Source organism: Pecten maximus, chromosome 1, assembly GCF_902652985.1.
Source record: "Pecten maximus chromosome 1, xPecMax1.1, whole genome shotgun sequence".
NCBI classification, from domain to species: domain Eukaryota; kingdom Metazoa; phylum Mollusca; class Bivalvia; order Pectinida; family Pectinidae; genus Pecten; species Pecten maximus.
In genome coordinates, this window is record NC_047015.1 from 1,489,048 (window position 1) to 1,560,589 (window position 71,542).

The 71,542-nt window shown below is 38.0% G+C and overlaps 3 protein-coding genes and 1 long non-coding RNA gene across 4 annotated transcripts; all 4 read left to right on the forward strand.

Annotated features, from left to right (window-relative positions):
• Positions 1-4,807: 4,807 nt before the first annotated feature.
• LOC117321893 lies at positions 4,808-5,231 on the forward strand. The gene is made up of 3 exons (XR_004531430.1): positions 4,808-4,863; positions 4,946-5,042; positions 5,181-5,231. It is a non-coding gene; the product is annotated as an uncharacterized LOC117321893 (long non-coding RNA).
• Positions 5,232-24,066: 18,835 nt separating this feature from the next.
• Positions 24,067-27,676, forward strand: LOC117321899 (zinc finger protein Noc-like). The gene is made up of 2 exons (XM_033876528.1): positions 24,067-24,464; positions 25,760-27,676. Exons 1-2 carry the CDS (start codon positions 24,399-24,401, stop codon positions 27,239-27,241), a joined length of 1,548 nt encoding a protein of 515 aa, XP_033732419.1. The 5' UTR covers positions 24,067-24,398; the 3' UTR covers positions 27,242-27,676.
• Positions 27,677-43,897: 16,221 nt separating this feature from the next.
• On the forward strand, positions 43,898-44,989 carry LOC117339927 (proline-rich 33 kDa extensin-related protein-like). The gene has a single exon (XM_033901644.1). It carries the CDS (start codon positions 43,898-43,900, stop codon positions 44,987-44,989), a length of 1,092 nt encoding a protein of 363 aa, XP_033757535.1.
• A 3,674-nt stretch (positions 44,990-48,663) lies between these two features.
• On the forward strand, positions 48,664-49,157 carry LOC117339936 (uncharacterized histidine-rich protein DDB_G0274557-like; the record flags this gene model as incomplete). The annotated part of the gene is made up of 2 exons (XM_033901655.1): positions 48,664-48,750; positions 49,104-49,157. Coding segments are annotated over 2 exons (141 nt in total), but the record flags the coding sequence as incomplete, so codon positions are not given.
• Positions 49,158-71,542: the final 22,385 nt, after the last annotated feature.

Genomic DNA, 71,542 nt, shown 5'->3' on the forward strand with positions numbered 1-71,542 from the left:
TGGACTGTGGTAGTCAACTATACCGGTACATTACTGGACTGTGGTAGCCAACTATACCGGTACATTACTGGACTGTTAGTCAACCGGTACATTACTGGACTGTGGTAGTCAACTATACCGGTACATTACTGGACTGTGGTAGTCAACTATACCGGTACATTACTGGACTGTGGTAGTCAGCTATACCGGTACATTACTGGACTGTGGTAGTCAACTATACCGGTACATTACTGGACTGTGGTAGTCAACTATACCAGTACATTACTGGACTGTGGTAGTCAACTATACCGGTACATTACTGGACTGTGGTAGTCAACTATACCGGTACATTACTGGACTGTGGTGGTCAACTATACCGGTACATTACTGGACTGTGGTAGTCAACTATACCGGTACATTACTGGACTGTGGTAGTCAACCGGTACATTACTGGACTGTGGTAGTCAACTATACCGGTACATTACTGGACTGTGGTAGTCAACTATACCGGTACATTACTGGACTGTGGTAGCCAACCGGTACATTACTGGACTGTGGTAGTCAACTATACCGGTACATTACTGGACTGTGGTAGCCAACTATACCGGTACATTACTGGACCGTGGTAGCCAACCCGATGTCGGGTACATGTGTAAGGCAAATTTTGTAGTTGAAACGATATAGAGAGATTTTCATTCGTCTTTAACATTGCTCCCATCGCTAATACCTTAGAACGTTTAGTTTAGAGTGTCGTGTGTCGTACCGTCTAGTTGAGTGACACGACCAATACTGATAGAAGTATCGAGAAAACTACATGGTATCACCTCATTCGTTTACAGATTGGAATCTTTCGCTCAAACCAACCAAAGGTGATCTGTACTTCGTTTGTGTATGCCTTCGTGCAGACAAATCGGTTCCAAAGTGACTTAAAACCATAAAACTGAAGTACAGAGGGATCGCGATGTCTCCTGTTTAAAAGTTTCAGCTGGTAAAAAATGCCATATATCCAGATAATCCTGGCATATCTGAAATTTATGTTGACATTTCCTGCTACTTTATCATTTCTCGCTGTCAATCTCGCACCGGTTTCTCACCACGACTTGTATATACGATTAAGCGAAAATCGATTAATAACACGTCCACCATCCCCAGCCCTGTAGTTAATACTGGTCCTCTCGTCGCCGTATCTCACGCGCCAGTGAAACCGATACACTGTCATATTCATTAAAATTGAATGATATTGATGGCAGCCCACTGGGTGAGAATGAAAGACAAACTTGATAGCTGTCAGCAAACCGTCGGAAACCATTGCCATCACCTGTCAGAGAGAGATTTGTCACCAGTACCTACCTCGAAGCGACAGATCATACTGGTGTTGACGGCTTCCAGCGCGCCTCCAATACACCAAGCGTCGCGCGCATGTCAGCGCCTTGTTAGTCTAACGTGCTAATGAGAAATCATTGACAGAAACACAACTAACCTAGTACGTGCATTCTGTGACACGAATAGGTCATTTACTTATTCCTCTTTGACATTATTCTATACCCCCCACGACGAAGTTAGAGGAGGTAAACTGGAATCAGTTCGTCCGTCTGTCTGTAGACAGTGGGTTATTTTTCGAAACAAATTTCCAACTTTGTAAAACCGTGTATGTTTGGGTTTTTTTAGTTGCCTGTTTGTTTTTTCTGGATTTGTTTTTTTTTTTCGAACATTTTATAAAAGTTATGTCCCTATATGGATTTGTCAAACGTAGTATATGTACGCCTCCTTTCCTTATTTGGGTTTGTCCGTCGGTTATTTTAGCGGTTGTGAGTCGTAATAAAATGCCTCTTTTCTTATTTCGATCCTTTTTGCAGTAGTCGCTATGATCCTGTTTCCTTTGGTAGATTATAACGAGTTTGGCTGTGTGTAACACCATAACCAGATATAATTGTGCTATTAGCTCCTTCTGTGGGTTTTTTTTTAATACATCTGCAAAAATAGGCCCTTTAAAAAGAATAGCAGGTTTGTTATTATTTAGTTAAGAGGTTTATGATAGAGATGGGTGTCGAAGGATTATTTTTTAAAATCCTAATGTCAGATTAAAACCTATTTGCTTTCTGTTTCAACACGTTTAGGGAATTTGAGGGGAGGAAGCGAGGGTCGATGTGCAGCTTGAGGTATTAGTCTTGATTGTGCAGATATTTAGTTCTTGTTTCAGCCTTGCATTTCAATTCCATCGGTACCTGACAGAAAACAAATTAGTAAACATTAATTTTGAACAGAAGCGCCGACCCCTTTTGTTTACTTCATTTTTTCTTTTCTTTTTATCGGAGACTCTTTAGGAGAATTTATCAGGGCAGATATGAGAAACTTTACATAGTTCCTCTATTTCGAAATATTGAAATCGTCGTTCGTATTTATTCTCAAGATCCTAAGTACAAATGTATAAATATCTTGACAGAATCCTCTACTTTAGTTGTTTATCCAAATATGAAGATCGACGTTATCAACACTCATTGGAGTGCCAACTGCTTTCAGTATCACCCATGATGATTAGATGTCTTAAAAGTATGATATAGGAGCATTTTTATTGATTGATATCCCTCCCTATATGCCATGTTACTGTACTATTATTATTAGTCGCCATTTGCATTTCAAGGTCAAAACAAAATAGGCGCTTATACGTACATAAAGTAAAATTCAGTCAAACAAATGCTCCTTCCCTGTGCTATAGACACTTGTGAGCATAACAGCTGGACTATTTTTTAGGTTTGGACATTTACGCGACTTAGAATTATTCCATGCTACATCTTACCACAAAGAAACTGTATAGAAGAAACTGATAACATCTACATCACAGTAGAAACTATTGGTGGTTGTAAGAAACTACATGTCAAAACCCACATTTTGGTATCTTACATGACTATTTTTGTGCAAATATTTAGATATTTATTCGTGTTTGAAATGTAACGTTATTCTGCTATATAGATGACCCTTAATGACAGAATACTACAACACGTTAACAGAATATCAACGCGTAAAACGCCCTTTCTGAAAACTGAATTACACGAAGAGCTTTAGTGCAATGAACCACTAACGCCTGCTTGTGTTTCCGTGTGCCTCATTTGGTTATAAGTAATCATATACAATGTATCTATATGATATACATTGTTGTACAATGCAACAACGGGTACATTATGATGACGTCACATTGATTAAAGACCTGTTCCGAGATGTGTATGCACTCACTGACATGAAGACTTCATTTTGTTCATTGATTTGCTAGATTCGTAATCTTTAAAAATTGTTGACACAATACAAAATAACATCACACAATATACCAAGATATAAATACAGTTTACAGAAAACGACAAGTAGCGGCTGTATTTGTTACTCTAACTTCCAAGTCAGTGCTTCCTCAATCCTCAACATAATTGAATAAAGATATATCTTATTACCTAGATCAACATATAGAGATATCTCTTGTTACCTAGATCAACATATAGAGATATATCTTGTTACCTAGATCAACATTTAGAGATATATCTTGTTACCTAGATCAACATATAGATATATCTTATTATCTAGATCAACATATAGAGATATCTCTAGTTACCTAGATCAACATTTAGAGATATATCTTGTTACCTAGATCAACATACAGTGATATATCTTGCTACGTAGATCAACATATAGAGATGTTTCCTGTTACCTAGAATATGCTACCAAGTAGCCCCTTTATGTCCACATATTTTGTGATATTAATCATCATTGACACGGGATTAGGTGATGATACTTGATACTCTGTTTTACATTCATCATACCCCCTCCCCATGGAGACACACCTCCCCAGGAAACACCTGGTTTATTTCTCCTATAGTGCAATTCACACTTGTTGATGTATTAAACGATGGAAAGATAAGTAAAATTAAATTGCAGCAACAAGTTGACAATGTGAATATAAAAGATTTAACGAAATACATTACTGAATTAGCCGTAGGCACTAACGAGAATCTGCCGAGATAAACGACACAGTCACCAGGTATCGATTGTAACGACACATTCAACATACATTGTACGACCATTACTAAATTGGATGCAGATATTGTTCAATGGGTTTGTATGTCAGATGTTACCACACACCCTGGAATATGATGTGTTGACTGAACGGGTCATTTTGTAGTAGTGTGTCCCTATAACTGCTCTCAGGGCGACAGTGTTCTGGTACGGAATCAACATCAACAGTCAACCAAAAACGTCCAGTACACTACAGTGTTACACCGTTATTCTTAGCAGATAAGTTACGTCAGAAAATTGGTAAAATATGAAGTAAGATATGATAAAAAATACACAAGAAAACTCGACAAACAACAACTAAAATAACAATTCATTTTTTATACATTTCGATAAATGAAATGCCTCATTTTTAAGTACTATTGATAACACGGAAGGCATGTTTTGATAGGTATAAAACGTGTTTGAAAAGAGCATGGAGTAGAGTTCTCGCTCAGTCAATTCCAACACTCCCACACCTGGCCCGATCACATGGAGTAGAGTTCTCGCTCAGTCAATTCCTACACTCCCACACCTGGCCCGATCACATGGAGTAGAGTTCTCGCACAGTCAATTCCTACACTCCCACACCTGGCCCGATCACATGGAGTAGAGTTCTCGCACAGTCAATTCCAACACTCCCACACCTGGCCCGATCACATGGAGTAGAGTTCTCGCCCAGTCAATTCCAACACCCCCACACCTGGCCCGATCACATGGAGTAGAGTTCTCGCCCAGTCAATTCCAACACTCCCACACCTGGCCCGATCACATGGAGTAGAGTTCTCGCACAGTCAATTCCAACACTCCCACACCTGGCCCGATCACATGGAGTAGAGTTCTCGCACAGTCAATTCCAACACTCCCACACCTGGCCCGATCACACCAAGGTCAATTCCAACACTCCCACACCTGGCCCGATCACACCAAGGTCAATTCCAACACTCCCACACCTGGCCCGATCACATGGAGTAGAGTTCTCGCACAGTCAATTCCAACACTCCCACACCTGGCCCGATCACACCAAGGTCAATTCCAACACTCCCACACCTGGCCCGATCACACCAAGGTCAATTCCAACACTCCCACACCTGGCCCGATCACATGGAGTAGAGTTCTCGCTCAGTCAATTCCAACACTCCCACACCTGGCCCGATCACACCAAGGTTATTTAACTAACGTATTGGCTATTTTGACATGTCATATTTCATTTAACGCTCACTGATTTTCTATTTCTTATAAAATCAAAAGTTTATAAATCACGCCTTGGTCCTTGGTCCATTCTTTGCTGTAGGTCTGTTTCGCTCGAGCGTTTGTCAACAGCACAGAGCATGTAGAAAACCATTAGCTGATGTAAAGCGTCTAATACACATTACTCTCGTTTGACACCTATAACAAGGCACATTTCATTTGTGACATAATGTAGATCGATGCCTTCGCCTGACTTTGTGACACGCGTTTTAAAAACGATCCTTCCATTTTGTACACCTGGTAAAACTTATAGATTTCTACCTGTCGTAATTGTGCGCTGATTGTTACAAATAAAAGTGTCATTAGCGGTATAATACATCTCGACATGCTGGCTGGTCTATATCTACTTGGGTGGATTATCGCTACACCTACCTGCCGTATAATGGCCGAGTGATTTATGTAGCCGTCATGGAATTGAGTTTGAACAATGACGTGGTGCGAGGTACAATCGATTAGTGAGTTTGCCCTACACTGAAGCTGTAGGATGTACAGTACTCCTGATGTAAGCCTGCACCGTCACCCGTTGGTGGTACATACCAGCCCTAAAACAATGATCTAGGTTCCGTGATACATGGGTACCGCGATACTCGGACCTATGTCAGGCTCGATAGAACTGACTCCGTAGATTAATTGCGCAATAACATGCCATGCCAAACAGCATGGAATTCTTTTTAAAAGTTTACCATCCATTGCAAGGTTCCTCGGCCGAGACATTAAACACACATAGGGATTTTGTCAGATTTTCTTACCGATAACAAATGAACCGGATACTTTGGGTGGATGAAGTGCAAAGCTGACAGTGATTGGTTGGTTGTGGGCATACCGATAATAAGCGCGTGGCCTTCCAGTGGGTCTGCAGCCTTGGCTAATCTGTGTTGTATAATACCTATTTAACTTGCCATTTGAATAATGTATGTATGTATATATAACTAGAAAAGACAAAACAAAAGCAATAAACCCAATGACTTTCAACTCATTGTCATTGCTTGTGTGACTTTGAACTATCAATCCAGTCATCTTAATGTGTTTGCTGTTTACGCCAATAAATGGGTCTTGTAAGGTTAAATGTTAAAAACACACCAAGTCATGTCTGTAATTCAACATCATTATAAATATATGCCCAACGATCATTACCGTTGTTTTAAACACATCACTATCAACGTGCAAGATATATGGCTCTCCAAAATCTATTTAGGGAATTTTAACCGTCTTATATTCAATTTTATTGTATTTTTCATCCAAAAAGAACACATCATGAATCGAACTGCAAACAATTTAACCAAATAGAAATTAGACATCATTGAACATATACTTAACCACATTGTAAGCCTACTTTCCTCAGTTCAAAAGACTTTTTAATGAAGAGGCGCAAAAGCTTTGGTTCGTTAGAGGACAATAGGGACAATGTATATATATTTTGCTGATTGGGGAGACTTGCATTGATATTAAAAAAACTTATTTCTAGGGGAAGAGTTGTAAATTCAGTGGAAAATGAAATGAATCTCATCTTAAGGTGTGTTACAACGTTTACAGTACCGAAGTTGTCGAGGGATCTTTTTATATTAACCAGTCTTAATCTCTAAAATATGGTTACTTAATCTGATTTTTGTAAGGTGTCTGTGTTCAAAGTTAGAAATGATAAATAAAATTCTTCTTTATAAGTGTTTGTGTAAAAGCAAGTTTGCTATTTTTATCACTGCTATGCATTTTATTATAATTTTTTTTCTAATTTCTCATGAACAAAAAACAAAACAAAACCAGCAACTAGTCATAGAGAAATTAATCTTTAGTTCGGGAACTGAATAGTATATTATCTTAATCGGACAAGGTACGGAGACTTGGAAATGATGTCTTGATTTAATTTCAATTGACTTATTTCACCAGACTATGATCTCCACAAAATTCAAATTCAAATTTTCATTTTCACAAAAGAGAAAGTGAAATTGATATTGTACGACAACAAACATATAACGTCAACGTTACCTTTATATTTATTGTATATAGTATCTTACCGCAAAAACAACTTAACTCTTTTTAGAAAACTCCAATGTAGACCTGTGGTTTCCTGATTATCGCGTTAATGAATGTCATTATATTTGTTTTTTACTGTTTTCTAGTATGTGTATATAGTGTTATCGATTTTCAGATAGGTGTTTCTTCTTCCAAGTGTTTCGACTGTACCCTACTGTTAAATATGGACGTGTGTTAAAGTCATGACATCCATCACCATTTCCCAGTGAAGATATTGGTGATATTTTTACTCTTAGTGTGAGCTATGTATCACATGATCCTTCCAGAACTAGATAGCTATAAAAACCTTAGGTTGATACCAAAACTTTAACCATTTACAACCCTGTGAGAAATGGAAGTGATTAAAACAACCATTAGCCAGTGGTGTATATATGAAGATATATTGGCAGACTGATAGATGCAAGTGGATAGATCCATGTAGGTAGGTAAGTAAAAAGATAGGTAAATTGCTGGAGGAATGAATGGCTTCCTAGACTAGCTTCTCTATAATCACCAGTTGTGAGTTAATCTATCTAAAGTAAGTTATAGTACTTATGCAAATGATAGGCAGGATTTGAAAACGTCCATTTATTTCTGTCAACCAAATTATTTTTTCATGTCTTTCTTTCAAGAAAAGAATTTGTAAAAATGTAGAAAGTTATTACGAAAGTCCTTTACTCTGACTTGATAGCTAACAAGGGAACACGAAGACAAATTGGGCCACATATAACAAAAGCGACGAGGCATATAAACTCATACGTTACCTGTCATTATGTCATCAAAATAGATGGATTATGTCAGGGTCTCGTGACCTGCGTTTTTCTCAGCGTGATTAGTTGTGTTCTGAGAGGGCTAGAGACGCTGCAGACAAACACATCTCGGAAGTTGTCAGATCTGCTGAAGAAAAGAATTCCCTAGAATGCTATTAACATGTACATGGCCAGACATACTAATTCATAGTCTAGGAGGTTCTAGATCTTGTTTTTAACTATTCCTATTTCAATTTAACGTCAGGATTATATATAACCGTATAGGAACGTAAAACCATCAGCATTGTTTTACTATAGATAAAAGAGGGGGCGTGGCCTCACTTGATGTATCACATGAAAGGAGTTTTAAGATTTAACCACACGGCTGATAGGACGTAAGGCCGAAAGTAATACAACAATTGAATTGATACATATTTTATGACACTGTACTTGATTAACAGTTACAAACGATCAATCCACACATCACTTCCAATCAGTATAATTCTACCTATTTGGAAACAGTATATAAATATGAAATGTTGATTTCCGGTGAGATTGATAGCTTTGAGAGGTGATACATCAGAGGGCGTATAAATCACTTGTCAGAGCCATTATTACACTTCCAAACATACTTATCTTACTTACAACCTCTCCATCAAATCAAACATATTTTACTAGGATGTATTTATGGAGATGATTATAATGACATGTTTCTATAATTCTATTGTTTTATTGTTTCTATTCTCAATCGTTATCCATCATACGACGTGACTTTTGAATGATTGAATGGACTAGTAATGACATCTAATTACATACTGGGTACTTTGTAAAATGAATTCGGTCTCTTGGGTATATATATTCGGCTTCCAATTTCATTAATTAAATATAAATGAAATATAATCTTATAAAATTAAATTGTGAATATAACATTTACAGGTGGAATAGTAATGTATTTAACAAATCATCAAAGAGACGAGGGTCATCAGAATATGTATACACATTTTTTTTTATAAACACGATGTCATTTATTTTTCTGATGTTCCATTCACTAAATCCACCCATAGTCTTAAAATGATGTTAAATTGATAATGAAAATTCAGTATTATTTTTATCAATTATTTGTAACCTACATCGTGTTTAGTGCCAATTGCTGTTAATATAATAGTAACATTGTGGATATTTATAAAGTGCTGATTGTTATTTATGTATTAGTAAAACAGTGTAGTGCGGTGTTTATGTAATATCTACAAAATGTTTGCCTGTGCTTATGTATTATATATACAGTGTTGGGCGGTGTTTATGTAATATCTACAAAATGTTTGCCTGTGTTTATGTATTATTTACACAGTGTTGGGCGGTGTTTATGTATTATATACACAGTGTTGGGCGGTGTTAGTGTATTATATACCCAGTGTTGGGCTCTGTTCATGTATTATATACACAGTGTTGGGCGGGGTATATGTATATGTATTATATACACAGTGTTGGGCGGTGTATATGTATTATATACACAGTGTTGGGCGGTGTTTGTGTATTATATACACAGTGTTGGGCGGTGTTTATGTATTATATACACAGTGTTGGTCGGTGTATATGTATTATATACACAGTGTTGGGCGGTGTATATGTATTATATACACAGTGTTGGGCGGTGTATATGTATTATATACACAGTGTTGGGCGGTGTTTATGTATTATATACCCAGTGTTGGGCGGTGTTTATGTATTATATACACAATGTTGGCGGTTTTTATGTATTATATACACAGTGTTGGGCGGTGTATATGTATTATATACACAGTGTTGGGCGGTGTTTATGTATTATATACACAGTATTGGGCGGTGTATATGTATTATATACACAGTGTTGGGCGGTTTTTATGTATTATATACACAGTGTTGGGCGGTGTATATGTATTATATACACAGTGTTGGGCGGTGTTTATGTATTATATACACAGTGTTGGGCGGTGTTTATGTATTATATACACAGTGTTGGGCGGTGTATATGTATTATATATACAGTGTTGGGCGGTGTTTATGTAATATCTACAAAATGTTTGCCTGTGTTTATGTATTATTTACACAGTGTTGGGCGGTGTTTATGTATTATATACACAGTGTTGGGCGGTGTTAGTGTATTATATACACAGTGTTGGGCTCTGTTCATGTATTATATACACAGTGTTGGGCGGGGTATATGTATATGTATAATATACACAGTGTTGGGCGGTGTATATGTATTATATACACAGTGTTTGGCGGTGTTTGTGTATAATATACACAGTGTTGGGCAGTGTTTATGTATTATATACACAGTGTTGGGCGGTGTATATGTATTATATACACAGTGTTGGGCGGTGTTTGTGTATAATATACACAGTGTTGGGCGGTGTTTATGTATTATATACCCAGTGTTGGGCGGTGTTGATGTATTATATACACAGTGTTGGGCTGTGTTAGTGTATTATATACCCAGTGTTGGGCGGTGTTGATGTATTATATACACAGTGTTGGGCGGTGTTTATGTATTATATACACAGTGTTGGGCGGTGTTTATGTATTATATACACAGTGTAGGGCGGTGTTTATGTATTATATACACAGTGTTGGGCGGTGTTTATGTATTATATACACAGTGTTGGGCGGTGTTTGTGTATTATATACACAGTGTTGGGCTGTGTATATGTATTATATACACAGTGTTGGGCGGTGTTTGTGTATAATATACACAGTGTTGGGCGGTGTTTATGTATTATATACACAGTGTTGGGCGGTGTTGATGTATTATATACACAGTGTTGGGCGGTGTTTATGTATTATATACACAGTGTTTGGCGGTGTTTGTGTATAATATACACAGTGTTGGGCGGGGTATATGTATATGTATTATATACACAGTGTTGGGCGGTGTTTATGTATTATATACACAGTGTTGGGCGGTGTTTATGTATTATATACACAGTGTTGGGCGGTGTTGATGTATTATATACACAGTGTTGGGCGGTGTTTATGTATTATATACACAGTGTTTGGCGGTGTTTGTGTATAATATACACAGTGTTGGGCGGTGTTGATGTATTATATACACAGTGTTGGGCGGTGTTTATGTATTATATACACAGTGTTGGGCGGTGTATATGTATTATATACACAGTGTTGGGCTGTGTTTATGTATTATATACACAGTGTTGGGCGGTGTTTATGTATTATATACACAGTGTAGGGCGGTGTATATATATTATATACACAGTGTTGGGCGGTGTTTGTGTATTATAGACACAGTGTTGGGCGGTGTATATATATTATATACACAGTGTTGGGCGGTGTTGATGTATTATATACACAGTGTTGGGCGGTGTTTATGTATTATATACACAGTGTTTGGCGGTGTATATGTATGATATACACAGTGTTGGGCGGTGTTGATGTATTATATACACAGTGTAGGGCGGTGTATATATATTATATACACAGTGTTGGGCGGTGTTTGTGTATTATAGACACAGTGTTGGGCGGTGTATATATATTATATACACAGTGTTGGGCGGTGTTTATGTATTATATACACAGTGTTAAAATAGTGAAGTCCACGTCTTCCTTACTGTTCATGTATTTAGTATGAACATTATTTTGCTTCCTTTTTTTTTTTTTTTTTGCGCCTAACATTGTTAGTGACCTCATCGTTGCAATCAATAATCGGTAATAGTTATATATATCTATTTGAAGTACATGTAAGCATCAGATATAATCATTTATATATTGTGTCGCCATATGTGGTAATATGTTTGTTGTTTGATATGACTGACATATCAACATCAGAAATGCATATAAATCTTAATAAGATATTGTAAACTTCAGATATGTAAGTGTTAATGTCAAAAATAGATTTTAAACGCCACAACAAGGACCTGACTATCATGTTATGAGTTTAAAATTATTCATTCATTTACAATTCTTCTGCATCATGATTCAGTTAGATGTTATATTGTTTAATCTAATTACACAACCATACACCTAATCTGTCAGTGTCCTAAGATAGGTATAGTGATTACAAGGAACCTTTCCTAATGGGTCTGATGATCATAACGTGGTGAGACTTCAACCAGCTGCATTGTTAATGTATTATTCAATATTTCCCTATATGATTTGTAGCATTTAGTTTTAAAGTTTCAATAGAGGTTCTAAAATACGAAAAATACCTATATAAAGGCTAACAATGTCAACAGTTCCAATAAACTATGGACATCCGGGAAGTACCGTAAAATGTTCACTTAACGGGAAGTCTGGTTAGAGTAAAGTATGTTCTTATTTGTCGAATTTCTCTAAAACAAGTAACTGTTTAGGCATTGACTACAATAACAATTGAGATATAAATGTATAGCGATGAACATGTATATGTACACTCTGAATGTTATCACGTTTTAATGTTTCAGAAGGAATTTTTACTCTCTTGTGAAACAATCAATTCTAATCTTTACGTAAATTTAAGAGCATGCACGTGGAACCCTTGAAAAACCTTTATATTTACAGCCACGTGAATATACTTATTGCCAGTGGTGGTTGACGTGCACCTAGACGCACCAATACACACTCAGACAAGTGTTTACTGGGAGGTAGCCTGAAGGTTCGTGTGATATGTCACCTTAAACAGGAAGAGGTTTGTAAGGGATGACTTGTCTGATCTAGGTACCCTATAAGTCATGTGACCTGACTCGTTAGTGGATGATATCCGTCTGATCTAGGTACCCTATAAGTCATGTGACCTGACTCGTTAGTGGATGATGTCCCTCTGATATAGATACCCTATAAGTCATGTGACCTGACTCGTTAGTGGATGATGTCCGTCTGATATAGATACCCTATAAGTCATGTGACCTGACTCGTTAGTGGATGATGTCCGTCTGATATAGATACCCTATAAGTCATGTGACCTGACTCGTTAGTGGATGATGTCCGTCTGATATAGATACCCTATAAGTCATGTGACCTGACTCGTTAGTGGATGATGTCCGTCTGATATAGGTACCCTATAAGTCATGTGACCTGACTCGTTAGTGGATGGTGTCCGTCTGATATAGATACCCTATAAGTCATGTGACCTGACTCGTTAGTGGATGGTGTCCGTCTGATATAGATACCCTATAAGTCATGTGACCTGACTCGTTAGTGGATGGTGCCCGTTTGATTATCAATGACCACCCTATTTTGCTGTCCCAGTTCTTATTTTCTATCAACAATCCCCCACTTCAGACTTGATAAGGGACCAGTACGTTTACATGTTGTTATGTTAGTGATTATGAGTTGCCTTTGTTATCGGACGACAGGTGTATAATCCACAGCAGGGTAGCGAGCATTATCGACACCTCACATGATTTTAATCAGTATACACGGTAAAATAGTGTAAGCTAGCTTTTTTACTCACCTCACACACGTCACAACATCAATAGTGTAACCAAGCTTTTCAGCTCACCTCACACACGTCACAACATCAATAGTGTAACCAAGCTTTTTTACTCACCTCACACACGTCACAACATCAATAGTGTAACCAAGCTTTTCAGCTCACCTCACACACGTCACAACATCAATAGTGTAAGCTAGCTTTTTTACTCACCTCACACACGTCACAACATCAATAGTGTAACCAAGCTTTTCAGCTCACCTCACACGTCACAACATCAATAGTGTAACCAAGCTTTTCACCTCACATCACACGTCACAACATCAATAGTGTAACCAAGCTTTTCTACTCACATCACACGTCACAACATCAATAGTGTAACCAAGCTTTTCAACTCACCTCACACACGTCACAACATCAATAGTGTAACCAAGCTTTTCACCTCACATCACACGTCACAACATCAATAGTGTAACCAAGCTTTTCTACTCACATCACACGTCACAACATCAATAGTGTAACCAAGCTTTTCTGATCACGTCACACGTCACAACATCAATAGTGTAACCAAGCTTTTCAGCTCACCTCACACGTCACAACATCAATAGTGTAACCAAGCTTTTCAGCTCACCTCACACGTCACAACATCAATAGTGTAACCAAGCTTTTCAGCTCACCTCACACACGTCACAACATCAATAGTCTAACATAGCTTTTCAGCTCACCTCACACGTCACAACATCAATAGTATAACCAAGCTTTTCAGCTCACCTCGTACACGTCACAACATCAATAGTGTAACCAAGCTTTTCTACTCACCTCACACGTCACAACATCAATAGTGTAACCAAGCCTTTCTACTCACATCACACGTCACAGCATCAATAGTGTAACCAAGCTTTTAAGCTCACCTCACACACGTCACAACATCAATAGTGTAACATAGCTTTTCAGCTCACCTCACACGTCACAGCATCAATAGTGTAACCAAGCCTTTCTACTCACATCACACGTCACAGCATCAATAGTGTAACCAAGCTTTTAAGCTTACCTCACACACGTCACAACATCAATAGTGTAACATAGCTTTTCAGCTCACCTCACACGTCACAGCATTAATAGTGTAACCAAGCTTTTCAGCTCACCTCACACGTCACAACATCAATAGTGTAACATAGCTTTTCAGCTCACCTCACACGTCACAACATCAATAGTGTAACATAGCTTTTCAGCTCACCTCACACGTCACAGCATCAATAGTGTAACCAAGCTTTTCAGCTCACCTCACACACGTCACAACATCAATAGTGTAACCAAGCTTTTCAGCTCACCTCACACGTCACAACATCAATAGTGTAACCAAGCTTTTCAGCTCACCTCACACACGTCACAACATCAATAGTGTAACCAAGCCTTTCTACTCACATCACACACGTTACAACATCATTCATCTTATTATCATACCACTCAGGGTATGAAATTGAAATCCCATATTTCAATCAACGTCGATAAGATTGTCGTAAAATCATTTTTTGTGTTGAATGCTTTTAATACAGACTTGACAAGATGACATTTTAGAATACCTTGAATGTATAATATACCTCAGGATGGAGGTGTGATTCCCACCCTATATACTATATCGGGTATCACACCTCACGTGTATATCTCGTCAACCCTTAGTGATTCCCACCCTATATAATATATCGGGTATCACACCTCACGTGTATATCTCGTCAACCCTTAGTGATTCCCACCCTATATAATATATCGGGTATCACACCTCACGTGTATGTCTCGTCAACCGTTAGTGATTCCCACCCTATATAATATATCGGGTATCACACCTCAAGTGTATGTAGTATATCTCGTCAACCCTTAGTGATTCCCACCCTATATAATATATCGGGTATCACACCTCACGTGTATGTAGTATATCTCGTCAACCCTTAGTGATTCCCACCCTATATAATATATCGGGTATCACACCTCACGTGTATGTAGTATATCTCGTCAACCCTTAGTGATTCCCACCCTATATAATATATCGGGTATCACACCTCACGTGTATATCTCGTCAACCCTTAGTGATTCCCACCCTATATAATATATCGGGTATCACACCTCACGTGTATGTAGTATATCTCGTCAACCCTTAGTGATTCCCACCCTATATAATATATCGGGTATCACACCTCACGTGTATATCTCGTCAACCCTTAGTGATTCCCACCCTATATAATATATCGGGTATCACACCTCACGTGTATATATCGTCAACCCTTAGTGATTCCCACCCTATATAATATATCGGGTATCACACCTCACGTGTATATCTCGTCAACCGTTAGTGATTCCCACCCTATATAATATATCGGGTATCACACTTCACGTGTATGTAGTATATCTCGTCAACCCTTAGTGATTCCCACCCTATACAATATATCGGGTATCACACCTCACGTGTATGTAGTATATCTCGTCAACCCTTAGTGATTCCCACCCTATATAATATATCGGGTATCACACCTCAAGTGTATGTAGTATATCTCGTCAACCCTTAGTGATTCCCACCCTATATAATATGTCGGGTATCACACCTCACGTGTATGTAGTATATCTCGTCAACCCTTAGTGATTCCCACCCTATATAATATGTCGGGTATCACACCTCACGTGTATATCTCGTCAACCCTTAGTGATTCCCACCCTATATAATATATCGGGTATCACACCTCACGTGTATATCTCGTCAACCCTTAGTGATTCCCACCCTATATAATATATCGGGTATCACACCTCACGTGTATATCTCGTCAACCCTTAGTGATTCCCACCCTATATAATATGTCGAGTATCACACCTCACGTGTATATCTCGTCAACCCTTAGTTATTCCCACCCTATATAATATATCGGGTATCACACCTCACGTGTATTTAGTATATCTCGTCATCCCTTAGTGATTCCCACCCTATATAATATATCGGGTATCACACCTCACGTGTATATCTCGTCAACCCTTAGTGATTCCCACCCTATATAATATATCGGGTATCACACCTCAAGTGTATGTAGTATATCTCGTCAACCCTTAGTGATTCCCACCCTATATACTATATCGGGTATCACACCTCACGTGTATGTAGTATATCTCGTCAACCCTTAGTGATTCCCACCCTATATACTATATCGGGTATCACGTGATCAAGTATATCTCGTCAACCCTTAGTGATTCCCATCCTATATACTATATCGGGTATCACACCTCACGTGTATGTAGTATATCTCGTCAACCCTTAGTGATTCCCACCCTATATAATATATCGGGTATCAAACCTCACGTGTATTTAGTATATCTCGTCATCCCTTAGTGATTCCCACCCTATATAAGATATCGGGTATCACACCTCGCGTGTATTTTGTATATCTCGTCAACCCTTAGTGATTCCCACCCCATATAATATATCGGGTATCACACCTCAGGTGTATATCTCGTCAACCCTTAGTGATTCCCACCCTATATAATATATCGGGTATCACACCTCACGTGTATGTAGTATATCTCGTCAACCCTTAGTGATTCCCACCCTATATAATATATCGGGTATCACACCTCACGTGTATGTAGTATATCTCGTCAACCCTTAGTGATTCCCACCCTATATAATATATCGGGTATCACACCTCACGTGTATATCTCGTCAACCCTTAGTGATTCCCACCCTATATAATATATCGGGTATCACACCTCACGTGTATGTAGTATATCTCGTCAACCCTTAGTGATTCCCACCCTATATAATATATCGGGTATCACACCTCACGTGTATGTAGTATATCTCGTCATCCCTTAGTGATTCCCACCCTATATAATATATCGGGTATCACACCTCACGTGTATATCTCGTCAACCCTTAGTGATTCCCACCTTATATAATATATCGGGTATCACACCTCACGTGTATGTAGTATATCTCGTCAACCCTTAGTGATTCCCACCCTATATAATATATCGGGTATCACACCTCACGTGTATGTAGTATATCTCGGCAACCCTTAGTGATTCCCACCCTATATAATATATCGGGTATCACACCTCACGTGTATGTAGTATATCTCGTCAACCCTTAGTGATTTCCACCCTATATAATATATCGGGTATCACACCTCACGTGTATGTAGTATATCTCGTCAACCCTTAGTGATTCCCACCCTATATAATATGTCGGGTATCACACCTCACGTGTATGTAGTATATCTCGTCAACCCTTAGTGATTCCCACCCTATATAATATATCGGGTATCACACCTCACGTGTATGTAGTATATCTCGTCAACCCTTAGTGATTCCCACCCTATATAATATGTCGGGTATCACACCTCACGTGTATGTAGTATATCTCGTCAACCCTTAGTGATTCCCACCCTATATAATATATCGGGTATCACACCTCACGTGTATGTAGTATATCTCGTCAACCCTTAGTGATTCCCACCCTATATAATATGTCGGGTATCACACCTCACGTGTATGTAGTATATCTCGTCAACCCTTAGTGATTCCCACCCTATATAATATATCGGGTATCACACCTCACCTGTATGTAGTATATCTCGTCAACCCTTAGTGATTCCCACCCTATATAATATATCGGGTATCACACCTCACGTGTATGTAGTATATCTCGTCAACCCTTAGTGATTCCCACCCTATATAATATATCGGGTATCACACCTCACGTGTATGTAGTATATCTCGTCAACCCTTAGTGATTCCCACCCTATATAATGTATGCATTATTTATACACTACATGATGCTATTGTTGAAATAAAACATGTATTGATGCCAGTTAGCTGTATGCGTTCGTGTTCAAATAAGATATATTGTGCTTCGGTAAAAAAAAACAGCGACTTGTTAAAATTTAAACAACTTGTAAAAGTGCATGCTTTTAACATTTGAAGTGTTGTTTATCCCTTGACAATTCACCTCATTAATCTCTGCGAGTGTAATTGATTTCGGTTTAGAGAGGTAAACGTGTTAGTTGATTTCCGTGGAAGGCACTGTATTAACCTAATATCAGCTACATAACAATCAGACCATGTTTATCACCGTCATAAGGAATAACCTTCTCCTGCTAGCTTCGCCAAGTCAACAAAAGACGTCCATCATTCCACTCTACATGTTAAGTAAGGTAAAAAAAACAATTTACACTATAGACTGAAAATTGATTGTCGGTTCCTACGTCTCCGTTGGTTTTTATGACGTAATTTGGGTATAATCTATTGCATGTAGTCCTTGATCACTGATGAACAGCGGAAATAGTATGGACGTAATGTCAATTGGTGTTATTTCTAACTGGCTGTTGTTAATTACGCGTTACATACATACATGGCTATAGAAATGATAATAAGACTTAATTATAGTGACGTGTAATTTGTACACACCAGCTGGTCCAAGATCAACCATATCAAAGAACAATTTAAAGCACGTTTTAATGTCATGTTGTATTGTATTTTTATTGATAAAACATCAAAGGAATTTTGATTTGATAAAAATAACAATAATCATTAGCCACCAAAATCAAGTGTAGAAAAACGTTAATCAGCTAATATACTAAACGATATCTTAATGTAATAGCTGGTATATACGCAATATCTTATATATAATACCTGGTATATAAACAATATCTTATATATAATATTTTGTATATAAACAATATCTTATATATAATACCTGGTATATAAACAATATCTTATATATAATACCTGGTATATAAACAATATCTTGTATGTAATACCTGGTATATAAACAATATCGTATATATAATACCTGGTATATAAACAATATCGTATATATAATACCTGGTATATAAACAATATCTTGTATGTAATACCTGGTATATAAACAATATCGTATATATAATACCTGGTATATAAACAATATCTTATATATAATACCTGGTATATAAACAATATCGTATATATAATACCTGGTATATAAACCAGATCTTATATATAATACCTGGTATATAAACAATATATTTTATGTAATACCTGGTATATAAACAATATCTTGTATGTAATACCTGGTATATAAACAATACCTTATATATAATACATGGTATATAAACAATATCTTGTATGTAATACCTGGTATATAAACAATACCTTATATATAATACCTGGTATATAAATAATATCTTATAAATAATACCTGGTATATAAACAATACCTTATATATAAAACCTGGTATATAAACAATACCTTATATATAATACATGGTATATAAACAATATCTTATATATAATACCTGGTATATAAACAATACCTTATATATAATACCTGGTATATAAACAATACCTTATATATAATACCTAGTATATAAACAACATCTTATATATAATACCTGGTATGTAAACAATACCTTATATATAATACCTGGTATATAAACAAAAACTTATATGTGATACATGGTGTATAAACAATATCGTATATATAATACCTGGTATATAAACAATATCTTATATATAATACCTGGTATATAAACAATAACTTATATATAATACCTGGTATATAAACAATATCTGATATATAAACTTGGTATATAAACAATATCTTATATAATATACATGGTATATAAACAATACCTTATATATAATACCTGGTATATAAACAATATATTAATGTAATATATAGTATATAAACAATATCGTATATATAATACCTGGTATATAAACAATAACTTATATATAATACCTGGTATATAAACAATATCTTAATGTGATATCTGGTATATAAACAACACCTTATATATAATACCTGATATATAAACAATACCTTATATATAATATCTGGTATATAAACAAAAACTTATATATAAAACCTGGTATATAAACAATACCTTATATGTAATACCTGGTATATAAACAATACCTTATATATAATACCTGGTATATAAACACTACCTTATATATAATATCTGGTATATAAACAAAAACTTATATATAAAACCTGGTATATAAACAATACCTTATATGTAATACCTGGTATATAAACAATACCTTATATATAATATCTGGTATGTAAACAAAAACTTATATATAAAACCTGGTATATAAACAATACCTTATATGTAATACCTGGTATATAAACCAGATCTTATATGTAATACCTGGTATATAAACAATATCTTATATATAATACCTGGTATATAAACAATATCTTATATATAATACCTGGTATATAAACAATATCTTGTATGTAATACCTGGTATATAAACAATATCTTATATATAATACCTGGTATATAAACAATATCTTATATGTAATACCTGGTATATAAACAATATCTTATATATAATACCTGGTATATAAACAATATCTTATATATAATACCTGGTATATAAACAATATCTTATATATAATACCTGGTATATAAACAATATACATCATAGTCGGTCTTGATAAATTATCTTAATATCTATTGTATCTTCTATTAAAACAATAATTAAATATTGTATATCATAATTGCAAACAATCTTATAGGGAGATGGCTTTAAATAAGAGCATACTCTTGTTGCCAAATCCCTAACTTCCAATTATTGTATATATTGACCCATGTATTGTATATACCATTGATTATAAAAAATACTGTTTAAACCAAATATATTTTGATTTTTGTAGTTCCCTCCGCACTATTCCTCTCCCTCTATCACTCCCTTCCTTTCAGCACTCTTCCTCTTCCTTTAATCAAAGATGTTCCGTCAATAATATATATATGTATGTAGTTAAGGACAGCGTCTTTGATCTTTCCCGACTCATATGGCATTTGCGAAACAGATATATCAGAAGGAAAGGAAAGAGAACGGTGGAAGCAAAACATGGCAGCAGATATGATCATTGAACATCTAAAAGTAAAGTGTCAAATGTCAGATGAGTTGAGAAAGATCACTCACTCTGTGTAAAAAATTTAAAATTGTAAATTAAACTGTAAATGAAGGAGACTTCCACATTCTCTTTCTCCATTTAAACTAATATACATCCCATCTCTACTCTTCCTAAAAATCCATTTACAAAAAATGAAATAACTTACTTTTAGATTCTAATGTCATCTTGAGTAAATATTTGTGTGTTATATTCTGTTGTTAGAAAAAGAGCTTCATATAAGTTTGAAAACTTGTGCCCGATCCCAATTGTATATTTATGATACTATAAAAATATGTTTAGATGAAAAAAAACCGGTACATAAATAATAGCTTGTATGTCTTATATGTTATAACTGGTACATCTTACAATGGCATATAGGTAATACCTGGTATATCTAAAGAAAATTGTTTTAAAATCCTCATACATAAACAAGAGCTTATATGCTATACATGATAAATAAACAAAAGGTTATATGCTATACCTGATAAATAAACAAAAGCTTATATACAATAGCTGATGAATAAACAAAAAGGTTATATGCAATATCTGATAAATAAACAAAAGGTTATATGCTATACCTGATAAATAAACAAAAACTTATATACAATAGCTGATGAATAAACAAAAGTTTATATGCAATACCTGATAAATAAACTAAAGCTTGTATACAATACCTGATACATAAACAAAAGCTTATATGCAATATCTGATAAATAAACAAAAGGTTATATGCAATATCTGATAAATAAACAAAAGCTTATATGCAATACCTGAAAAAGTAAACAAAAGCTTGTATATAATACCTGATAAATAAACGAAAGCTTACATGCAATATCTGATAAATAAACAAAAGCTTATAAGCAATACCTGATAAATAAACGAAAGCTTACATGCAATATCTGTTAAATAAACAAAAGCTTATAAGCAATACCTGATAAATAAACAAAAGCTTGTTTATAATACCTGATGAATAAACAAAAGCTTATATGCAATACCTGAGAAATAAACAAAAGCTTATATGCAATACCTGATAAATAAACAAAAGCTTATATACAATAGCTGATGAATAAACAAAAAGGTTATATGCAATACCTGATAAATAAACAAAAGCTTATATGCAATACCTGTTTAATAAACCAGAGTTGTATGCAATACCTGATAAATGAACAAAAGTTTATATGCAATACCTGATAAATAAAAAAGCTTGTGTGTTATACATGAACTATTAAAAAAGCATACATGCAATACCTGATACATCTTACAATAGCTTATAACAATAAACTATAATGTATCAGTAATATTTATATAGTTCACCTGCTAGTTTATTAAAGTAATCCTGCCTTTTGATTCTGGCGATAACCATTTTATCACCCGAAACAATTGTTTATAAGTAACCACATCAGTTTGTTTATAGGAAATATGTATATGATTTATTAGAGTAAGCTACTCGTACTAAGTATAGAACTTGTTAGTATAATATACCTTTGTATTAACGACCATATGAAAGGAAGATGCTCCCCCCCCCCCCCCCCCCCCCCCCCCCCCCCCCCCCCCGATAAATTAGCCAGCAAGAGTGATTTCTCTAGGTGTAAATACAAACAGTAGAACACAATATTTTATATACATGACATGCACATTAGTATTACATATATATTATTTAGGTATAAATGTCTATAAATAAAAATTATATATATATATTACTTTGGTATACATGTATATAAATATTACATATATATTATTTAGGTATAAATGTCTATAAATAAAATATATACATACAATTTATATATTACTTTGGTATACATGTATATAAATATTACATGTATATTATTTAGGTATAAATGTCTAATATATTATTTAGGGAAAAAATGTATATATAAATAGATATTACCTATCTATTAAATGGGTATACATGAATGTAAATAAATATTGCATATATACCATTAGGTATAAATGTATATTAATATTACATATATATTATTTAGGTATAAATATATATATATAAATATTACATATATATCATTTAGGTATACATGTATATAAATATTACATATACATTATTTATGTTTGTGTTACAGTATGTTACATTATTATCTATGTACATACGTGTTACAATGTGTTACAATGTGTTACATTATTAGCTTGTGTACATGTAATACATGCCACTTATTATACAGCTGGGAGACAGATCGGTCAGACGGTGACTGGACACGTCCTCTGTGGATACGTATGCGGCTGATCATGCATCCAATAGTGTTCTGTACGACATGATTAGAATTGCAGATTTACACCAATTCATATGATATTGTTTTCCTATCCCCATTAGGTCATAATTGAAATTCATTCCTCACATTACAACTCGCGCTTTACCAGAGTAGTGACAGACGCTATAGACGGCGGTCATGTTAAATTGTCTCCCATTATCTCTTGCTTTAGACGTTTCTTTCATCTGCAATTTGCTTATTTAATTTGTACAAAGTACATGAGCCTAGAAATGGAAATTTGATTGACAATTTGACCATTAACATGATTGATTACAACCCATATTACCCATTTTGTATTCAACCGACAGCGTTATGTTATCTGGCCACTGATTGGTCCGATTGGAACATTTATCATACTTGATCTTGATGCAAACTGACAGTTTGGAAAGCCCACAAGCTATGAATACTTGAGTAGTTCCTGTGATATATTAAACTGCCTGAAGGCGGTGTAAACCTTTTATCTCATGAGTCAGCCGCAAGTGTTGAGACTATCACTTGAGATCGAGCTTGATGGGCGGTATGAGCTTGTATGTTTCAGTTTACTGACGGGGTGACGCTGGTTGTCGACTTTCAGTTGTTTGACTGACAGCCGCGCTGTAAACAAGGAGAGAGAACATACCATCGACTAGTCTGTATGCGGACTGTTTACCAGCGGACACTTTAACACACTCAGTGATGAGGATTTTGTGAAACCCGTGATATCTCACTTGGGATTTTAGATTTTCCAACGTTTTGGATTTTTACAACATATAACATATCTGTGTTTGATTAAACATCGACAAAATGTTAACGTCATCTTCTGCCTCGCAGTATATCAATCCGGATTACCTTCAGCCCCTCCCTACCACGGTAAGTTGTTATATCTCGTTCACACGTTACCAATGTCAATTTTCCGATCATTTTCCTGGTTATTTATCAGTTTTGTTTGTGGTTTAAGAACTCAAAAGATCACATCGATCATCACTGAATTGGATTTGTTTATTATTTGAATTATGGAAGTAAATGTTATCGGGAAGTTAATTTGTCCGTTCTCCGAAATCCTAACAATATATGAATTAAATAAAATCTGCGTTGATAAATGATTTCTATCTATCAGGCAGTGTGACTGTATGATATGGCGTTATATAAACTGACATAGACACGCCGCCCCTTTTAACAGTACTGTAACCCGCCATCACGTACCACCTAACTCATGTTCCCACGAAGGTTCAGGCCAACACACCCTGATATATGTTTTGACGTCTGATGGCTTCCAAACCGAACCCGTCATTTTAAGATGATTAAGCAAGTCTAATGTAAAAAGATAGGATGTTGTTTTATTGTTTAAAATTAGTCACGGGGTGTTGTTTTGTTTAAAACTAGTCATAGGTTGTATTTGTTCAAAACTAGTCACATGGTGTTGTTGATTTGCTGTTTAAAACGGATGGTTTACAACAAGTCACAGGTTTTTGTTATTGTTGTTTAAAACTAGTCTCAGTTTTTATTTTATTTTATTTATTTTATTTTATTTTATTTTATTTTTTATTTTTAGAACCAGTCATAGAGTGTTGTTTTGTTTAAAAATAGACACAAATTGTGTAGTTGATTTGTTCAAAACTTGTCACAGGTTGTAGTTGTTTTGTTGTTTAAAACTAGTCACAGGACATTGTTGTTTTGTTGTTTAAAACTAGTCACATATTTTTGTTATTGTTGTTTTGTTGTTTAAAACTAGTCACATGATAACAGGATACAAACCTAAACCATTTGTGTGTAATCTATATAGATATAACTAACTCTTGTTTTCAATGGTAGTACTCTCAATGGTAGTACTCTCAGTGGTAGTACTCTCAATGGTGGTACTCTCAATCTCAATGGTAGTACTCTCAATGGTGGTACTCTCAATGGTGGTACTCTCAATTAATATTTCATTCATTCCTGTTTTCAATCATAATATATTCTATATATATTGTATCACTGATCCTACCATGACAAGACATAAGCAATAACAAATCAAATTACTTTTTTCTTAATTTTATTTAATCAGTTATAATGTTTCCAACAAATTTACAAAGAAAAGCATCCAATCATGTTTAATAGGACGTACGATGTATTTATATTCTTTTCTAATGTTTCAATATAATTATGTTTATTGTTTTATTTCACAGCTCGATGCTAAGAAGAGTCCATTAGCCTTACTGGCGCAGACCTGTAGCAGCATTGGGAAAGACACTTCATCCAAGTCCCTGATACCGCCATTAGATAAAAAGGAAAGCGAGAAAAACACGGAGAAATCTAACAATGAAGGCAATAAACGTGAAACAAAAGACAAAGAATCAAGTTCCTCGAACAATAAACCTGGATTTAGGACCATTCAAAACAAGGATATACCTCCTCCTCTTGTACCAGTGTCGCGATCAAGTGAGGACCAGAAAACACCCTCCCCATCACCATCTAAATCTTCTCCTCGTCCCTCTAAGGAGAAAACATCTTCACCTCAGGCGGACTTGACCTCTGGACCGCCTCGATCGATCAGTTCACATAGTTCTGGGTCACATCGCAACATGGCTGACAAGGAAGATGACAGGAGCAAAAGACCGGGGTCATCCCCAAGGTCACCTCACAAGTTTACTCGTGACAATGGTTCAATTGGAGATATACCTAAAACAATCTGTTCTACGTCTCAACCGGCATACAGTACTTATTCATCAATTTCTAATTCCTTTCCCCATTACACCCATGCTGGCCACGGACTTGACGCAGCTGCCGCACACTTTGCCGGATTTCCTTTACCTTTACCAGCACATGGGGCTTTTGGTTCCTCTTCCGCGGCTGCAGCTGCACTTGCAGCACAATCATCTGCCCTGGCTGCTCAATCATCGGCTCTCAAAGCCGGTATGGGCTCGTCCTTCTCCCCTTACGTGACGTACGCCCGTGTGAGAACACCCTCTGGAGCCACAACCCTCGTTCCCGTTTGTCGCGATCCTTACTGTACCCATTGCCAATTGACTGAACAGAATGCACATTTATCATCCACATGTACGGCAGTTGGTTGTGCTCAGTGTGCGCATGAAAAATCTCTACAGAATTTGAGCTTGGGACTTAATGGTTCTTCATTCTCACATTTGCAATCGCTTTCCGCATCAGGGCTGTTAACATCTGTTCCATCTAGTTCATTACATTTATCTTCTCCATTATATCACCATAGTGCACTGAGCGGACATACCCAGTCGGCATTCCCCTTTGCTTGTAATTGGGTATCGCCCGGGAATGAACACTGTGGTAAACGCTTTTCTACATCTGAGGAACTATTACAACATCTTAGGACACATACGACAGCGTCAGATCCCCTGTCTCTAGCAGCAAGCTATGACAGATATGGCTTGGCTGCTGCCGCTGCAGGCCTTCCAGGCCTCCATGGACATTTACCCACACCAGGGTCTGTTAGTCCCAATTCTCTGCGGAGGAACTATCCAACAAGTCTTAGTCCACTATCAGGCCTGATGGGGTCGAGTCGCTACCACCCGTACAAATCCATGATAAATCCTCCGTCTGGACTCGCCAATGCTCAACACCACCCAGGACTTAGTCCTTACCTCTCATCTTACTCCCTCTACGGACAGAGACTAGGGGCCGCCGCTGTGCCGTAGTAGACACTGTGTTTCTAATCCACTGCTTACATTGTGATATTGTGCTAGTGCTGGCAATATATACTATATCTATACAAACTAGTGTAATACGGAAAAAACTCTAGATTCTATATGGTATTTAGAATTATATAAATAATTTTTTTCTCGTTTTGTTCTACAGAATTATAGCAACTGTTATATCCTCTTTATTGACTGTTTTATCTCAGGGCAAATAGATAAGCTCAGTCGTTAATTTTTGCAATTTGAACAATAGTGCTCAATTTCAGTATTTAAAATTGATGTGAACGTAAAACATTTATTTATGATTTTGAAGAGGCGTGAAACGCTAGGCGGAGTGTAACGCTCAGAGTAGTATGACGAATTCTCTGCGGAATGCTAGAGTCTAAACATTCTGTATATCATACATGCAATGTATTAAAATTCATTGTCAATTCACATTGTATCTGTTTGTAATTGAAAACTCCGGTTAGTGTTGAGGACCACTGCTGTCGGAGATTTTAACAATATTGACCGAGAGACCCGTCATCTGTACCCAACACACACACACCAACACTCATTCTCCGTAGTATTCCATCGACTTTCTGGTAGTTTTAGAGTAGTCAAACACGTACGAGTTAGTCAGATAGGTGTCAGACGATGTTGACGTACAAAAACGTATTTTTGTTGTATATCCTGGTCGGTGAGATTAAACGATGGGATATCCATAAAAAAGTACGTCATTATTGACTCGGCGACATGGCGCCATTGTACATTACGGTGATGACATAACAAGACGTTTATTCCTAGTCACGAATGAGGGGAATACTTGTTGAGAAATTTTCTGTATGTTATATATTTTCATTTCAATGATAATTTTATACATAATAAATAAAATCAGAACGTGTCTCAAGTTTGAACTGACAGTGTATTTCATTATAGACAATTTGGCAGCCTGATATTGATTACTGTACTACCAAGACAAACAGTTCTCCGAGTTCATTTCTCAATTTCTTACACTTTTATGTACAAAGACACAGCTGTTAGTTTTGGCAATACAATCTACGGTTTACCACATAACATTTTACAATGTCGGCGGCTATTAAATGAAATAACATATATAGAAGATCAGTGATATGTTCTGAATAATCGTTAAAATGAAAACAGACACCAACATTGTTTTAGGTATATACTGGGTTTCACTATTCTATAATTATGAAGTCTATCTTTCAAATTCCGGTCATTACTGGAAATAAGATAATTAATATATTGGATTATTTTTATTGTCATTTTATACCTTCAATTTGTGTTAACGAATCATTATCACTGATGATGTCAAGAAAATTAATTTCCAATTCAAATTCAAAATCATTTGGATACAAATATTCTAGTATAGAGAGTGACACAGACAAAAGTTTTACATTACCTTAACCAAAAGACATGGCCAACGTTTTACAGAAGCATATAATAAATGTCAAGTTTATTTATTTTCATTGGTGTTTTATTTACATTCCTTTTTCATTTCTTTTGATATAAGGCTTTTTAAAACCTAAACTTAATACATTGTAACACTGATTCTCTTCTTCATTGAAATGTAAAATATAAAAAAAAAAAAAAAAAATATATATATATATATGAAAAAAAAGTAGAAAAAAAGGGTATCCGATATAAACTAGTGATGTTTTTATAGCGGAATGATAACACACGATTTCCTAAACAGAGAAGGTCTGGCCAAGTACTAAATCAAAGATATGCATCAACATGTGGGGTTCATAAAAGAATCACCTGACATTTATAGCAGCAGCACCATGTGCTGTTGTTTAAAGCAACTTCAACTTGTGTTATAAGCAACACAAACTTTTGTTGTTATTAGCAACACCAACTTGTGTTGTTATTAGCAACATCAACTTTTGTTGTTATTACCAACATCAACTTTTGTTGTTATTACCAACATCATCACGTGTTTACACCAGTATCAACCTATGTTGTAAATAGTATCATCAACAAATGTTGGTACTAGCAATTCCATATACGATCATTTTTTGTTATTTACAACAGCACTCAAACGCTGCTTTTAGAAATAAAATGCAGTGTTGTTTATAGAATCCCATTAATATATACACACAAATTTTAACTCTGAGTCCATTAATATATATACGCAAAGACTGTCTCTGAGTCCATTAAGATCTACACACAAAGATTGACTCTGACTCCATTAAAATCTACACATAAAGATGGACTCTGATTCCATTAAAATCTACACATAAAGATTGACTCTGATTCTATTAATATCTATACAGATGGACTCTGATTCCATTAATATTTACACATAAACATGGACTCTAATTCCATTAATATTTACACATAAAGATGGACTCTGATTCTATTAATATTTACACATAAACATGGACTCTGATTCCATTAATATTTACACATAAAGATGGACTCTGATTCTATTAATATTTACACATAAATGTGGACTCTGATTCCATTAATATTTACACATAAAGATGGACTCTGATTCTATTAATATTTACACATAAAGATGGACTCTGATTCTATTAATATTTACACATAAACATGGACTCTGATTCCATTAATATTTACACATAAAGATGGACTCTGATTCTATTAATATTTACACATAAAGGTGGACTCTGATTCCATTAATATTTACACATAAACATGGACTCTGATTCTATTAATATTTACACATAAACATGGACTCTGATTCTATTAATATTTACACATAAACATGGACTCTGATTTCATTAATATTTACACATAAAGATGGACTCTGATTCTATTAATATTTACACATAAAGGTGGACTCTGATTCCATTAATATTTACACATAAACATGGACTCTGATTCTATTAATATTTAGACATAAAGGTGGACTCTGATTCCATTAATATTTACACATAAAGATGGACTCTGATTCCATTAATATTTACACATAAAGAGCGAGGTTTTGTTAAATCATTGACTGTTTAGTGCCACGTTAAGACTTCTACCAAATAATTACGGACACCTTATAGCACGTGATGTTCAGCCACGTGAATAACATACCCTATTGTATCTAATAACATCCACCACGACATTATTGTACTGTCTGTGCAGGCAAAATTTAAAAATAATATATGAATTAATTAAGTTTGATGTATTGTCGCTTTATAATCGGTAGAGGTCGTACATGTGTTTGATCATGACAGATCTGGGAACTATTTATAGGGGTTCAGCAGGTTTAAACATCAATTTATTAGACGAGGTTGTACTGTTGATCCTGAGCAACATTCATCAAAGCAATCTACAAGTAGATTGATTGAATGACGCAAAAAGCATTCCCGTTATCAAACCTGTTCCAAATATATTGTAAGATACAATGTAAAATATGTAATTTTTTTTTTCATTTTACCGTTGAATTGTTTTCTCTTGTCGAAATTAGCAATAAATAAACAAAGGTGTATTCTTACCTATTGTGCATACTCAAATATCCTTTTACATGTACAGTGGGAAGCCACGTCAGCTTCATTGATAAGATTTCTCGATTGTAACCCCAATCTCGACAGCATTAAACTAACAGTAAAATCGGGAACCCTTAACAGTGATATATCGGATACCCTTAACAGTGATATATCGGATACCCTTAACAGTGATATATCGGATAACCTTAACTGTGATATATCGGATACCCTTAACTGTGATATATCGGATACCCTTAACAGTGATATATCGGACAACCTTAACAGTGATATATCGGATACCCTTAACAGTGATATATCGGATACCCTTAACAGTGATATATCGGATAACCTTAACTGTGATATATCGGATACCCTTAACTGTGATATATCGGATACCCTTAACAGTGATATATCGGATACCCTTAACAGTGATATATCGGATAACCTTAACTGTGATATATCGGATACCCTTAACAATGATATATCGGATACCCTTAACTTTGATATCTACAATCCTCAACAGTGATATAGGATACACTTAATAGTGATATCGATAATTCTTAACAGTGATATCAAGTACCCTTAACTGTGATTTATCGGACAACCTTAACAGTGATATATCGGATACCCTTAACTGTGATATATCGGATACCCTTAACTGTGATATATCGGACAACCTTAACAGTGATATCGACAACCCTTAACTGTTATATCGACAACCCTTAACTGTTATATCGACAACCCTTACCAGTTATATCGACAACCCTTAACTGTTATATCGACAACCCTTAACAGTTATATCGACAACCCTTAACAGTTATATCAAGAACCCTTAGCAGTAATCTCGAGTTACCTTAACAGTAATATCGGGAACCCCTAACAGTGATATCGAGAACCCTAAACTTTGATATCGAGAACCCTTAACAGTGATATCGGGGAGCCTTTAACAATAACATAAAATACAACACGTGTTAGGTTATAGAGATGGTATTATAGACATAAAATACAACACGTGTTAGGTTATAGAGATGGTGATATTGACATAAAATACAACACGGGTTATTCATAGACATGGTAATATAGACATAAAATATAACACGTGTTAGGTTATAGAGATGGTGATATTGACATAAAATACAACACGGGTTATTCATAGACATGGTAATATAGACATAAAATATAACACGTGTTATTTATAGACATGGTAATATAGACATAAAATACAACACGAGTTAGGTTATAGACATGGTAATATAGACATAAAATACAACACGTGTTAGGTTATAGAGATGGTGATATTGACATAAAATACAACACGTGTTAGGTTATAGACATGGTAATATAGACATAAAATGCAATACGTGTTATTTATAGACATGGTAATATAGACATAAAATACAACACGTGTTAGGTTATAGACATGGTGATATTGACATAAAATACAATACGTGTTATTTATAGACATGGTAATATAGACATAAAATACAATACGTGTTATTTATAGACATGGTAATATAGACATAAAATACAATACGTGTTAGGTTATAGAGATGGTGATATTGACATAAAATACAACACGTGTTATTTATAGACATGGTAATATAGACATAAAATACAACACGTGTTATTTATAGACATGGTAATACAGACCTAAAATACAACACGTGTTATTTATAGACATGGTAATATAGACATAAAATACAATACGTGTTATTTATAGACATGGTAATATAGACATAAAATACAATACGTGTTAGGTTATAGAGATGGTAATATAGACATAAAATACAACACGAGTTATTTATAGACATGGTAATATAGACATAAAATTCAACACGTGTTAGGTTATAGAGATGGTAATATAGACATAAAATACAACACGAGTTAGGTTATAGACATGATGATATTGACATAAAATACAACACGAGTTAGGTTATAGACATCACTTATGTCAAATTAACAACCAGGTAAGTATCAGTTTGTCATGGTATGATCGCTACTAATAAAATATGTTCTGTGATTGATGGTCCCGAGAGGTCACGTGGTGTACTGACACTACAAACGATAACAACTTACACGTACCTACAGACGTAAGACTGTAAGAGAGTGATAGATAAATCATGATAACAGTTAATTGTTAGTACCTGTCTACATCAGGTGACGTCCCTGTATGTAGTACCTACAGACGTAAGGACTGTAAGGGAATGGTAGATAAATCATGATAACACTTGATTGTTAGTACCTGTCTACATCAGGTGACCCCCGGCCTCCCTTTATGTAGTCTACGTATAGTGTATGTAACATGATAAAGGGAGACAATGTTTACCTTTAACTTTGCTGACCTCGACCTCTATACAACTTAGCCACTGCCCCTCAACGAGAGTGTAGTGTACATATGAACCAACAATACGATATCGATATAGCTGTTAGTTTAACAATAATTCGGTTTATTAATGAAAACACAAATTTTCTGAATAATGATGAATGTTTTAGATATTATAGATACTAGAATGAATAAATAAATAAATAAATAAATAAATGACAGCAAAGCATACAATATCGTCTATATACTTTATTGCACGTCTAAACTTTAAAAATAATTTATGATATAACTATTTCATAAACACCATCTCGATTCATGTTTTTTATTATTATTATTTTTTTTAAATATGATTTATGCATGCTTAACAGACAGGAATTAATACGTGTTTATACCCACAACTTAGAACGAACTACTTTAAGTCATAAACATCATTCAATAACTCAATAAATTTCATGTAGTATAGGTACTTTAATAAAGTACATAATTATAAGATTATTTATCGTCTTGAACACGACCAGATTACCTTGAACGTGTGTATTATATTTTATACAAATAGCCGGGACATGCAACTGCATGTTTGGTGACTGTTAAGAGTTATAGAGAAATGTTTATGATGGGATGTTAAAATAAATATTTATAGTTTCGATTAAGACTGTCTCCTAATTCACACGTACCTATCAATCATAAAATAACGACCCTGGATTCTCGCTATATTCCAAATATTCTATTCATTTTTTTTATGATAACATTGATATTTTATCTGGAGGCATTTACTTGTCTGTATTTGCATGAGTTTTCAATAAACTATGTGGCGTAAGTCATGTCTAAAGAACATTACTGCAAGGTAGGCTTTTATACTCCTACAGGGTTTCAATAGCTGTCAGGAAAACCTCTCAGAATTCACCTTATAACGCCTTTCATGGCCCTGTTGTATTAATTTACGATGATATATCACTGCCTCTAATATTAACAAAAATGACTTTATCATTTTAACGAACGTCGAAGTGTCATTACGGTCTTTGTATCAGGGACTCTAATTTATGGACAATTTTTATATCTTTTATTTCACTTGAAAAATGGCCCATAATTTTCACACCGCTGATCGCATCAGGTGTTCTCAACTTCGTCGTGATTTACCGCGGTGTAGATATGTATCATGAAACATTTAGGTTTATCTTACAATTTACATGCATTATATCTTTGAAAGCGAGCTTTACACTGGCAATTGACGGTGATTTACTCAAACATATGTTGTACCATTTTCATACATTATGCAGTTTGGTTGTCAGCAAGTAATTTTAACGTTCTTTCGGTTCCTGATCAAAGGTGCCAGCTTTTCATCCCACCAACTTGTATCGCAAAATGTAGATCGCATCTCACGTTTGCAAAGCATTTTGCAGAAAATAGGATTTATCGAACCAAAATCAGCCTTCCCCTAAATGTCAGATAGACCGCGTTTGTCTTATCTATGTTGTTGGTGTAGTGAAATACCAAATTCCGATTTGTCATGAAAGCCAGTGTCGTGATGCATGTTAATACAGATGCCCTTTTCGTCAGAACAACTGCTAGAAACATTTTTATTATATTTTTTTCTATAGTTAATCACATGAGTAACGGAGTGGGGTCTAAAGATCACTTTCAATCAAAGTAAACGGCATATGGAATCCTACTTAAGTCGAGATTAACTTGTAAATAGACTTTAATTCATTAGATGTCAAATAAAAACTGTAAGACCTCGGTGATTACTCTGTGGATCACGTTTTAGCTCCGTTTGATGTGGTGTTTATATTGAATTATTATCAATTTCTATTGACGTAAAAAATATCCGGTCTCGTCGTTATAGAAAACTCTGAGTTTAACTTCCTCCCACTGTTTGGTTATATAAATATATTTTACAAGACTTGGTCCTATCTGACAAATCACCACAGGAGGGTTGATAAACATCAGGACGCTTCTGTAAAGGACATCAGATTCTACGCATTGGAGACATGTACATATTGATGTTTACTAGTGTTCATCATTTATTAAAGCATGTTTGTGGTATGCAAATTGACTTGTATTATAATGTTATGACTAAAGCGCTTAATTTAAACGTTGTCAAGAAGATTGTAAAATCTGATTTCAAATCTTATTCTTTCTGAAAATTTGGCCGAGATGTAAATTTGAAAACCAAACATTATCGATTTAAGTCTCCTTTCTAACTCTCGGGATATTGAACTGTTTAGTAATCAAGGTTATCATTGGTAGTGACTGGTGTGTGGTACTCCGGCGGCCATGTCAACTCTACTCCATAACAACACAGACGTCTGGTTAGTATTAATAGTGACTGGTGTGTGGTACTCCGACGGCCATGTCAACTCTACTCCATAACAACACAGACGTCTGGTTAGTATTGATAGAAAAAATATTAGCCCCTACTCCTATTATATATCAGTAAGCATCAGTAACACTCGAAAAGTCGGAAGTGGGGAGTGAGCTTCGATTCACTTTGAATTTAAGTTCAATCTGACTAAATATCAAATGCAAATGCACAGAAAAATTAGCGTTCCCTGGTTTAAAATCCTTAAATATCATTGCGTGCTATTATTTTTTGCCATGTGACAATGATTTAAAGATGAGAAAATGGACCAAAAGCGGTCAAGATAGCCGACAATGCTTCGACTGTGGAACGGAAGTAGGCTTTATATTTTAGAGCGGTTATCCAACGACCAATCTGATTGGTCGACAGCTCTGTAAACAATACTCAAGTCTGTCCGTTTAAAACAGCTCTAAGATAGATAGTCTGCTTCCGTTCCACAGTCGCTGTATCTAAGGAGAAGGTGCTAATATATGTTCCCAACATATACTACTCATCTGCCTGGGGTAGTAGTGACATTTGTAACGTAATCGGATTATCAACGAATACTAACTATAGACGAAAACTCCCTGGTATGGTAAATATCTTTTTTAATCAAAAGACATAAACAATATGAGATTCAAAGCAGACAAATCATATTTCCCTTGCGTTTTTTCGCAATTAGTTTTGGAGTAAATTTACTGCCTATAGGACAGATTTCAGACAAGAGAATTGTTTTATTTTGAAAGTCACAAAGTCATACATCACTCTGGGTTACAAAGCCTTGAGAGAAATACAATAATTAACCAGAACCGACTTTTATGTCGGGACCGTGGGACTTGTAATGCTTTCAAAAGACTTTGTCAACATTCATTAAAAACCTTGAAAATAGAGGCCTTTCACATAATCAAATACAACTTGGATGGCTTTCCTGGGGTCAGGGTGTTCATATCACTTACCTTATACATTACTATCCTTTGTATCACTCAAACCCAAGTGTTATTTATTGTGTTATTTACGACCTAAAGGGGGACCTTGTTTTTCACTTAACACATAATTTAATATGTTTGCACATGCCCCCGACGACAGGGTTAGCTGGTTTGAATGTTCCGATCAAACACAGACGGCGTCCAAGTTTGTGTAAAATTTTACGGTAGGGGGTTTTCTGCATCAATAATTTTTACGTTATTTAAGCTGCAGCAGCTGCCGCAGAAGATGATGGACGGTTCCGATAACTATGGTATTCGTCATATCGACAAAACTAAATATAAGGCATACAGGTGCGACACTTGTTATGTACTTGTTTGGTAGGTCATAGGGTGAGAGTGGTCAAAGTTTTGATATATGTTATTTATAGGAGGAGCATCAGAGAATTGGTATGTAGACTAAGGGTTTGGTCTCTGTACGGTACCTCTGTACGGTACCTCTGTACGGTATCTCTGTACGGTATCTCTGTACGGTACCTCTGTACGGTATCTATGTACGATACCTCTGTACGGTACCTCTGTATGGTATCACTGTACGATACGATACCTCTGTACGGTACCTCTGTACGGTATCTCTGTACGGTACCTCTGTACGGTACCTCTGTACGGTACCTCTGTACGGTATCACTGTACGATACCTCTGTACGGTATCTATGTACGGTACCTCTGTACGGTATCTATGTACGGTACCTCTGTACGGTACCTCTGTACGATACCTCTGTACGGTACCTTTGTTCGGTCCGTTATCTCTGTACGGTATTTCTGTACGGTATCTCTGTACGATACCTCTGTACGGTATCTCTGTACGGTACCTCTGTACGGTATCTCTGTACGGTATCTCTGTACGGTACCTTTGTTCGGTCCGTTATCTCTGTGCGGTATCTCTGTACGGTACCTCTGTACGGTATCTCTGTACGGTACCTCTGTACGGTACCTCTGTACGGTATCTCTGTACGGTAACTCTGTACGGTACCTCTGTACGGTATCTCTGTACGGTATCTCTGTACGGTACCTCTGTACGGTATCTCTGTACGGTACCTCTGTACGGTACCTCTGTACGGTATCTCTGTACGGTACCTATATGTGTGGTATGTCAGTACCTTGCTTGCCTTGTAAACACTGGAAATAGCCAAGAACGAGTAGCCTACACAGATAGCTTTGTTTGTTTCCACAGATTCACACCAATCACAAAATGCACGTTGTTTCCCTGGATGATGTTATGTATGTGCCTTTGACAGTTTCCCAAATTTTGGTGTAAATAGCTCAAATTAGACTAACAGACAGAGGCATTGGTGATGAAGTATGAAGATAGTAGTGAGGAAGCGATAGTCAGGGGTGACTAGCCCGGCGTAATTAACAGATACCAACCATAGGGCACCTGCTAAAGGAGTTTAGTGTTCTCGGGTTCAACCTAATATCCCCGTAAACGATAACTACTAAAGCTAACGGAGAGAAAAAAGCCAAAAGGTTAGGTTGCAAAAGATCTAGAACATGTGTTTCCAAAATTGATATCCAAAGTGAAGTTGCAAAAATGATAATGGCCAAAACAACAGCTGCGTAGACAAGATAAATTGCCTCGAAAATGAAATGAGTAGTTTGAGGTTGAAAGAGCCGTGAGTCGATCGGTTAGCGCTATAGAGTGACGGTGCCCCTGTCATGCGTGCGAATTCTTCTCGTAATCTTATGACGCATCCGACGTCTTGGGCGCTGCATCCTTCCTGACAACGTACGTCATCTGGCCAGCGTTCATTCTCATCTGAATTGACAGGCCCTGTCACTCAAACCTCTCCGTCTGGAGATTCGGGGATCCGTTTGGGATATATATATTATTTGCAGATTGTATTTATTTATTTAAGCCATCGTGACTTTAATCCGCCTCAAATGTGGGGGGTGAGAGCTATACTTCCTGTCTAGAAATAGTCGTGTTTGTAAAATCTGTTTTGTACATTACCGCGAGGATAAGTCGGTACAATCAACATATGGTTTACTTATTGCAGCTGTAGAGTTCCATTTGATGTTTTCATCGTGCAAGTTCCCACGAGGGGCCCCTACTCCAGATGTATGACCTGTCGTGGTGGTCCGCGGATCCGTCGTGACTTATGTTTTCCTATATTCCTGCTGCCGAAATCTGACAGTTCCTATGTAAATGATATGCTTGAATCTGTTTCCTACACTTTAATTTATCCATTTAGAAAACATTCCCTGCTGTTTTCCTAACAAGCATCTTAGTTTTAGTTTATTGTAAGGAATAGCTCTGTAGATTATGACTGACAGGTCCGAAGATTGGCAGCCACCATGTTTAAAAAATTAGCTCCTGCCTACAGAGGGTAGCTATAACGAGTTGTTTGATTAACTAGTGCTTTGATCAGCAGATATCGCTCCTCTGTGTATCCCTCAGACAGGAACCGCCAATGTTTCCTACCTTCCTTACACCACTGGCGCTTGTCAAATCAATTTTTCTTTTTTGCCCGTTGCCAATCTCCTAGCTCACCTCTTTTACAAAGGCATTCAGCGTATTTAGAGTTCAGAGCCGACTGGCTCCATCAGCGGTTATGACAATACGTCTTCTTAACGATTCATCTATACTTTCCCCTCGAGATGGTATCATCATTTTTTGTTCATTACGGTGAGGCCAATGTATTGCAAAGTCAAATTTATGACTAGCTTTAACAGTTCTCGTCGTATAAGTTTCGATTTCAGACGGCCTGATGCAATCTCCACACGCACGCTCTCAGGAGCTACGTCATCTCGGCAGTATCAGAGAACGCATTCATAATTTTGAATTATCCCGGATAATATCTGACCGCCGTTGGATCCTCTGTCTTGTAAGTATGTTGTGATTTATCTCAGACTGTGTATTATTACTGTCACATAAACAAACCCGGCCAACAAGTCACAACTGTATAGAATGATACGCTCCTGTGTTTTATGTCATTACACCGGCAATACAACCGCTCGCACGGCATAAATAACAATCATCCGATGCAACAACGCCAGATAACCAGAAAGCCTAATTTGATACAGAAGCCGGCCGGAAAGTCGCGTCATTACGGAACACCTGAGGATTGTAAATATCCTCCACAGACGACGCTTGATATCCTGTCAATATAAATATGCCGTGTGCTAAAAAGTAAAGTCGCTTTAACAGGAAGATCAATGGGAATAAACAAGCGTGTACAGTGGCATTAGAGAGCCCTCGATCATTGGTCTTTTACCCGGGGATGCTGTACCGTCTGGTAGCTTGTCAGACACACATCCCTCCGCGACTGTTCTCAGGCGCAGTGACAGCAGGCAAAGCGTCACTAACTATGCATTGTTGATTCAATTGAAAGTTTTTTTTCGCCTACTGTCAGGCGACGGTTGACAAGGAACCATATGTACCATTAGCCAACGTAAGAACACTATTTATGGGGTTAATGGTAAGAACACCTCTGTACTGATTGATTTTTAACGTGCTGACAGAATATAGAGGGCAATATAAGTATAATGAATATCACAGAGAAGAATATCACTTTCGGCTTATATCACATTCGCATTTTACGCTGCAACCTTGTTACATGCTACGTATATTATTCGCAAATTTGACTTTTCAGACAAACTTTTACCACAATATGTGAAGTCTTATATATATATTCTCTCTGAACTGTCACTCATAAAATGTTCAACAGATGACGCAATACATTCATTGTGTGTTAGGGATTTATATTTTGATGTTTTTTGTAGATTAATCTGAAGAATAACGACAGACTGGATCATCTCTTAACGTGATTCATTAAGTATGCAGAGCAGAAAAGATACACCCAGAGTTACAGAGAAACACTTATATCTCCCTATTGACCGTGATATACGGGACAGTAAAGAGATACCCAGAGTTACAGACAAACACTTATATCTCCCTATTGACCGTGATATACGGGACAGTAAAGAGATACCCAGAGTTACAGACAAACACTTATATCTCCCTAGTGACCGTGATATACGGGACAGTAAAGAGATACCCAGAGTTACAGAGAAACACTTATATCTCCCTATTGACCATGATATACGGGACAGTAAAGAGATACCCAGAGTTACAGACAAACACTTATATCTCCCTATTGACCGTGATATACGGGACAGTAAAGAGATACCCAGAGTTACAGACAAACACTTATATCTCCCTATTGACCGTGATATACGGGACAGTAAAGAGATACCCAGAGTTACAGACAAACACTTATATCTCCCTATTGACCGTGATATACGGGACAGTAAAGAGATACCCAGAGTTACAGACAAACACTTATATCTCCCTATTGACCGTGATATACGGGACAGTAAAGAGATACCCAGAGTTACAGACAAACACTTATATCTCCCTATTGACCGTGATATACGGGACAGTAAAGAGATACCCAGAGTTACAGAGAAACACTTATATCTCCCTATTGACCGTGATATACGGGACAGTAAAGAGATACCCAGAGTTACAGAGAAACACTTATATCTCCCTATTGACCGTGATATACGGGACAGTAAAGAGATACCCAGAGTTACAGAGAAACACTTATATCTCCCTATTGACCGTGATATACGGGACAGTAAAGAGATACCCAGAGTTACAGAGAAACACTTATATCTCCCTATTGACCGTGATATACGGGACAGTAAAGAGATACCCAGAGTTACAGACAAACACTTATATCTCCCTATTGACCGTGATATACGGGACAGTAAAGAGATACCCAGAGTTACAGAGAAACACTTATATCTCCCTATTGACCGTGATATACGGGACAGTAAAGAGATACCCAGAGTTACAGACAAACACTTATATCTCCCTATTGACCGTGATATACGGGACAGTAAAGAGATACCCAGAGTTACAGACAAACACTTATATCTCCCTATTGACCGTGATATACGGGACAGTAAAGAGATACCCAGAGTTACAGAGAAACACTTATATCTCCCTATTGACCGTGATATACGGGACAGTAAAGAGATACCCAGAGTTACAGAGAAACACTTATATCTCCCTATTGACCGTGATATACGGGACAGTAAAGAGATACCCAGAGTTACAGACAAACACTTATATCTCCCTATTGACCGTGATATACGGGACAGTAAAGAGATACCCAGAGTTACAGAGAAACACTTATATCTCCCTATTGACCAGTGATATACGGGACAGTAAAGAGATACCCAGAGTTACAGACAAACACTTATATCTCCCTATTGACCGTGATATACGGGACACTAAAGAGATACCCAGAGTTACAGACAAACACTTATATCTCCCTATTGACCGTGATATACGGGACAGTAAAGAGATACCCAGAGTTACAGAGAAACACTTATATCTCCCTATTGACCGTGATATACGGGACCCAGAGTTACAGAGAAACACTTATATCTCCCTATTGACCGTGATATACGGGACAGTAAAGAGATACCCAGAGTTACAAATTTGTAATATTATACAATTATTCATTTTTGTTTTCGGTGTTCACGAGACTATATACAAACATTGTCAATAGTTCATCGCGGCCGAAGGCCAAGGTGAATAAACTCTTGACCAGGTCCGTATAGTCTCGTGCCAACTAAATAAAATGAATACAAATCAAGACATTGATGATAACAGACTGACCTTTGATAGTGCCGGAGGAGTTTTGTCGCACCTCAGGTATCTTCAGTAGTTCAACTGGTTGTGTTTCTTAAAAATATCTTGTAATTTTGCTTCGTTTATTGTAGCGAAACAATGCTGGAATATCTCTTCTCCCATATTGTAAACAAAATGATGCCGAACAGCCGTTTGTTTCCAGCATTCTGATTGGCTGTTGTCCAAATTAACACGTTGCGTGATTGGATGATAGGGAAAGCAAAGATTGCTGTCTTGATGCTGAAAATAACACGAACATGTCTGCAATACCTAGGGAATTCCCCAGTGGGGTTATTTTTAGCACCCACAGGTCTACGCGCGGACAGGTGCGCGTGAGGAAAATAGGAAATTGGCCAATGGAAATCTACCAAACACATCAGCCATTTCAATAAAATGTGGTAAAACCCGAGACTATATTCTTCATATCAGCATGTTAAGAGTCTACCAATATATCCCTGGTGACTTACGTATTTTTGTGACATATACACGTGTTATGTCATGTACATGTATGCGGGCATTATTTTATTTCACCTTATAATCTGACACGACATTTCCGCTAAGTGACTGATGCACGGTACACGGTTCACTCGGGACCTATCATGTTTCATCACAAAAGGTGGTAAGTCACTCCAGTCGTTTGATTAAACAACTTACGGAAATAAAACCGTCTAATTGTGCATGGAATTAAAACAATAATAAAAAGAAAACAAGCCCCCTTAGTTTTCTTTTCTATCTAAGTACATACCTGCATGAACCAACTGTTTAAAAAGATCAAGTTCTGACGTACGCGGTGAGTTTGTAAGTAATATATAGGCTAACAACAGCATAGAACAGCGATGTTAGTGGAAACATAATGAGGATTCACATTAACAATGGTCATTGCTGACAATAATGGTTTGTCACTGATGTCTTCTGAGACAAAACTGGTACCAGATCTTTTTCGAACGACCATTGTTATTGAATCAATGTCGTCGTTGAGACTACATTAATCTAACAGCATTGATCTTTGACGAACATTGGTCAAATCTCAAGTCTCAATGGAAACAACCTTGTTCAGCAACAATATTTTGTAATCTTTAAAATCAAAATTATTTCCGCAGTGCTTTTAAAGTATGAAATTGATTCTGAAACACAGATATTTAATGATAAATCTTGATTAATGAATAGATTTGCGTGAGGCCTTAACACTACAAGTAATAATAGGATGAGTTATCCCAAACGGTCCTCGCCATCATTGACATCAGTCAGGTAGACCTAGACTAAATCCAGATGATGTCATGTCCTCAAAATGAGAACTGATGTGGTACAAAAACGAGCCGCCATGTCAACGAACATTGAAAAAAATATAGGTTTATAATACGGAAGGAATGGTGTTGTGTTGGGTTAGGGAAGGGAAAATGGCGCCAATGTTGTTGTTATTATTATTTTACGTTGGTCTTAAAAGTGATCAATGACACGTAAACACTGTAGTTTTGAGAAGCAGGAATGTTACTATTTATCAATGGGAAAAAAATATAGCTCAGTTGAAATCTTAACGTTTATCACACATCTTAGTGGTGATATGTTCCCGTTGGTTACTGTGCATTGAGAGTATAAGATCAAACTTAACAAGTCGAAGAAATGTATATATACTCGTTCTTAACACATCTGGTTCGTAAGACCTTGGTGATATGATTCAGTAAATCGAAATTACAAACGGAAAAGGCTTGACTATCACATGCAATAATACTTCCTAGCTATATTTTAATAAAGTACAGGACAGAAACCATCATAAACCTACACGACACAAACCACCACGACACAAACCACCACAACACAAACCACCACGACACAAACCACCACGACACAAACCACCACGACACAAACCTACACGACACAAACCACCACGACACAAATCTACACAAACCACCACGACACAGACCACCATGACACAAATCTACACAAACCACCACGACACAAACTACCACGACACAAACCACCACGACACAAACCACCACGACACAAACCACCACGACACAAACCACCACGACACAAACCACAACAACACAAACCACCACGACACAAACCACCACAACACAACCACCACAACACAAACCACCACGACACAAACCACCACCACACAAACCACCACCACACACAAATCTACACAAACCACCACGACACAAATCTACACAAACCACCACGACACAAACCACCACAACACAAACCAACAACCACCACAACACAAACCACCACACACAAAACAACACAACCACCACACACAAACCACCACAAACCACCACGACACAAACCACCACGACACAAATCTACACAAACCACCACGACACAAACCACCACAACACAAACCACCACGACACAAACCACCACGACACAAACCACCACGACACAAACCACCACAAACCACCACGACACAAACCACCACAACACAAACCACCACGACACAAATCTACACAAACCACCACGACACAAACCACCACGACACAAACCACCACGACACAACCACCACAACACAAAACTACACAAACCACCACGACACAAACCACCACGACACAAATATACACAAACCACCACGACACAAACCACCACGACACAAACTCACACAAACCACCAACCACCACACAAAATCCTACACAAACTACAAAAAACCCACCACGACACAACAAAACCACACTACACCAAACCACCACACAAACCACCACGACACAAACCACCACGACACAAACCACCACGACACAAACCACCACGACACAAAACTACACAAACCACCACGACACAAACCACCACGACACAAACCACCACGACACAAACCACCACGACACAAACCACCACGACACAAACCACCACAACACAAACCACCACAACACAAACCACCACAACACAAACCACCACGACAACACAAACCACCACAACACAAACCACCACAACACAACCACCCAACAAAACACACCACTAACAACACAACCACCAACAACACAAACCACCACACACCAAACACCACCACCACAAACCACCACTAACACAATCTACCACAGACCACCACACACACAAAACCACTCAAAACCACACACAAACCATCACACACAAACCATCACACACACAAACCACACACAACAAACCACCAACTAACAAAACCACCACTACACAAACACCACAAACAAACCATCCAACACAAACCACCACCACACAAACCACCACGACACAAACCACCACACACAAACCACCACGACACAAACCACAACCACACACAACCACCCACACACAACCACACAACACAAACTACCACGACACAAACCACCACACAACCTACACAACCACACACACAAACCACCACACACAAACAACCACTACACAAAAACCACCCACACAAACCCCACGCAAACCACAACCATCCACTACACAAACCCACCACAAACCACCACGACACAAACCACCACGACACAAACCACCAAAACACATACCTACACCAACCACCACGACACAAATACACACCACACAACCACCACCAACCCACACAACCACACAACCACACACACAAACCACCCCGACCCACACAACCACCACACACAAACCCTCACACACACAAACCACCACCCAAACAACCACCACACACAACCACCACTAAAACCCACAAACACCACAACAAACCAACCACAAATCACACAAACACTACCAAACACCCACCACACACAAACCAAAACACGACACAACCACCACGACAAACCAACCACCACGACACAACCACCACGACCACAACCACCACGACACACAAACCACCCACTAACAAACACCCAACACAACACCACAACCCACACCAACACAAACCACCACCACACAAACCACCACGACACAAACCACCACGACACAAACCACCACGACACAAACCACCACAACACAAACCACCACGACACACAAACCACCACCACACAAACCACCACCACACAAACCACCACGACACAAACCACCACAAACAAACCACCACAACACAAACCACCACAACACAAACCAAACCACCTACACACAAAACACCGACACAAACCACCAACACACAACACCCCGACACAAACACACAAACCACCACCACACAAACCATCACCACACAAACCACCACAAACCACCCAACAACCAACCACACTACACAAAACCACCACACTAAACACACCACCACACACAACCACCACACAATACACAACCACCAACCCAACAAACCAACACACCAACACAAAACCACCACAAACACAAACCACCCACAACACAAAACCACCACAAACCACCACCACCACAAACCACCACAACAAACCACACCACCACAACAAAACCACTACAAAACCACCACTACACAAACCACCACACACAAACACACAAAACCAGACACAAACAACCACCACAAACACAAACCATCACAAACAAACCACCAACACAACCACCACACCAACCAACCACCACCAAACAAACCACCACACGACCCAAAACCACACACACAAACCACCACACAACAAACCACACAACACACAAAACCACTACACTACACAAACCACCACAAACAAACAACCACACAAAACCACACAACAACAAACCACCACGACACAAACCACCACCACACAAACCACCACCACACAAACCACCACCACACAAACACCACCACACAAACCACCACAACACAAACCACCACAACACAAACCACCACAACACAAAACCACCACAACACAAACTACCACACACAAACCACCACAACACATACCACCACAACACAAACCACCACACACAACACCACTACACAAATACCAAACTACACAACCACCACCCACAACCAAACCACCACACAAAACCACCACAAACACAACCATCCCACACACAAACCACACCAACTACACAACACACTACCAAACCACACGACACAACACAAACCACCACCACACAAACCACCACCACAACACAAACCACCACCACACAAACCACCACGACACAAACCACCACCACACAAATCACCACCACACAAACCACCACCACACAACCACACTACCACTCACAACACAAAACCCCAACACACCCCCACACCAACACCACATCACAAAACCACCACAACACAAAACACCACCACAACACACCCAAACCACCACCCACTACAACAACCACCAACACCAACACCACCACCAACCATACCAAACCACCACTACACAAACCACCTCACGAAACACACCACACACACCAAACCACCACACCACACAACACCACACACAAATACCACCACCAAACCACCACACACAAACCACACACCACTACACAAACACCCACCACTACCCAAACCACCACACAAACCAACCACCACAAAAAACACCACAAACAAACCACCACACACAAACACCACACAACCACTAACCAACCCACTCACCACACACCACCACCACACCCAACCACCACATACAAAACCACAACACAACCCCCACAAACCACCACTACACCAAACAACACACTACACAAACTACCACGACACAAACCTACACAAACCACCCTACACAAAACCACACACAACCACAAACAACAACACCACAACACAAACCCACCACACACAACCACACAACAAACCACCACTTACACAACCACCACGAACACAAACACCACACACAACACAAAACCACACTGACAAACCTACACAAACCACCCTACACAAAAACCACTACAACAACAACCACCACACAAACCACCACCACACAAACCACCACAACACAAACCACCACGACACAAATCTACACAAACCACCACGACACAAATCTACACAAACCCAACACAAAACCTACCAACACAAACCATTCACAAACCATTCACAACACCCACACCACCACAAATCTACAAAAACCACCACTCACAACACTCACACAACCACCCAACACACAATCTACAACCAACACCACCCCACAATCACACAAACCACCACGACACAAATCTACACAAACCAACACGTCAAAAACCTACACACTACAACCAACTACACAAAACCCACACACACAACCATCCATACACAACCACACCCACCCACCACACAAACCACAAACCAAACCACGACACAAACCACCACCAACCACCACACCACCAAACACAACCACACACACAAACCACCACCAAAAAACCCCACCACAAACAACCACACAAACACAACCAACCACACACAAACCACCACGACACACCACTACACAAACCACCACAACACACACACACAAACACACACACAAACACCACAACACAAAACCCTCCCAACACAAACCACACTACACAAACCACCACGACACAACCATCCAATACACAAACACCACTCACACCAAAAACCACCACACACAAACCACCACTAAACACAAAACCCACCACACACCCCCACTACACAAACCACCACACAAACCACACACAAACCAACACACACCACTACAACAACCACACCACACACACAAACACGCACAACAAAACCACACACAACACCACATCACAACACACTACACAAAATCCACCCACAAACCCACCAAACACAACCACCCGACACAAACCACCAAAACCACCAACAAAACCACCACTACACAAACCCACCAACTACCACAAACAACCACCCAACTCACACAACACCACGACACAAATACACACACAAACCCAAACCTACCACACCACCACCCACCACACAAACCACCACCACACAAACCACCACCACACAAACCACCACCACACAAACCACCACCACACAAACCACCACCACACAAACCACCACCACACAAACCACCACCACACAAACCACCACGTCACAAACCACCACAACACAAACCACCACAAAACACAACCACCACTACACAAAACCCACACCAACACCCACTACACAAACCTACACACACACCCTACACCACCACGACAAAACACCAAACACAAACCACCACAACACAAACCACAAAAAAACCACACACAAAACCACTACTACCACAAAACCCACACACAAACACCAACCACCACCACGACACAACCACAACCACCCACCTACACACACAAACCACCCAACACACACAGCAAACCACCACACAACACACACACCACAACACAAACCATCCCAACACAAAACCAACAACAACACACAAAACAAACCACCACAACACAAACCACCACAACACAAACCACCACAACACAAACCACCACAACACAAACCACCACAACACAAACCACCACACACAAACAACCACGACACAAACCACCACACACAAACCACCACAAACCAACACAACACACACCATCACACACAAACCACCACACACAAACCACCACAAACCACCACAAACACAAAACCACACACACAAACCACCACACACAAACCACCACACACAAACACACCACACACAAAACTAGCAACGACACAAACCACCACGACACAAACCACCACGACACAAACCACCACAAACCACCACAACACTCCACTCTAACTCTCCACTACAACAAAAACTTACACTAACCTCCACGACATAGACCTACTCCAACTATCACGACACAAACTTTCACCCACCACCAAGACACTTAAACAAGCTTTAAGAACTGTCAAAAGACGAACAAGTTTATTAGAAATGAATGATAGGTTTAACTGAGATCCTATACGGCCTTCTGTAAACGATAACATAATCGGATGGTTCTAACCCGCCAAACGGTGTTTAGTGTCCCTCTCACGAGAACAAGATGATATTTGGTAAGTGGTGTGTGATGGCCTTGCATGTCAGAAGGGACCCTCCTAGACTGGCCAGCGGACATCTCCGTCATGGGTTTAACACGCCAACCACAACCCAAAAAAAATACTCTCCATACAACAAAAAGCTATACACTAATCCTCCACGAATAGACCTATCCAACTTCACGGAACAACTTTCACCCACCACCAAGACTTAATTAAAAAGCTTTAAGTAACGTCAAAAGACGAACAAGTTTATTAGAAAATGAATTGTTGGTTTAACTGAGATCCTATACGGCCTTCTGTAAACGATAACATAGTCGGATGGTTCTAACCCGCCAAACGGTGTTTAGTGTCCCTCTCACGAGAACAAGATGATATTTGGTAAGTGGTGTGTGATGGCCTTGCATGTCAGAAGGGACCCTCCTAGACTGGCCAGCGGACATCTACGTCATGGGTTTTGCGTGTTATATAGGTGATCGGATGAGATCTGACAACATTAGCAGACACATCAGGCCAAACCGACTGATTTATTCCCCTGGAAAATAAGATGATACTCGAAAAAAAGAAGCATATATGGCACTAAATCGACCGAAACCAGAACACATAGTTAAATTACATGGTAAATCTACTCTCCCTTACCACAGATACATCTCGATAAATCGGTACTCTAGATTACGAAAGCTTCCCCTTCAAGTTAAGGCGTAAATAATCGACATCCTCCGCAAAATGCTCCTCCATCTCGTGTTTGTGTTTTGAAATTCGCCGTAAAATTCCCTGTCCTTATAGGATATTACTAGAGGCGTTAGGATGAAAAGTAATGTACCTCCATGTATTCAGAGTTTGTCTATGATACGGTTACCCTTGTGACGTCCTAAAACATCAATAATGATGTATTGGCTTCATTTAAAACCTTTGTAAATCCAGAACCATGCCACGTCAAACCAGTAAGTGGTATAACAACAAAAGTCTTATGTACGATATGATGATGTCGTTATACATGTCCTTCACTAGGCGGTTATGGGTTTTGATGCAAGTTGGTATGCTTGGTAGCTCCGTTGTCGCCACGCGACCCTTGTTCTCTAACTTTGGTAGTTCCGTTGTCACCACGCGACCCTTGTTCTCTAAACTTGGTAGTTCCGTTGTCACCACGCGACCCTTGTTCTCTAACCTTGGTAGTTCCGTTGTCACCACGCGACCCTTGTTCTCTAACCTTGGTAGTTCCGTTGTCACCACGCGACCCTTGTTCTCTAACCTTGGTAGTTCCGTTGTCACCACGCGACCCTTGTTCTCTAACCTTGGTAGTTCCATTGTCACCACGCGACCCTTGTTCTTTAACCTTGGTAGTTCCGTTGTTACCACGCGACCCTTGTTCTCTAAACTTAGTAGTTCCGTTGTCACTACGCGACCCTTGTTCTTTAACCTTGGTAGTTCCGTTGTCACCACGCGACCCTTGTTCTTTAACCTTGGTTGTTCCGTTGTCACCACGCGACCCTTGTTCTCTAACCTTGGTAGTTCCGTTGTCACCACGCGACCCTTGTTCTCTAACCTTGGTAGCTCCGTTGTCACCACGCGACCCTTGTTCTTTAACCTTGGTAGTTCCGTTGTCACCACGCGACCCTTGTTCTCTAACCTTGGTAGTTCTGTTGTCACCACGCGACCCTTGTTCTTTAACCTTGATAGTTCCGTTGTCACCACGCGACCCTTGTTCTCTAACCTTAGTAGTTCCATAGTCACCACGCGACCCTTGTTCTCTAACCTTGGTAGTTCCGTTGTCACCACGCGACCCTTGTTCTTTAATCTTGGTAGTTCCATTGTCACCACGCGACCCTTGTTCTCTAACCTTGGTAGTTCCGTTGTCACCACGCGACCCTTGTTCTTTAACCTTGGTAGTTCCATTGTCACCACGCGACCCTTGTTCTCTAACCTTGGTAGTTCTGTTGTCACCACGCGACCCTTGTTCTCTAACCCTGGTAGTTCCGTTGTCACCACGCGACCCTTGTTCTCTAACGTTGGTAGTTCCGTTGTCACAACGCTACCCTTGTTCTTTAACCTTGGAAGTTCCGTTGTCACCACGCTACCCTTGTTCTCTAACCTTGGTAGTTCTGTTGTCACCACGCGACCCTTGTTCTCTAACCTTGGTAGTTCCATTGTCACCACGCGACCCTTGTTCTCTAACCTTGGTAGTTCCATTGTCACCACGCGACCCTTGTTCTTTAACCTTGGTAGTTCCGTTGTCACCACGCGACCCTTGTTCTCTAACGTTGGTAGTTCCGTTGTCACAACGCTACCCTTGTTCTTTAACCTTGGAAGTTCCGTTGTCACCACGCTACCCTTGTTCTCTAACCTTGGTAGTTCTGTTGTCACCACGCGACCCTTGTTCTCTAACCTTGGTAGTTCCATTGTCACCACGCGACCCTTGTTCTCTAACGTTGGTAGTTCCATTGTCACCACGCGACCCTTGTTCTCTAACCTTGGTAGTTCTGTTGTCACCACGCGACCCTTGTTCTCTAACCTTGGTAGTTCCGTTGTCACCACGCGACCCTTGTTCTTTAACCTTGGTAGTTCCGTTGTCACCACGCGACCCTTGTTCTTTAACCTTGGTAGTTCCGTTGTCACCACGCGACCCTTGTTCTCTAACCCGGGTAGCGGATGTTGTTGTTGAGGTAAAAAATTATCATCTTCCGAAACACCTAGGCAAAGATGTTCAAAGGGTGATTAACCTAATCACAATTTAACAACAATTTTAAAATTCTGATGAAATAATTTCTTCAAAAACTACCTTGACAAAATTTAATGAAAATTATAGAGCTCGTCAGTCTCTCCCTAGCTGCTATTTAAAGGATGCACTCGGGTTTTTAAATAAAGGAGAAATGAGACTGTTACTTATCGAGTGATTACGCTAATGAACGTTTGAATATCTGGGCCCTAGTCCCAATCTCCATTTACCTTACAATGGTCGCCATTTATTTTGCTTTAATCGATAGTGAGTTAGACATTCGTTTATGTGTTTTGTTATTTTGATACTGCTGTAGTCATTTGATCCTTTAACATTTACATGTTCCCATTACCTCAATGTTAATCACGGCTCGACTATAAATGGATTGATGCAGTCAAGATCATATGATGTGATTGTTACGCCATTTTGATAAACGCCACGGAAATGCTTTGCTATGCACTACGAAGGAATCAAAAGCAGTGTGGAATGTGATTGAGAACAATTGCGTAATATGACATCATTTTGTCGCTATGTTGATCACCGTCACGGCAAGGCTTTGTACTGTGTGTTAGATTGGCTGCGAGTCAATCACAGAAAGGAATTAGAGTTAAAGATGCTATTCTTTCAAATCAACAAACACGGAAATGGATGTAAATAAAGGAAGCATTAATTTGAGAAGTACATATTTTTCCAATGTCAATACGATAATTTAACGTTCGTTAGATCGTATTAATTGTCACTATCAATGAAATTTGGATGACAGATAGATATGATGTCGCACTAATTAATGAAATAATTACTCATAAGTTTACTAAGCCTTCAGTAAAATAATTATATTTATCCGCGATATATACGATTGTATACAAACCCTTCTGTTACAATAACAGATCTTACGACAAATACAGACTATTCTGTTACAATAACAGATCTTACGACAAATACAAACCATTCTGTTACAATTACAGATCTTACGACAAATACAAACTATTCTGTTACAATAACAGATCTTACGACAAATACAAACTATTCTGTTACAATAACAGATCTTACCACAAATACAAACCATTCTGTTACAATAACAGATCTTACGACAAATACAAACTATTCTGTTACAATAACAGATCTTACGACAAATACAAACCATTCTGTTACAATAACAGATCTTACGACAAATACAAACTATTCTGTTACAATAACAGATCTTACGACAAATACAAACCATTCTGTTACAATGACAGATCTTACGACAAATACAAACTATTCTGTTACAATTACAGATCTTACGACAAATACAGACTATTCTGTTACAATTACAGATCTTACGACAAATACAAACTATTCTGTTACAATAACAGATCTTACGACAAATACAAACTATTTTGTTACAATTACAGATCTTACGACAAATACAAACTATTCTGTTACAATTACAGATCTTACGACAAATACAAACTATTCTGTTACAATAACAGATCTTACGACAAATACAAACTATTCTGTTACAATTACAGATCTTCCATTAAAAAAGTGTCTTTATCAGTGTTTTGCAGGGAAAAAAACTTTAAAGTTATTTGAATGCTTCAGGTTTAGAACTTTAACTTTAACTCATACCATGCTGTCTTCCCCTCAATAGCTCATATATATACATGCATAGATAGTTATCCTCATAAAATTGTATTGCTTCAAATTGTATGAGCTCGCACCATCCCTCTCCCCAATAGCTTGTACACATACCCATGAAATTGTATCGCATCACTACTCGTCGGCTCAACCAGGACTGATAGATGATTCCACAAATTTAATCAGTTTTCCAAAAAAGTGAAAGAGGAAGACAGAGAAATGTAGGCGTTTCATTGGCTACTTGGCCCTGTGTCACGATATTACGTTAGTGATTAGGGGTCCCAGGCGGGTAAAACTTGATAAGGTTTAAAATTGAGTCCGGGGCTATCTAACTTTTAGTCAATTTTAAGCATTAGGGGTATGACAAAGATAGACAGTTTATTGACACGCTGACATTAAATGTATTTAAACTAATTTTGCCGGTAATTATAAAGAGATTAACTGACAATTATATGTGCCCATCGTCTGTCATATAAAGATCAATGTCAAGCATCCAGCCTGGCTCTAGAAAGCGAACGTACACAGCCTTAATTGAGGTGGCGTTTGATAACCGAAGACAATATCGCTCTACCGAGGGACCAGCCTAAAAGCCTCTCACAGTTTTGCAGTGTCGGGGGGACATAAAAAAAAACATTGTAAACGATAACAGACTTCATTGTCATGTCCATCTGAGGTTTAAGTCCTACAATGGTCAATTCTTATGTATCAAGATTGAATAAACGACCTACCTTACTTAGATACCGTGACATTACTCCCACTCTCGTCTAGTTTAACCGCTAGGTGGTGATATGGATGCGAGCGCCCAAACATCTTTTAAATTAAAATATCATCAGTTTAAATAATGACCACTTGAGACCTATCCTCAAAACCTTCATTCAAAACTTCACTACATTTTACATTGTCAGCCAAACTCGAATAACAATTTTGTCATATATTTCAGGAATCACGGAGGATATAAACAGGAATCACGGAGTCGTGAAAGACGACAACAGGAAAATGGGAGGATCAGGAATAATGTAACAACAATAGGAACCGAAGGGGATCAGGAATAATGTAACAACAATAGGAACCGAAGGGGATCAGGAATAATGTAACAACAATAGGAACCGAAGGGGATCAGATGTAATGTAACAACAATAGGAACCGAAGGGGATCAGGAATAATGTAACAACAATAGGAACCGAAGGGGATCAGATGTAATGTAACAACAATAGGAACCGAAGGGGATCAGATGTAATGTAACAACAATAGGAACCGAAGGGGATCAGATGTAATGTAACAACAATAGGAACCGAAGGGGATCAGATGTAATGTAACAACAATAGGAACCGAAGGGGATCAGATGTAATGTAACAACAATAGGAACCGAAGGGGATCAGATGTAATGTAACAACAATAGGAACCGAAGGGGATCAGGATGTAATGTAACAACAATAGGAACCGAAGGGGATCAGATGTAATGTAACAACAATAGGAACCGAAGGGGGTCAGATGTAATGTAACAACAATAGGAACCGAAGGGGATCGGGAATAATGTAACAACAATAGGAACCGAAGGGGATAAGATGTAATGTAACAACAATAGGAACCGAAGGGGATCGGATGTAATGTAACAACAATAGGAACCGAAGGGGATAAGATGTAATGTAACAACAATAGGAACCGAAGGAGATCAGATGTAATGTAACAACAATAGGAACCGAAGGGGATCAGATGTAATGTAACAACAATAGGAACCGAAGGGGATCAGGCGTAATGTAACAACAATAGGAACCGAAGGGGATCATATGTAATGTAACAACAATAGGAACCGAAGGGGATCAGGAATAATGTAACAATAATAGGAACCGAAGGGGATCAGGCGTAATGTAACAACAATAGGAACCGAAGGGGATCAGATGTAATGTAACAACAATAGGAACCGAAGGGGATCAGGAATAATGTAACAATAATAGAAACCGAAGGGGATCAGATGTAATGTAACAACAATAGGAAACCGAAGGGGATCAGGAATAATGTAACAACAATAGGAACCGAAGGGGATCAGATGTAATGTAACAACAATAGGAACCGAAGGGGATCAGATGTAATGTAACAACAATAGGAACCGAAGGGGATCAGGAATAATGTAACAACAATAGGAACCGAAGGGGATCAGATGTAATGTAACAACAATAGGAACCGAAGGGGATCAGATGTAATGTAACAACAATAGGAACCGAAGGGGATCAGGATAATGTAACAGCAATAGGAACCGAAGGGGATCAGGAATAATGTACAAGCAATAGGAACCGAAGGGGCTCAGAGGTAAATGTAACAACAATAGGAACCGAAGGGGAAATCAGATGTAATGTAACAACAATAGGAACCGAAGGGGATCAGGAATAATGTAACAACAATAGAACCGAAGGGGATCAGATGTATGTAACAACAATAGGAACCGAAGGGGATCAGATGAATGTAACAACAATAGGAAACGAAAGGGGATCAGATGTAATGTAACAACAATAGGAACCGAAGGGGATCAGGAATAATGTAACAACAATAGGAACCGAAGGGGATCAGATGTAATGTAACAACAATAGGAACCGAAGGGGATCAGATGTAATGTAACAACAATAGGAACCGAAGGGGATCAGATGTAATGTAACAACAAAAGGAACCGAAGGGGATCAGGAATAATGTAACAACAATAGGAACCGAAGGGGATCAGGAATAATGTAACAACAATAGGAACCGAAGGGGATCAGATGTAATGTAACAACAATAGGAACCGAAGGGGATCAGATGTAATGTAACAACAAAAGGAACCGAAGGGGATCAGGAATAATGTAACAACAATAGGAACCGAAGGGGATCAGATGTAATGTAACAACAATAGGAACCGAAGGGGATCAGGAATAATGTAACAACAATAGGAACCGAAGGGGATCAGATGTAATGTAACAACAATAGGAACCGAAGGGGATCAGATGTAATGTAACAACAAAAGGAACCGAAGGGGATCAGGAATAATGTAACAACAATAGGAACCGAAGGGGATCAGGAATAATGTAACAACAATAGGAACCGAAGGGGATCGGATGTAATGTAACAACAATAGGAACCGAAGGGGATCAGATGTAATGTAACAACAATAGGAACCGAAGGGGATCAGATGTAATGTAACAACAATAGGAACCGAAGGGGATCAGGAATAATGTAACAACAATAGGAACCGAAGGGGATCAGATGTAATGTAACAACAATAGGAACCGAAGGGGATCAGATGTAATGTAACAACAATAGGAACCGAGGGGGATCAGATGTAATGTAACAACAATAGGAACCGAAGGGGATCAAATGTAATGTAACAACAATAGGAACCGAAGGGGATCAGATGTAATGTAACAACAATAGGAACCGAAGGGGATCAGGAATAATGTAACAACAATAGGAACCGAAGGGGATCAGGAATAATGTAACAACAATAGGAACCGAAGGGGATCAGGAATAATGTAACAACAATAGGAACCGAAGGGGATCAGGAATAATGTAACAACAATAGGAACCGAAGGGGATCAGATGTAATGTAAAACAATAGGAACCGAAGGGGATCAGATGTAATGTAACAACAATAGGAACCGAAGGGGATCAGGAATAATGTAACAACAATAGGAACCGAAGGGATCAGATGTAATGTAACAACAATAGGAATCGAAGGGGATCAGATGTAATGTAACAACAATAGGAACCGAAGGGGATCAGATGTAATGTAACAACAATAGGAACCGAAGGGGATCAGATGTAATGTAACAACAATAGGAACCAAAGGGGATCAGGAATAATGTAACAACAATAGGAACCGAAGGGGATCAGATGTAATGTAACAACAATAGGAACCGAAGGGGATCAGATGTAATGTAACAACAATAGGAACCGAAGGGGATCAGATGTAATGTAACAACAATAGGAACCGAAGGGGTTCAGATGTAATGTAACAACAATAGGAACCGAAGGGGATCAGGCGTAATGTAACAACAATAGGAATCGAAGGGGATCAGAAGGCGCCAGTCTTACATCCGACAAAACGAACTTCAGTGTTTCGATTTGGTTTGGTTTAGTTTATTTTGTTTAACGTCCTATTAACAGCTGAGGTCATTTAAGGACTGCATCCCGTGCGTGCGACATGCATGCGTGTGGTGAGTGCGTATGTGTGTTTTGGGAGGCTGCGGTATGTTCGTGTTAAGCTTCCTTGTGATAGGCCGGAACTTTTGCCGATTTATAGTGCTACCGCACTGAAGCATACTGCCAACAAGACACCCAGCAGGATATCCCTCCCGGTCAAATTATACTGACAACGGGCTAACCATTCGTCCCACTCCAAGTATGCTGAGCGCTAAGCAGGAGTAGCAACTAACATTTTTAAAGACTCTGGTATGTCTCGGCCAGGGGACAGAACCCAAAGCCTTCCTCATAGGGGCGAACGCTCAACTAAAGGCCAAAAGTGAGGCATTGTCAAGGGAGACATTAGGAAGAAGAGAAAGATAAGATCCCAAATTTAGTCGCCTCTTACGATCATGCAATGGGGGCATCAGGCACAATTCTTACTCGCTACCTGCAGGGCATTCAGTGTTTCGAAGTTGTTGAATAAATGTTTTCGATTAAAGTCTAATTTACCCAATCATATCTTTGATAATAGTCCTTACTAAATACTTGTATTGGCTTCATGTAACGAACATGTGAGGAGAAAACAAAATCACCCTACAAGCCCAGTCTGGTATAAAGCGCTTTCCTTTCCAATCCTAGCCAAAAAACACTATAGAAATTTAACGCCAAAGGCCACAGCATAAAATGTTGGGTGTCAGTACATCTGTACTTTAGACCTGATTCTGTCATTTTACAGCATAATAAAACCATATTTGGGTTGTACTTCAGATTAAACGCAATATATAGGATGAATCATGGTGTCCACCGGGAGTCGTGATCAGGGCGAAAGGTTATCGCTGAACTGTAGTACTCATCAATACTCATTTTTATATCGTTCCATGTGTACGAAGATACTGGAGTAATGAAGCAAGCTCTTCAAATCGGAGCGGAATATTATATGTCAAAAAAATCAAAACAATACGACAAACAGCATAATCAATGCTTTTTGTGTTAAACATCAGACAAGGTTATAACAATCTACACCGGGTGGAGGTCACAGTCTACCTGGTTAGATTAGTTGCGTATGCCATTGCAGTCTATCCAGGGAGGGGGTTGAGTCTAACAAAGTTTTAACATTCGACTTGTGAAGAAACCTTGAGTCTTACTATGATATGACAACTACAAACGGAATGAGTTGTCTGACAAGGTATAACGGTCTATCAGTGGAGATAGTTGAGTCTGACATTGTGATGGCAATCTACAAAGAAAGATAGTTGAGTCTGACATCGTGATGGCAATCTACCAAGGAAGATAGTTGAGTCTGGCATTGTGATGGCAATCTACCAAGTAAGATAGTTGAGTCTGACATTGTGATGGCAATCTACCAAGGTAGATAGTTGAGTCTGAAATTGTGATGACAATCTACCAAGGACGATAGTTGAGTCTGACATTGTGATGACAATCTACCAAGGAAGATAGTTGAGTCTGACATTGTTATGACAATCTACCAAGGAAGATAGTTGAGTCTGACATTGTTATGACAATCTACCAAGGAAGAGAGTTGAGTCTGACATTGTGATGACAATCTACCAAGGAAGATAGTTGAGTCTGACATTGTGATGGCAACCTACCAAGGTAGATAGTTGAGTCTGAAATTGTGATGACAATCTACCAAGGACGATAGTTGAGTCAGACATTGTGATGACAATCTACCAAGGAAGATAGTTGAGTCTGACATTGTGATGACAATCTACCAAGGAAGATAGTTGAGTCTGACATTGTTATGACAATCTACCAAGGAAGAGAGTTGAGTCTGACATTGTGATGACAATCTACCAAGGAAGATAGTTGAGTCTGACATTGTGATGGCAACCTACCAAGGTAGATAGTTGAGTCTGAAATTGTGATGACAATCTACCAAGGACGATAGTTGAGTCTGACATTGTGATGACAATCTACCAAGGAAGATAGTTGAGTCTGACATTGTGATGACAATCTACCAAGGAAGATAGTTGAGTCTGACATTGTTATGACAATCTACCAAGGAAGAGAGTTGAGTCTGACATTGTGATGACAATCTACCAAGGAAGATAGTTGAGTCTGACATTGTTATGACAATCTACCAAGGAAGAGAGTTGAGTCTGACATTGTGATGACAATCTACCAAGGAAGATAGTTGAGTCTGACATTGTTATGACAATCTACCAAGGAAGAGAGTTGAGTCTGACATTGTGATGACAATCTACCAAGGAAGATAGTTGAGTCTGACATTGTTATGACAATCTACCAAGGAAGATAGTTGAGTCTGACATTGTTATGACAATCTACCAAGGAAGATAGTTGAGTCTGACATTGTGATGACAATCTACCAAGGAAGATAGTTGAGTCTGACATTGTTATGACAATCTACCAAGGAAGATAGTTGAGTCTGACATTGTGATGACAATCTACAAAGGAACATAGTTGAGTCTGACATTGTGATGACAATCTACCAAGGAAGATAGTTGAGTCTGACATTGTGATGACAATCTACCAAGGAACATAGTTGAGTCTGACATTGTGATGACAATCTACCAAGGAAGATAGTTGAGTCTGACATTGTTATGACTATCTACCAAGGAAGAGAGTTGAGTCTGACATTGTTATGACAATCTACCAAGGAAGATAGTTGAGTCTGACATTGTTATGACAATCTACCAAGGAAGATAGTTGAGTCTGACATTGTGATGACAATCTACCAAGGAAGATAGTTGAGTCTGACATTGTGATGACAATCTACCAAGGAAGATAGTTGAGTCTGACATTGTGATGACAATCTACCAAGGAAGATAGTTGATTCTGACATTGTGATGACAATCTACCAAGGAAGATAGTTGAGTCTGAAATTGTGATGGCAATCTACCGCCGGGGAGATAGTTGAGTCTGTCAAGGCCATGACAATCTACCCTGGTTGATTTTCTAAAGGTAATGACAATCTACCCGGGACAATAAGTTGAGTCTGACAAGATGTAACTATCTATCAGGGGATATAATTGAGTCTTACAAAGTTATGGCAATCTACCCGAAACGATCAGTTGAGACTTACAAGGTATAACAGTGTTCCCGGGGAGATAGTTGAGTCTGACAAGTTGATAACAGTCTACCCGGGGAGATAGTTGAGTCTGACAAGTTGATAACAGTCTTCCCGGGGAGATAGTTGAGTCTGACAAGTTGATAACAGTCTTCCCGGGGAGATAGTTGAGTCTGACAAGTTGATAACAGTCTACCCGAGGAGATAGTTGAGTCTGACAAGTTGATAACAGTCTTCCCGGGGAGATAGTTGAGTCTGACAAGTTGATAACAGTCTACCCGAGGAGATAGTTGAGTCTGACAAGTTGATAACAGTCTACCCGAGGAGATAGTTGAGTCTGACAAGTTGATAACAGTCTACCAGGGGAGATAGTTGAGACTGACAAAGTTATAGATGTCTACCCGGGGAGATAGTTGAGTCTGACAAGTTGATAACAGTCTACCCGAGGAGATAGTTGAGTCTGACAAGTTGATAACAGTCTACCCAGGGAGATAGTTGAGTCTGACAAGTTGATAACAGTCTACCCAGGGAGAGAGTTGAGTCTGACAAGTTGATAACAGTCTAACCCGAGGAGATAGTTGAGTCTGACAAGTTGATAGCAGTCTACCCGAGGAGATAGTTGAGTCTGACAAAGTTGATAGATGTCTACCCGGGGAGATAGTTGAGTCTGACAAAGTTATTGATGTCTACCTAGGGAGATAAGTCTGACAAGATGATGTGTTCCAAGAGTGCGTGCGAGAGCTGCGTTGTGTTCCGTCTATATGGTTGCACTTGGCATAGAGGTGACAAGCCATGACGTTTTATGTTCAGACGTGTCAGCATTAATGAACATTTGATACAAACCGTAGAGCACAATGACAGGAAATAGTTCAATTTGTATGGCTTAAGACAGTTGATGTGCATAAAATTTACCCAAATACTGCCAAATGATCTTTCTATGGAGAGAAATAATTTGCACATTCCACTGTGGGTGTCGGTGTGCTGTCATGTTTTTGTCATTTAGACTAATCTTTATTGACTTATTTGATTCCAGTCTGACTGCACAAAGCATCGTGTCTGGGGCTTGTGGCACGTGTACGGTCGTCCCTGCTTCTTATCAAACTGCATATCCCAACACAGAAGGATGCGTTGTAATAATGTAAATCAGTACATCTTGACAGCCTACATGAGAAAAAACAAAACCAATCGAGTGCCAAGAAGCTGTTGTGTTTCGGATGTGGAGTGATTATGCCTGGGGAGGCAATACACCCGGTTTGATGTAACGCTGTTGTATACTTCGGATCTGTTTCATGTTTCGATTGTTTACATATGCCAGAACCTTCATTGGTATTTCACGGTCATAACTTCTCAAAAAGAACATATTTGTATGGCAGGTAGTTATAGAGAATACATCAACCGCTGCTAACCTCTGCTTTCTGTAGAGATTTGATGGCAATTAAATGATAGCATTTAAATGAATATGTTGAAATGTTTTCTGGCATTGACCATGAATAATTTTCAACACATGATTGACTGTCTCACAATGTATACAACACGTAACTCTGGCGATCTGACTTACTGACAATGTATACAACACGTCACTATGGAGATCTGACTTACTGACAATGTATACAACACGTCACTATGGAGATCTGACTTACTGACAATGTACACAACCCGTAACTATGGAGATCTGACTTACTGACAATGTATACAACACGTAACTATGGAGATCTGACTTACTGACAATGTATACAACACGTAACTATGGAGATCTGACTTACTGACAACGTACATAACACGTCACTATGGAGATGTGACTTACTGATAATGTATACAACACGTAACTATGGAGATCTGACTTACTGACAACGTACATAACACGTCACTATGGAGATGTGACTTACTGATAATGTACACAACACGTAACTATGGAGATCTGGCTTACTGACAACGCACATAGCACGTAACTATGGAGATCTGACTTACTGACAATGTATACAACACGTAACTATGCAGATCTGACTTACTGACAACGTACATAACACGTAACTTTGGAGATCTGACTTACTGACAATGTATACAACACGTAACTATGGAGATATGATTTACTGACAATGTATACAACACGTAACTATGGAGATATGAAAATTCCTGACAATGTACACATCACTTTTCTATAACGTCCTCTTGCATTTAGCGAAATCATTTATAGTATTGATTTTATTTCTGATCAACCTTACCGAACCAATATTCTCCATTTTTTCTGACAATATTGCACTAACACATAGAATGAATGTGTTTGTTGGACCTGTCCTAAGTTAGTTAATCGTATTCACAATCTACCTGGCAACACCAGCCATTTCTTTCTGTCAATTCTTAACTAAGGATTTCAACGATTAAAATTAAACTGCAAATGTTCGCGTTTCGAATTTCGGTAGGGAGGGGCAAGGGAGGAGAAGGCCATCAACTGAGCCGTCATTAAACCCTGCCTTGTGTCATTGTAGCTGGATCTATAGAGACATTGATATGGAGTCCGACCGACAACGACACAATGGACAACTACACCCGTCCACAGGCATCGACATGTAGTGATTAAGTTGATTTAGAGCAGTGTAGAATTTGACATAATCTTTGGAACCAATTTCATCTGATTACTTTGGGGTTTAAAGGGCAATACCACCCACAAATGTAATACCAGTGATGGTACCATAAATACTATCTGCAAACACGCCAATATGCACAAAAACATAGCTCCAACGAATTGGCAACAAGTCTTGGTATTTTGGAATCGGCCATTATAGTGTCATGTTTAGCGTCTCGTGTTGTTGGTGGGGAATCCAATGACGGGGTCGGGGTGATGTATGACCGATATGGCTAATAAATTTTACGGTGGAAAACATCAAAGGTTTACGTGATAACCGATACCGGACGTCGAGCCGAGCTGGTGAACTTGTTCTTTTGGCAATTGAAGTATGTGATAAAGTCCTTTGTGAGGACAGGTATCATGTTGAACTAAGTCTGTCAGTGTGGGTTCTTTATTGGGCTATGTTTTACAAATCAGCACCTGTCGTCCTCGGTAGATATGCTGTTTAAATGGGTTGCCTCCTGGTATACACATCTTAATTAATTACTGCACGAACACAGCACTTGACAGATGCGCGTACCTTTGCCTACTATTTGCATGAGATAGCTGGTGTATATGGGGAGCAACAAAGATCAACTAATCCATTTGTCTCCATTGCTTTTTACCGATAGATACCCAAACCACTGCCTATATCACTGAATCAGTAGATTTGCTGGGCCAGTATTGGCCCCCGCGATGACACCTATACCTTCATCAAGTACATGCACGTGTACCGGGGTCGGGATCTATCCCGTAAGTTATAACATGCAATACATCAAAGCGGTGTACTTTGATCCCAAGAACATCTCAGATTAGCATGTGTTGACCCCGGTACCTGTAAAGTACCGCACTTGACATGCGAGACACAGAGCGGAGGTATTCACATGCGCATTTCAATTAATATTTCACGCATATTCATTTACGAAAAGCGTTATTACATTATCTTATTATGTATGCATCACAGCAAGAGCATTATAAGTTTTTAACGGGCGAAACCAAACAGAAATAAAATGACAGCCAATCATTGCGTTGTTGTTTGTTTGTATGCTTTTTTTTCGCCTTTGCGTGTTTTGTTAAGTAACACCATTGATATGGCGAGAGTTTGTTTGTTTATTTTTTTCCTTTGTGCGTTTTGTAAATCTGTAAAACCTTTGATGTGCCGAGAGTTTGCTTGTTTGTTTTGAGATTTGTTATTTTGTTGTTGTTGTTTTAACCTGTGTGTGTTTTGTAATTTGTGAAACCTTTAATGCGGCGAGAGTTTGTGTGTTGTTTGTTGTTTACCTTTGTGTGTTTTGTAATTTGTGAAACCTTTGATGTGGCGAGTTTGTTTGTTTGTTGTTTGTTGTTTTATTTACATTTGTGTGTTTTGTTAATTTGTGAAACCTTTGATGTGGCGAGTTTGTTTGTTTGTTTTTTGGGTTTTTTTTTTATAGAATTTGTTTGTTGTTGTTGTTGTTTTTTTTACTTTTGTGTGTTTTGTAAATTTGTAAAAACTTTGATGTGGCGAATTTGTGTGTTGTTTGTTGGTCTTTTTTTTTTAACCTTTGTTAATCCTTTGATGTGGCGAGAGTTCGGTTGTTGTTTTTTTTTCATTGGGTATTTTTTAAATATGTTAAACTTTTGATGTTGCGAGATGTAGTTTGTTTATTTTTATTTTTTTGTTGTTTTATAGAGTTTATTTGTTGTTTGTTGTTTATTTACCTTTGTGTGTTTTGTTTATTTGTAATACCTTTGAAACTGCGAGAGTTTATTTGTAGCTTTTTACCTTTGTGTGTTTTGTAAATTTGTAAAACCTTTGATGTGGCCAGATTTATTTATTTATTTATTTGTTTACCTTAGTGTGTTTTGTGATGTGGCCCGAGTTTTTTGGGGTTTTTTTATCCTTTGTGTTTTTTGTAAATATGTAAAACCTTTGATGTTTGTTTCCAATTGTGAATGTTACCTTGACATGTTCGTTTTATTGTGCGATCCTATATATAGATCAACCGGCTGCTCCATCCACCACGCCTAATCAGCTGTCAATAGCTACATGTTTGATCAGAACACGAAATCAAAACCAAGCGAATCATGGCTAACACATCATACAAGTAGTTGTCTTATAATGACGAGCTGAAGCTCACTAAAAGTCATTTGTATCAATTATTTGAAATTGGGGTAAATATCGTTCTCCAGAAGAAAAAAAATCTATCGTACTGAACAGTTCAGAAGTTGATAACAACCTTTACAGATGCATAATTTGATTGTTTCATTCTTAAGGATATCGCATGTCTGTTAGTTTTGATGTATAACTAACACAGGATATTGTATGTCTGTAAGTTTTGATGTATAACTAGCACAGGATATCGTTATCTGTAACTTTGGATGTATAACAAACACATGATATCGTATGTCTGTTAGTTTTGATGTATAACTAACACAGGATATCGTATGTCTGTAAGTTTTGATGTATAACTAACACAGGATATCGTATGTCTGTTAGTTTTGATGTATAACTAACACAGGATATCGTATGTCTGTTAGTTTTGATGTATAACTAACACAGGATATCGTATGTCTGTAAGTTTTGATGTATAAGTAACACAGGATATCGTATGTCTGTTAGTTTTGATGTATAACTAACACAGGATATCGTATGTCTGTTAGTTTTGATGTATAACTAACACAGGATATCGTATGTCTGTAAGTTTTGATGTATAAGTAACACAGGATATCGTATGTCTGTTAGTTTTGATGTATAACTAACACAGGATATCGTATGTCTGTTAGTTTTGATGTATAACTAACACATGATATCGTATATCTGTAAGTTTTGATGTATAACTAACACATGATATCGTATGTCTGTTATTTTGATGTATAACTAACACAGGATATCGTATATCTGTTAGTTTTGATGTATAACTAACACCGGATATCGTATGTCTGTAAGTTTTGATGTATAACTAACACAGGATATCGTATGTCTGTTAGTTTTGATGTATAACTAACACAGGATATCGTTATCTGTAACTTTGGATGTATAACTAACACAGGATATCGTTATTTGTAACTTTTGATGTATAACTAACACAGGATATCGTATATCTGTAACTTTTGATGTATAACTAACACAGGATATCGTATATCTGTAACTTTTGATGTATAACTAACACAGGATATCGTTATTTGTAACTTTGGATGTATAACTAACACAGGATATCGTTATTTGTAACTTTTGATGTATAACTAACACAGGATATCGTATGTCTGTTAGTTTTGATGTATAACTAACACAGGATATCGTATGTCTGTAAGTTTTGATGTATAACTAATACAGGATATCGTATATCTGTTAGTTTTGATGTATAACTAACACAGGATATCGTATGTCTGTAACTTTTGATGTATAACTAACACAGGATATCGTATATCTGTTAGTTTTGATGTATAACTAACACAGGATATCGTATGTCTGTAACTTTTGATGTATAAGTAACACAGGATATCGTATGTCTGTTAGTTTTGATGTATAACTAACACAGGATATCGTATATCTGTTAGTTTTGATGTATAACTAACACAGGATATCGTCATCTGTAACTTTTGATGTATAACTAACACAGGATATCGTATGTCTGTAACTTTTGATGTATAACTAACACAGGATATCGTATGTCTGTTACTTTTGATGTATAACTAACACAGGATATCGTATGTCTGTTAGTTTTGATGTATAACTAACACAGGATATCGTTATCTGTTACTTTTGATGTATAACTAACACAGGATATCGTATGTCTGTTACTTTTGATGTATAACTAACACATGATATCGTATGTCTGTAACTTTTGATGTATAACTAACACAGGATATCGTATATCTGTTACTTTTGATGTATAACTAACACAGGATATCGTTATCTTTAACTTTTGATGTATAACTAACACATGATATCGTTATCTGTAACTTTGGATGTATAACTAACACAGGATATCGTATGTCTGTTAGTTTTGATGTATAACTAACACAGGATATCGTATGTCTGTAACTTTTGATGTATAACTAACACAGGATATCGTATATCTGTAACTTTTGATGTATAACTAACACAGGATATCGTATGTCTGTTACTTTTGATGTATAACTAACACAGGATATCGTATGTCTGTAAGTTTTGATGTATAAGTAACACAGGATATCGTATGTCTGTTAGTTTTGATGTATAACTAACACAGGATATCGTATATCTGTAACTTTTGATGTATAACTAACACAGGATATCGTATGTCTGTAAGTTTTGATGTATAAGTAACACAGGATATCGTATGTCTGTAAGTTTTGATGTATAACTAACACAGGATATCGTATGTCTGTTAGTTTTGATGTATAAGTAACACAGGATATCGTATATCTGTAACTTTTGATGTATAACTAACACAGGATATCGTATGTCTGTTACTTTTGATGTATAACTAACACAGGATATCGTATGTCTGTAACTTTTGATAGGTTACCAAACTTTTGCTATTGTAATAATCAATGGGTTTAGTACCTTTGCGTCAGCTTTAACAGCCTTTCGGCCTTTAGCATCAGTTATTACAGCTTATCAGCCTTAGTGTCGGTTATAACTACTTTTCGGCCTTTATCGTCCGTTATTTCTTTTCTCACTTAGCGCCTGCTATAACAGTCTTTCGGTCTGTAGCAACCGTTATTAATGCCTTCCTACCTTTATCGTCCGTTATTACAGCCTTCGGCCTTTAACGTCGGTTATTACTTCTCCCATTCAACATTTAGTGCCCGGTATAACAGCCTATAGCCTTTAGTGCCCGGTATAACAGCCTATAGCCTTTAGCGCCAGGCATTTCAGCCTTTTGACCTTAAGTGTCCTTTAGTGTCCTCTGCAACAGCCTTTCAACCTTTAGAGTCCGGTATTCAATTTCAATTCATTTATTTCTTTAAACCTTGCGGTTTATCATTACAAATACAGTTCATTAAATATATACAGCGAAAACATACATAAATACATGTACAAATAAATAAAGTGGTGATACACACACAGACAACACATACACGACCGCAGCGCTAGTGTAGAAAGGGATTTCATTTCTTTCAATTTTTTTTTTCAATTGTTATTATTGTTATTAAATTTCTAGAAACTATCGTCTTTTGTTGCAGATAATAATAAATTTCCTTACATTTGAAAGATCTTTAATATTTCTTACTTCTAAAAGTTATACAAATTTCTGCATACTAGGCTTTCTAAAGTAGTACGGTTACAGCCATTCGACCTTGAGTGTCCGTTATTACAGCCATTCGACCTTGAGTGTCCGTTATTACAGACCTTCAGTTACCCTGTTTAGTACCGATATAACTACATCCAGGGACATTCAGTTACCCTGGTTAGTACCCGATATAACTACATCGTGGGACCTTTAGTTACCCTGTTTAGTACCCGATATAACTACATCCGGGGACCTTTAGTTACCGTGTTTAGTACCGATATAACTACATCCGGGGACCTTCAGTTACCCTGTTTAGTACCCGATATAACTACATCCGGGGACCTTTAGTTACCGTGTTTAGTACCGATATAACTACATCCGGGGACCTTCAGTTACCCTGTTTAGTACCCGATATAACTACATCCGGGGACCTTAAGTTACCGTGTTCAGTACCGATATAACTACATCCGGGGACCTTCAGTTACCCTATTTAGTACCCGATATAACTACATCCGGGGACCTTCAGTTACCCTGTTTAGGACCCGAGACGTACACAAAGCTCATCAGAATGCTCGGCCTACCTGTCCGGGTGGTCGGTTGAAAATGAGAGTTTGTGGGGACGTTTTCTAAGTATTTGTGTATGACATGACTGACTCGCGGGAAGACCTCACTCCATCACTGCCTCCGCCACCGTGCCAGAAACATGAAGCACTAGCATGCGAGGGAAGCCGGCCCCGCGGACTTTATTGTTTTTTGTTTTTTTTTCATGGCAGTTCTGTCTGTAAAGATGAGGTTACACCACTGATAAAAGAATGGGAGCAACGTCAGCGCACGTTACGGGAGATAAGAAGCTTCGTTGAAGGGTAATTAACAAAATAATACACCTTGAAGACAGACTTCAGAAATAAATTACATGTAATCATGGTAACTGACACAGACTTAAGACAGTAATTTGCGCCTTCATGATAGAATTTCATGTTTCTGTCGGGCGAATGACAGCTTGTCTGTCTAAATCTTACAAATTTGTCTTATTGGTTCAATCAGGCTGTCAGGTCTGTAGTACGGGCTCTGTCATTAGTACCGTCGAGTCGGTGACCAACCCATCACAAACCGTCAGACAAAATGGTTCGGACTGCGGCCGCCATGACGGGCTGCCATTTGCTGAACTGATGGGGCCTCTGTTATGTCATTTACATGACAGTGTGTTAGTAATATAATGAAATAAATGGTGCGTGTTTCTAACTGAATTTTAATGACCCCTTGTAGCACAGAGAAGACACTTCATATCGTTGGTAAAGTCTGTTATTACATAAGCGACCCTTATACCCTTACAAATAAAGTGCACAGTGCCTGGGAAGGAGTACCGGCCTGTCAAATGTGTAAAAGGAATACTTCGCAAATATTGACAGACATTTTGTGTGAATTTAAATGAGCCATGCTAAATTAGCTAATCGTTGATTTAACTATCCGTACAAATTAATTTTAACTACTCGATTGACATATCCGTATTATGTGCCCAAGCTTGGCATGATAGGAATTTCTTTCAAGGAGGCATGTTAAGCCTATATTTATTACCGACCGAACAAAGAACTGGTGTTAACCTTGTTAAAGGGTGACTGATCAAAGCGCGCGCAGGTTTACACGTGGTTAGCAGTATATAAAGAGCAGACGATAGGACGATGACAGGTCAGCTGACCCGGTCGATCCGGTAAAGTTAGAATATCTTGTCTGTATTGTCTAGGTGGTGGGTAATGTTCAGGCCCAGTCAGATAACGCGTGTTATTTACGACTTCCTGTCAGCCGTATCTTGAATAGGATTTATATATGTGAGAGGTTTTTTCAGATAACATTTTAAAATGCAATGACAAACCATTTTACATAGTTGTCTGATAAAGGAGATCGGTACCCCCTCGGGGCTACGTCTGATAGGCTAAACAATAGCCAATACAGCGTAGATTATAAGTACACGAGGTCACGGCAACAACGGAAAGTAGCAACAGCAAAAGATTACTTTTCATATTTTTGTCTAATGCATTTTAAAGCACTTGAAATTCAATCGTAAAATCTATCACACATATTGAGGATTACAATTTTCTTTTCCTGTTTGAAACTAGTATCTCATGTTTACCATTTGTAAAAGTGTGTCTCTAATTCCCATGGAAACATAATAGATCGACGGAAACGGTGTAATGGGAAGTTCTTACCGATATAAATATACCTATCGGTGTGTGTAGTAGTAATGTAGTGAATGTTACTCAGTTACGCTGAGCAGGTTTGACGAGGCGTTTATGATACTGTACTATCTTGGACTGGACATATCAGATTTTCTATCATACTTCAAACATGTTTTTAAATGTTTTCCTTTGAAATATGATATTGCTGTAGAACTGTGTATTTCGCATTATCATGAGTGGGGTATACTAATTTACTCATTAAAATCATTTCTTTGTGAGTGTCTCTATTTTCTATTTTTTGAAATAAAAGTACATATATAATGTTACCTTTACAATGCTGATTTAAACATAGAATTTGTTAATTCTGCAGTT

Bases quoted from the DNA above. Each gene is read 5' to 3' on its own strand.
- LOC117321899 (XM_033876528.1), top strand. From the start codon at position 24,399: ATGTTAACGTCATCTTCTGCCTCGCAGTATATCAATCCGGATTACCTT. The intron at 24,465-25,759 runs GTAAGTTGTTAT...TTTATTTCACAG, and splicing joins TTCAGCCCCTCCCTACCACG to CTCGATGCTAAGAAGAGTCC.
- LOC117339927 (XM_033901644.1), top strand. From the start codon at position 43,898: ATGACACAAATCTACACAAACCACCACGACACAAACTACCACGACACA.